This window comes from Benincasa hispida, chromosome 3 (assembly GCF_027475165.1).
Source record: "Benincasa hispida cultivar pf3 chromosome 3, pf3_genome.v1.1, whole genome shotgun sequence".
Classification (NCBI taxonomy): Eukaryota; Viridiplantae; Streptophyta; class Magnoliopsida; order Cucurbitales; family Cucurbitaceae; genus Benincasa; species Benincasa hispida.
This window is the reverse complement of record NC_143480.1, coordinates 28,889,717-28,961,805: the sequence shown is the minus strand read 5'-3', so window position 1 is coordinate 28,961,805 and position 72,089 is coordinate 28,889,717. Positions and strand designations below refer to the sequence as shown.

Genomic DNA, 72,089 nt, shown 5'->3' with positions numbered 1-72,089 from the left:
CGTCTACGGCTAATTGGCTAGATTTTAACCAGTTAGTAGAAACAGCAATACGAGTCGAGTGGAGTTTGGCAGATGTTGAGCAGTTGCCAAGAGGCAGTGAGGCCGTAGTAGGGCCTAGAGATAGGGGATTCTGATCTCCAGTGGCAACCCAGACTAGTGGAAGCCATTTCAGGGGAACCAGTTGGCAAGGATCCAAGAAAAGGAAAACGAGACCCTCGATTGGTGCAGTTAGCTGATCAGAGATGCCACGAGCTGGTGAGTCGATAGCCAGCATAAACAAGAGACCGACATGCCCTAGTTGTGGCAAGAGGCATTTTAGGTCAAGCTATAGTGGCAGAGGCGCATGTTTTCAATGCAGACAAACAGGGCATTTCAAGAGGGACTGTCCCCAGAAGAATAGGGACGTTCCAACAGCACAACAACTGACCTCCCAGACAGTTAACCAACCAAAGAGTGCTGGAAATAGGGGCAAAGGGCCAAGTGGTGCCAAGTAGAAGAATGTCGTAGGTCGACCCCAGCAGTAGGGGCGAGTGTATGCTGTGACACACCAGGAGGCAGCGGAGTCTCTAGATGTTGTGACCGGTAATGTTATGTTATGTGGGCAGTCTGGTTATGTTTTATTTGATCCTGATGCCACACATTCCTTTATATCTAGCATGTATGCACCTAGTATAGATAGGTTGGTTGAACCTATGCCTAAAGAGTTATTTATCTCTACCTTTTTGGGAGATGTGATAGTAGTAGATAGATGCTATAATCATTGTGAGATACTGATCAATGGTCAGAACTTATATGCTCATTTACTTCCTTTAGAGCTGTTGGAGTTTGATGCTATCCTGGGGATGGATTTTCTAAGTAAGTATTATGCTTCAGTAGATTGTTACAAAAAAGAGGTAGTGCTCAGAAAATCAAATGGCCAAGATGAAATGCTGACATGAAGCAAACGATTAGTTGCGGGGAATTTGATATCGACAGTGAAAGCTCTGAAGCTATTGAGCAAGGGATGTAAAGCCTATCTAGCTCATGTGATGGTTGCTCAAGGGAAAGAGTTGAACCTAGAAGATGTCCCAGTGGTAAATGAATTTCGGGATGTATTTCTTGAAGAACTATCGGGATTACCACCTGACAGGGAGGTGGAGTTTACTATTGACTTAGTTCCAGGAACAACTCCCATATCACAGGCACCGTAGAGAATGACGCCGACTAAGTTGAAAGAATTAAAGGTTCAGCTAAAAGAGTTAATTGACAAGGGATACATTCGACCTAGTGTATCGCCTTGGGGAGCTCCGGTATTGTTTGTGAGGAAGAAAGATGGTACACTTAGATTGTGTATCGACTATAGGCAGCTGAATAAGGTAACGATTAAGAATAAATATCCGTTACCACGCATTGATGATTTGTTTGATCAGCTAAGAGGAGCCACGGTGTTTTTGAAGATAGACCTGAGATCGGGTTATCATCAACTGAAAGTGAGAGAAGCCGATATTCCTAAAACCGCATTTAGAACGAGATATGGACATTATGAATTTCTAGTAATGCCTTTCGGATTGACAAATGCCTCTGCGGTATTCATGGATCTTATGAACAGGATATTTCATCCCTACTTAAACCAGTTCGTGATAGTATTCATTGATGATATACTGGTGTATTCTAGTAGTAGGGAGGATCATATTACCCACCTGAGAATAGTATTACAGACGTTGTAAGATAGGCAGTTGTATGGTAAATTCAGTAAATGCGATTTTTGGTTAGATCGGGTAGTATTTCTTGGGTATGTTGTTTCAGCAGAGGGAATTAGTGTAGATACCCAGAAGACGAAAGCAATAGTTAATTGGGAACGACCCACAACCGTTTTAGAAATAGTAGTTTCCTAGGGTTGGCAGGTTATTATCGAAGGTTTGTGGAGGGTTTCTCTAAGATAGCCCTTCCGTTGACGAACCTGACCAAGAAAGGCGTGAGGTTTGAATGGTCGTTGGAGTGTGAACATAGTTTCCAGGAGCTGAAACGGAAACTAGTATCAGCACCAGTGCTTACCTTGCCTATTCCAGGTAAGGAATTTGAGGTTTATTGCGACGCATCCCGACAAGGATTGGGATGTGTATTGATGCAGGATGGAAAGGTGATTGCATATGCCTCTTGTCAACTTAAGAAACACGAGGGCATTTATCCCACGCATGATCTGGAGTTGGCAGCAGTTGTTTTGGCTCTGAAGTTGTGGAGACATTACCTATTTGGAGAACGCTGCAGGATACTTACAGATCCCAAAAGCTTAAAATATATCTTTGATCAAAAGGAGTTTAATCTAAGACAACGAAGATGGATTGAATTGATTAAAGATTACGACTGTTCCATTGAATACCACCTTGGTAAGGCTATGTTGTGGCAGATGCACTGAGTAGGAAATCCTCGGGACCCAAGGCCATTATTGGTTCAATAAGAGGAATGCTATTGTAGGAGTTCATGAATTCTAGAACCGCCTTATCAGTGGAATCGTCAGGAGGAATGATAGCTACTTTTCAGATAAGGCCGACCTTAGTAGAAAACCTTAAGCAGGATCAGTTGGAAGACCCTGATTTTTAGAAGATTGCTGATGATGTGAGTAAGGGCATCAGGTTGACTTTCAACTGGGAGCAGATAGTGTACTAGAAAAGGAGGGGAGAATGTGTGTGTCTAACAAGCTATAGTTTAAACAAGCCATTCTAGAGGAAGCACATAGTTCTACTTATGCCATGCATCTAGGTAGCACCAAGATGTATAGAACTTTGAAGAAATCTTACTGGTGGCCTGGGATGAAGAGAGACATAGCAGAATATGTGGACCGATGTATAGTCTGTCAACAAGTAAAATCTGAGAGACAAAGACCAGCAGGATTACTCAATCCACTTCCAGTGCCTGAGTGGAAGTGGGAGCATGTGACAATGGACTTTCTATTTGGTTTGCCTAAGACACCCACAGGATTTGATGGCATTTGGGTAATAGTCGATAGACTAACTAAGACGGCCAAGTTCATACCAGTAAAAGTTACTTTTATTCTAGATCGTCTAGCTAAGATTTATGTGGATAGGATAATCAGTCAATATGGAGCCCCGGTGTCAATAGTGTCGGATCGGGACTCGAGCTTCACTTAAAAAATTTTGCCTAGTTTACAGAAGGCTATGGGCACTAAATTGCATTTCAGTACGGCTTTTCATCCGCAAATAGATGGACAGTCGGAAAGAACTATACAAACACTGGAAGATATGTTAAGAGCTTGTGTACTACAATTCAAAGGAAGTTGGGATACACACTTATCATTGATTGAATTTTTCTACAACAATAGCTACCATTCTAGTATCGGAATGGCTCCCTATGAAGCATTGTACGGCCGACCTTGCAGGACTCTAGTATGCTGGAACCAAGTCAGAAAACGACAATTACTAGGTTTAGAATTAGTTCAACAAACAACAGAGAATGTAAAACTTATCAGGGATAATCTTAAGGCGGCTCGCCATAGACGGAAGAGCTCTGCCGATAAACGAAGAAGAGAACTAGAATTTGAAGTCGGAGAACGGGTATTTCTCCAGCTATCCCCATGGAAAGGAATTCTCTGATTTGGGAGAAAAGGGAAGTTAAGTCCACGATACATCGGACCATATGAAATTGTGGAATGAGTTGGTCCAGCAACTTATAGGTTGCAGTTGTCGATGGAGCTAGCTCGTATACAAGACGTATTTCATGTGTCGATTACTAAGGAAATACGTGCCTGATCCTATGCACATACTAGCAATACAACCAGTACAGCTCAAAGAAGATTTATCTTACGAGGAAGAGGCCATCGAGATTTTGGACAGGAAAGATCAGGTACTCAGACATAAGACAATTCCTTTGGTGAAGGTGTTATGGCGTAATCATGGGATCGAGGAAGAAACCTGGGAACCTGAAGAGCAAATGAGGAAAAGATATCTTCAACTTTTCAAATGACATCTCAGGTAAATTTTGAGGATGAAATTTCTTTTAAGGGGGAGATGATTGTAAACCCCGAACTTAGGTTCCCTAGATAAGCATGTTTAGCCAAAGGGATGTTATATTACATATTTATTAAGTAGAAATTCATGTTGTTTATAGGGATTATGAAGGAAGGGAAGGAAAATATATTAAATGAAGAAACTCAATCATTAGTTTGGCTGGAGGCACTAAGTGTGGGGTGACGTGGCAATCTACTCTTTGAACTCAGGAAGTGGCAGAAAGATTAAAAGGGAAGTGAAACTTCAAAAGCATGGTTTCCGCAATTGACAAGAGCAAATTTAGCGAATTCGGTGCCATTTAAAAGCTGGAAGAATATAGTTTTCAAGGTTCTCCTATTGGAGAAAGATTGCAAGAGGAGAATAACAGAAGTGGAGAATTTGTAGAAGAGGCAGAACCACGGATTAATCAGGGCCCAAGGTGAAGTTTGGAAGTTCCAAGCCAAACTATAGGGAATTCTGGGCTGAAATTTTAAGTTATAACAAGGAATTGGTGTATAAGCAGACAGCTGCTTATGAAGAACAAGCAAGCAGTTCATCGTGGAGAATTATAGCGAGATTTGGGCATGAGGATCTCACTTATAAAGGAAATCTCGCTGATTTTGTAAGGAGGATCTCGCTAAGAATTGAGGCCAAGAAGAGCTAGGGGAAACGTATAAACCAATAAGAGCCTGACGAACGATGAGTGACTAAGTAAACTTAAGGTTTCCAATACTCATGCATATATGATCAAGTAAAGCACAGTGACATGAATGATGAATTTATACTTCTTCAAGCAACAAATGATTGGAGAATAACTTAATGCATGTTTCCCGGCTTGTATGTGTGTAACACAGGCCAAGGTATGTCGTGTAACCATTACAAAAGCTATGTTTCTGATTTTGATATATGCTTCCTAGAGGAAGGCTATAAGAGAATGAGTTCTTGTGTAAATGAGTGACAATGGAACAGTTCTTGTGTAAATACTAGGCAATGGAACTTAATTTGATGTTACAAAATACACATTTGATACCGAAGGACGTTGAGAAGGTATCTAACCAATTTGGTACCGAAGAACATTTGAGAAGGTACCTGCCCAATTGATACCGAAGGACATTTGAGAAGGTATCCGACCAATTTGATACCGAAGGACATATGAGAAGGTATCATAATAGCTCGATACTGAAGGACAAATTTGAGAAGGTATCTGAGCAGAAGTACCTAAAATATGATGGTACTTAGTGTGGCCACGTGCACGTAGCCGGTTATGAATGAGAGACTTAAGTATGGGTCTCTTGGTCGGTAATAAATGTTTGGGAGCTAGAGCGTTTAGGCTCGTTCTCAACTAGGGAATAATAATGTTTAATGATGTCTGAGAATGGTTTAAAGCTACATTTAGAGACAATTGCTTGAGTTTACTCATTGGAATATTTACATGTTTATAGTGATGTTACGCTTGTTGCTTTACGATTTTGTAGTCACTTACTGAGCTTTTAGCTCACAGAATTACTGTGTTTTCCCTTTTCAAGTAGTGGTCAGTTTCCTCAAGGTTGATCCTGCTGTTGCTTGCCACCAAAAGACTCGACTTATTAAAAGACTTAGGTTGATGATCTGTTTATGTACACATGTTTTGTGACGGACTAGGGCTTCTGTAGGAATGTTTGAGCCACCTGTGATTATTTTTCTATAAAAGTAATGTCTTGGCTGTATGCATGTATTTATGTAATCTTTGTAGAACCTTAAGAGAGGTTAGCTATTTGCGTATATTATTGTATTAGGTGAATAGGTTGGTATTTAGATTAAAAGGCTTGGGTGGTGAGTGATGGAAGTAGGGCTAGTAACTACCACGGTCATATCCTCTTCTAGAATAAAAGGGTAATCTGGGAGGGGGTGTGACATTTATAAAAATGGAATTTCCTTCTCCATATATGTTCACTCTTTGTTATTTACACATGAGTAGCTAAATCTGTTGAATGGGTTAAGAAACACTTAGCTAGTTTGACTGGGAATCTTCATTCTATGTGATTATCTTGTATTATGTATGCTTCATTCGTCCATTAGAGATACTCGGGAGGGTAGTCTGTGGACAGGATCTAGGCTTAAGAAAGTCAAGTTAGAATCTAGGCTCGGGAGAGTCAGATTAGAATGCATAATCAAGAGATAGGCGCTTAGGAATAAGCATTATTTTCTATTAACACATCGCATGCATCCTAGAGATAGGATATGATTGTGTACGGTCACCTTGCTTTTATGCATCTTGCATCATCGTATAGGACAAGAGTAGAGACTTAGGAATAAGCTCTAGGGACAGTTTTACATTCAACACATGCGTTCTAGACTTAGGAGCATCACATTTGCATTGGAAAATGATTTGTGTGCATGGTTGTAGCATGATCGCATAGTTTGACGCATTCCCAGGTAATAATAGCTAAATACTTTCTCAACCCGTTCACCGCATACTCAGTGCATCTATCACGCAATCCGACTTTTTCTCAAATCTGCCACATTTATCTTTTTCATCACCTCAAACAAAAATCCCAACAATTTATTTATTTATCCGGTTACCGCAAAGTTTTCATAAAAATTACCAATGCAACCTGTTTTCAAAAGTCCCTGAGTTCGACCCTGGACTTACCAGGAAACTCAGTGGAATTTACACTTGGATTCCGCTGAGGAAACTTGAGTGCACAATGCAATTTCACCATCGCATATCATCCATAATTAACTTCATAAAATCAAGCATCAAGTTTTTGGCGCCATTGTCGGGGACTTCGGCAAAATAATGTGCTAACGGTAATTTTTTGATTTCTTTGCAGACTCTCAATCTCTGGCAAATTACGACCTGGAGATTGAGAGAACGTTTAGACGGAGACTGAGAAACCGCCAACAGCAACCACAGTCAGATAAAGAAGAGATGGTGGAGTAGCATGGAAACAGAGAACCAAATGATAACAATGTCATGGCGAATCCAATCCTGCTGGCAAACGATCGCAATAGACCCATTAGAGACTATGCATCGCCAAACCTCTATGATTTCTCTCCAGGAATCATGAGGCCTGCCCTCGATGGAAGCAGATTCGAAATGAAGCCGGTGATGTTGCAGATGATTCAGAGTGCAGGACAATTCAGAGGAAGGCATGGCGAGGACTCGCACGCCCACCTCCGAAGCTTTATTGAAATCTACAATACTTTTGTGTTCCCAAACATCTCTGCCAAAGAATTTCGACTAACTTTGTTCCCATTTTCTCTCTGTGATCAGACTAGGAAATGGGCGTATTCTCTCGAACCGAGAGAGATCACTTCATGGGAACAGATTGTGAAGAAGTTTATGAAGAAATACTTTCCTCCTACTGAGAATGTCAGACGAAGGAAACTCATTACAAATTTTGAACAAAACATGGATGAATCGCTCAACGATGCCTGGGTGAGGTTTAAAAGGTTGTTCAGGGATTAACCATACAATGGTTTGCCAGACTGTCTTCAGATGGAGATTTTTTATCATGGTTTGAATCCAGTTTCGTAGACTGCTGCCAATGCAGCAGCCGCCGGTGGTCTGCTTGATAAAACGTATGACGAGGCAAAGAATATCTTGGATCACATCTCTAAGAACCACGAAAATTAGAGAGAGAGTGACCAAATATTGAGAATCAAAGACAATGACGCAAGTAATGGTGCTATTGCTTCACTACAAAATCAGATGACCGCAATGATGAACTTAATCCAGGGAATTGCGATCAGCAGTCCCACACCGTAAAACGGGCAAATCATCGTAATCAGTCAAAACACCGCAAGGTGTGCGACTTGCGGTGATGGGCACACGATGGAAGATTGCCCGCAAAATCCACAATCCGTTTACTTTGTAAAAAATAATCCCTTTTCAAATAACTACAACCCCGGGTGGAGAAACCACCCCAATTTTGCTTGGAAGAATCAGCAACAGAATTTCCAACCCGTGGCGCAGAAAGAAGGGCTACCAGGATTCTTTCCACGCAACAACGGTCAGACAAACAATCAAGCAAGTAGCTCACAACCACCGCAATCCTCTTCCTTGGAAAGCCTATTGAAGCAATACATAGAGAAAAACAAAACTGTGCTTTAAAGTCATGCTACGTCCATCTGCAATCTATAATTACAGATGGGCCAGATTGCAAGTGAGCTGAAGAGTAGACCACAAAGGGCTCTGCCGAGTTCAACAGAACTCCCACGCAACACAGGGGGATCAGGTAAAGAGCAATGTCAGGTTGTGACATTGCGAAGTGGGAAGACTGTGGAGGGAAAATAGAAGGAGCTTAGTCGGATAGCTCCCATTGTGGAAGAATCTGAAGTTGCAGTGACGCAAGAAGAAGAAAGAGAAAAAGAAGCAGTAGAACCAGAGGTTGCGTCGACCTCAAAGCCAACTGAGATGGGAACCGTGAAAGTGCAGTTACCCCCTTTTCCGCGGAGACTAAGGAAGAAAAAGAACAAAGAGGTACAGTACTAACGCTTTCTATCTATGTTAAAACAATTACATATTAATATTCCATTCAGTGAAGCGATTGAGGAAATGCCTGCCTACGCAAAGTTTTTGAAGGATATGGTAACCAAGAAGAGGGGAACTGGTAAGTTTGCCATGGTGGCATTAACACAAAGTTCAAAATCAATAATTCCACCAAAGATGAGTGATCCTGGGAGCTTTACCATTCCTTGCTCCATAGGAGGACTGTACATTGGGCAAGCTCTATGTGACCTGGGAGCCAACATAAATTTGATGCCTCCGTCAATCTTTAGGCAGCTGAATGTGGGGCAACTTGTGCCCACAACGGTGACTCTCCAACTGGCCGATAGATCTCTGGTGCATCCAAAGGGAAAGGTGAAGGATGTGCTGATAACCATTGAAAAATTTATCCTACCAGCCGACTTCATCATTTTGGACTACGAGGCCGACAAAGATGTGCCCATCATTCTGGGGCGACCATTTTTTATCAACAGGTCGTGCTTAGATTGATGTGCATAAAGGGGAAATCACTTTGAGTATCAATGGACAGAAGCTCAAGTTTAACATAATTCGTGCCATGAAATTTCCAGATGAAGAAGACCTGCATGACTCAGATGATGACCAAAATTCGATTGAAGAAGAAAAGTTTGATGAAGAGAATGAAGAAGAGGATGCCAGCGCATTCGTTGCTGCCTGTAATGCGATCATGACAAAAACCAGCAAGGAAGAAGAGATGATCGCAAATCAAGAAGAAGAGCCAACAGAAAAAGAAGAAAGAAAAACAACGGAACCATCCCTAGTAGAACCACCAACACTGGAATTAAAGACCCTACCGAATTATTTAAAGTACGTGTTTTTGGGGCAGAATGAGAAGCTGCCTATTATTATTTCCTCTGAGCTAAACGAAGACCAGGAAAATGTGTTGATGATCATTTTAAGGAAACATGTGCGAGCAATTGGCTGGACGCTTGCTGACATTAGAAGAATTAGGCCAGCGTACTGTATGCACCGCATTCGTCTTAAAGAGGACCATAAAGCAACGATCGAACATCAGCGCAGACTCAACCCTGCGATGAAAGAGGTCGTAAAAAAGGAGATCATTAAAGGTTAGATGCGCATCATCTATCCTATAGCAAATAGCACATGGGTCAGCCCCGTGCAGTGTGTGCCGAAAAAGGGCAGCATGACGATAGTCCTGAATGAAAACAATGAATTAATACCGCAAAGAACCGTCACTAGGTGGCGCATTTGCATGGACTACCGCAAGCTGAACGTGGCCACAAAGAAAGATCATTTCCCTCTGCCATTCATTGATCAAATGCTAGACCATCTAGCTAGAAATGACTTTTATTGCTTTCTGGATGGTTATGTCGGGTACAACCAGATTATGATAGCTCCAAAAGACCAAAACAAGACCACATTCACCTACCCATATGGGACCTTTGCCTTTCCCCGCATGTCGTTTGGCCTCTGCAATGCACCAAGCACATTCCAAAGGTGCATGATGTCCATCTTTTCAGTCTATCGAGCAATCATAGAGGTTTTCATCGTGTAGCAAACTCCAGCAGGTTCACAGGTGAACCGAGTCTTGAACCGCCAGGAGGTCTTCATCGTGTAGCAAACTCCAGCAAGTAGACAATCGTTCAACGAACACTAGATTTAGAAGCATAAGTAAACGATCGCATAGACGATGATGAGGCTGCGAAGCCTGACCATCCATGCGATCGTGTAGCGCGATGATAGGTAAACGATTTACCTTGAGTTACTAAGCGATCGTTTAGTCAGTTACTAAGTGACGAAGCTTGCTGACCTAAACGATCGTCTAGCGTGCGTGTTTAAACCATACGCGAAAGTCTCATCGTCTACACGATGCGTGCAACCAGGTAAACGGTTTACCTTGCAATACTAAGCGATCGTTTAGTCAGTTACTAAGCGATGAAGCTTGCTGACCTAAACGATCATCTAGCACGCGCGCATTAAATGATACTCAGCAATCGCATACCCGATCGTCAACCCGATGCGAACTCTCTTGATCGCATTCCCCATCGTTTAACCGATGCATTCAACCGCAATCGCGTACTCCTTCATCTTTACGATGCGATGGACAACGATCACGTAGAACTTCTTCTACACGATGCGATCAACCTTAGATTGCCTCCTTCCCCGAAGAGCCGCAACCTTTGCCCAGAACTTCGACGAACGACTCAAAACTTCAAACTGACTTTGAATACAGACTCGATAACGATTATTAATGCCCAAAAACGCAGGGGCCTTTACAAATAACAGCAAATGTAAAAGGATCTTAAACAAACCGAGGCTAATCATCCTGAAAACATCCATTAATCCGGCATATCCACAGCAGATTTAACAATTAAAACAGCGTAGAAATGCACCCACCATGAATGTATATGTCATTTCGTTGCAATAGATGAAATCAGAGTATCAGAACCTGGCTCTGATACCAATTGAAGGATATCATACCGAGAGTTCCATGAGCATGTTCAGATCGATCCAATCTCACCATGACCGAAATATAACATTATACATTCAACACGTATGGTTATGCAAATAAACTCTGATTAATGGCATGCTACGAACAATAAAATAACAAAGAGACAGAGTTCCATACCAGTTGAAGACAATCTTCACACTCCAGAACTCCAATGCAGCGGAACCCTCCAAGTGTTTTACCAACGCTTGACGGAAAACGTCGACTGCAACAGCACGAACAAAGTGAACTCATGACCGCAACGGAGACGACACCACCACTAATGAGCCTCAGGTATTCTCGGAGTGAAAACCCAAAGGGTGGGCTTTGGTGAATTTGGTAGAGGACGGAAGAAATACAAATCGTGTAGGCGATAAGCAAAGGGGAGAGAAAACAATGCTATCGCATAGCAGAAGTGCTTATTGTCTAGAGGAGCTACATGATCGTGTAGATTTTATTGAACGATCGTTTAGGAAAAGGTATACAATCGTTTAGTTAAATCAGCACACTATACGATCGTTTAGAAAAGTTATCCGATCGTGTAGGCGAGAATGTGCGATCGTTTAGTGCGAGATGGACAATCGTTTAGACGGAGAAGTGACTATCGTATAGGCTCTCGAGCGATCTTTTTCTTTCACTAACGTGTGCTTCACGAAATCTTTTGGGTTGTTACATTTTTCATTTTAACCCATCGGTTATCATAACCAACGTTGCCCACTAACCCACGTTCAAATGTGGAAAAAGGATTAATTATCATATAAATAATCAATTAGTTAATTAATTAATATAATCATATTATACTTATTTCCTATAGTTTAATATCACATATCTACTATAGTATTTTCTTCTCTACTTGATATAAATCATATTTATATCTAATTTCCTCCATAATAATGTATCTCATACATTTGTCAATTATATCATATATAATTAACCAGACCAATTATATCATATATAATCGAACTTCCTCTTGTCAATTTGAACATTTCAAATTAACCCAAATACTGGTTCTCGACTTTATCCAAGCTACCCAGGGGACCTAATGGACCTATGGCTCGAAGCTTCAACGGTACGTGAATAGCTGACTAAACTCTTTAGCCACGAGATCCACGATCCGTTAACTATCAGGCATTCCACTAAAGACCAACAACTGAACTCCTTACCACAGATATATTTCTGTGTCCATCGGATATAACCAATCATGAGTACGATGACCCTTCACAAATGCTCATAAGTACAGTTGGGCCAATTTACCGTTTTGCCCCTGTAGTTACATCTCACTCCTTAAGTACCACTGATTCCTCTAATGAACAATACAACATAGTCCAACTATGTGTGAACACCTCTCAGGCCAAGAGAAGGTGTGTGGTACCACATCGTTCAAGCCCCGAAATCAGCCCTTAAGGGAGCTATCTATCTACTTGCCCCTGCCTCGGGGAAGGAGTGAATTCCATCTTGTGTAGCTGAATTCCCAGCTCCCAAATCAGACGAATCCCCAAAATGGTAGGTTTGAATCGGCGACCTAGCCACCTGCACCCATACAAATCAAAGGACCGCCCTCAATAGCAGAAGTTCCCAACTCACTCAGGATTGAGGTCATGTTACCTATGATTATCCTAGTGAAGTGAAGTCTTTGTCATGAACGGTGTTATATAACGAGACATTGACACTTCGTGGTCAGGTCAAACTCTTTATATAGGACGCCCCCGCTCGCATGTCCCCAACATGAATGATCAGAATCAGACCATCTATGAAAAGTCACAACACTTGTGACTATTCCACAAAGTGGGTCGCATCCGTAGCGTTATCAGGATAAGGTTTCCCTCTTATATCCATATACTACAGACCATTTTGGTTATCACTCAAGACATGATCCACTTGTATGTCACCACATACATACTTGAGTCATAAATAGATAACTAGGGATTTTATGTTTATTGGTTTGTGGTAAAGAAAATAAAACAATTAACTGAGCAAAATACAAGATGTGAATTAAATATCATATATTAACAACACAAGTGTTCGTACATACTGTTTACAAACTACAGGACACGAGACTTTAGGGCATTAACCCCAACACAATAGTGTAGAGTGTTTCAATTCATTAACCAAAGAATATCGACAACTGCCCATAATGTCCTTGTTGGAACACATTCGAGGCTGCATCTAGTCATGGTTTTATGAATAGAGAATTATTGGGCATCTCGAATGACGTCACACTTGGACTACTATGAAAATCGATTAGCAATTGAGTGTGACAAAGGCAGATGATATCGAGTTGAGCCGATTAATTGTTATAGGATCCATGTGTGGGACAATCGATTGGATGGTATTGTGAACCTTCATACGAAGGAATGCACATGCAAGGAATTTGACTCACTCGGTATCCCATGTTTGCATGCGATTGTGGTTGGGCGAGAACGAAACATCCCCATCCATGGTTTGTGCAGTCCATTCTATATTGTTGACTCCCTCATGGCTGCTTATGCAGAGCCTGTAAATCCACTTGGTCATATATCTGAATGGAAGAGACCTCCGGGATATGTGGAAAAGCATATTGCACCTCCTAGAAGAGTGGTACAGGTCAGGTGACGAAGAGTACAAAGAATACCATCAAGAGGAGAACAACGCAGACAAATAAAATTGGTAGGTGTGGGAACTACGGGCATAATCGGCAAAACTGTAGTGAACCGCTGACGTCTGGATGACCTATTGATTCTAATACAAATGATTCAAATGTTGGTCGATTGTAATTGTCTATGGGCCACTTGTCTTTGTAATTGTCTATGTGCCACTTGTCTATGTAAATATCTATGTGCCACTTGTCTACAATCCTCAAAACTGTAACATTCTATGTGCCACTTTAATCCTCAAAACTGTAATTTTCTATATGCCACTTATCTATTCACAAATCTCTTCAAATGTTAATTAAATTGTTGGCTATTCGTGAACCATTCGGGAAACGTCTCGCTCTCGCTAATCTCGCCATCGCTAATCTCGCTATCACTTGTAATTCCTTTTAAAATGTCTCGCTTATAAGTTTGATTACTAGAGTTTGTCTATTCATTAATCTCTTTAGATATCTTGCTCTCCCTTTTATAAGTGTAATTAAATTGTTGGCTATTCGTGAACCATTCTGGAAACGTCTCGCTCTCGCGTATCTCGCTCTCGCCCATCTCGCTTTTGCTCATCTCGCTCGCCCTTTTATAAGTGTAATTAATGATTATCGTTTACTTCTTCTAAGCGATCATGTAGCGGAGCCCTGTGATCGTGTAGTAGTTGGTAAATGATCGTGTTGTAATCTGTAAGCGTAGAAAATTAATCAAACATGTTAAAAATTGAACTCTTATACTTATATAAACGTTACAATTTATAAAATTATGTAAGTTTGAAGGTCTAATTTGACCCAATTTTAACATTTATATAATTTTGAGTAATTTTATTGAAAGTTTAAGGATATAATTGCAATTACCACCGTATATGAGGGGTAGTTTTTGCAATTTTCTTTAAAAAAAATTAAGAATTTAAAAATTAAAATAAATATTTTTTAAAGTTAATTGACTTAAATTATAATTTTCATGTTTAAACTTTAGAGCCTAAAATAGATTTTTTAAAAAGAAGTTTCCGAATCAAAATTGAGTGATTATAAAAAAAATTAATAAAATAAAATTAACATTTTTATTTGGATAAAAAAGTCCATCTCGCGTATCTCGCTCTCCCTTTTATAAGTGTAATTAATGATTATTGTTTACTTCTTCTAAGCGATTGTGTAGCGGAGCCCTGTGATCGTGTAGTAGTTGGTAAGCAATCGTGTTGTAATCTGTAAGCGATCGTGTAATAAAGTATAAGCGATCGTGTAGGAGTTTGTAAGCGATTGCGGAGTATTTTGTAAGCCCATCTCGCATATCTCGCTCTTGCGTATCTCACTCTCCCTTTTATAAGTGTAATTAATGATTATTGTTTACTTCTTCTAAGCGATCGTGTAGCGGAGCCCTATGATCGTGTAGTAGTTGGTAAGATTTCGTGTTGTAATCTGTAAGCGATCGTGTAATAAAGTATAAGCGATCGTGTAGGAGTTTGTAAGCTATCGCAGAGTATTTTGTAAGCACATCTTGCGTATCTCGCTCTCCCTTTTATAAGTGTAATTAATGATTATTGTTTACTTATTCTAAGCGATCGTGTATCGGAGCCCTGTGATCGTGTTGTAATCTATAAGTGATTATGTTGTAATTTGTAAGCGATCGTATAGGATTTTGTAAGCGATCTTGGAGTATTTTTTAAGCTAGCGTCTAGTGTGCCACTCATCATCTACTTCTACTAAGCGATTGTATTGTGTGCCACTCATCGTCTACTTTTACTAAGCGATCGTGTAGCAGAGTTAAGCGATCGTATAGATTCTGGTAAGTGATCGTGTAGTAGTTAGTAAGCGATCGTGTAGTATCTTGTAAGGGATCGCGGGGTGTTTGTAGGCAATCGTTTAGTGTTACTAAGCGAATGTGTAGAGACTATAAATGATCGTCTAGTTTGTCTATTCATGAATCCCTTCAGATGTCTCGCTTATCTTGCTCTCCCTTTTATAAGTTTAATTTAACTTGTTGTCTATTCATGAATGAATCTTCTATATTCATGGTAGTTCTACACTAACAATTTAATTAACATGTTAGTAAAATTATATCAATAATATACATAATATACATGTACGTCAATAATATGGAGTGTTTGTCCACAATTGACATGCCAATTGCATCCTATAATCAATCATCTTATCCTAAGTTATTACAGATGGGGCACTACCAGTCACTAAATGTTCTAAGAATTTTACAATAAATATTCCACAATCTAACGACTCGTGCTGTGTATTCATAGAGGTAGGTCGGGATATCTTCCAATGTGACATTTCGATGTCCGACTTCAAACGTTTCAAGTCATAGTAGTGAAGAAGCGATGGTAGGGTGTAAGTCAACGGTTCAAGGAAAGACTCCAGCTTCTTCTTCGATGTCATGGATGGTAGTGAATCAAATACGAACAACCGGCCTCTATTTAGATCGAATGCTATCAACATCCAATGCTGATCAATGTTTGTTGCCGTGTATATGAAGTCCACATCTGACCACTTGACATCAAATTTACCCATGACATAATTCAGTAACGTCTCATCCGCTCATGCTACGGCAGCATCCAAGGTCAACTTGTTCTTAATATGTTTGTAGACCCCATCTCGAGAATTTAGGTGACTCTACACGGTGAAAAGAACATTAAAACACATAATAGTCAACCAACATATTCTATTCAAAAGTGTAGTAAATGGTTACCATTATTCCAATTGGCAGGATGGTGAAGTGAGCCATACACATGTCTGGTCGCCTATAGAATTTATCTTTCATGAACTCAAATAGGATATTTAAGGTCTGCATCCAGAACAAGATATACGTTAGGAGAGGGTTTATAACTGTATATACTTGGTAAAAAGAACAAGGATCGTAAACTTACGTCACACCCAACCCAGGAACTTGGTTCAGTCAACTCCTGGAAAAAGGTTTTAGATAATGGCCGAACTGCATTTTCTTGAACCTCGTTGTCCATATTCTTATCAGCAATCCAGTTCACCATTTCCTTCAATATAGCCACTGGAACCTCATGCTCCAAGGAGTATTGGATCGTCACTTTAAACTGTATCGTAGTTACCCCAGGGAGAGGGTACTCAATATTTGGACAATCCAAAGGAAGTTGAACCTTAATTTCCTTCTCTTTTGTTATTTTCTTTTTTGATTCAACGGGAGGTGTTACTTATCAACGACCTTCCTCTTATGTGTTGTTTTTCTACTCTCAACCATAACCTACAGAAATATAACAAAATGCTAAACATGTTGAATAACAAATATGAAGAAAGAAATTTTCGAATCACATAATGATCATACCTATGAATTGAGATGTAAGGTGTTAGAGGAGGTCGTGATATCAAGCTGTACAGATGAATTGAGAGGTGGAGGTGGGATCGTTGACTTAGGTGGAGGTGGGGTAGGTGACTTAGGTGGAGGTGGTGTAGGTGACTTAGGTGGAGGTGGGGTAGGTGACCTACGTACAATCGGGATGGGGGACATAGTGGCATCATGGCCTGTCTGTGGAGTGGGAGACCTCGTCGCCTCAAACACCGTGGAACCCTTCATAAACTGTAATAGAGACAAAATAGTTGACAATTGTGCTTTCATATCTCTTGTGTCCGTCTAAAGGTTCGATACACGGGCATCCAAGCTCGATATTGAGCTGTCAATGCTCCGCAGGTACGTATATACACCAGGATCAACATTGCCTCCCTCCTTGTAGCCCGAAACCTCCGGGACAGAACACTCCTCCTCAAGCTCAGGACGTACATTACCCACCAGCACATCATGAAACATATCCTCGCTAGGGGTGTAAGTAGGCTGGTGGATGTTTTGGTCACCATCAGATTCTTCATCTCTCACTCCACCTTCTGAATTACCCTATTGTACACCTTCCCCACCTTCTGAACTATTATTATCTGAACTACTGCCACTATTTGAACTACTAGAACTCCCTGAACTCTCGGTGTCAAAGTGTGCTTGTCTTACGACCCGTCTATCAATTGGGGTGTCCCGAAACTCCTTCTCAGCATTGGACATGACAAGACCCTCTTTGACTTTTGTCTGCATTAAGGAACCCAGTAAGATGGTTAGTGTATATTTAACTATCAAATAAACATATTGTGGCTACATAGATTACACTTACATTTTGAGACTAAAAAATGTCTCTCTCGAGTGCTTTGAATGACAACGAGTGGAAGCATGACCACCGTAATATACAAGGAATGGCTACCTTGCTCTTTTGAGTGGCAACGTTCCCTGCTATTAACGAAAGAATCTCGTACGTCCACACCTAAATCCAAACAACTCAAATTTATAACTATGTTAATGTTAAACCAAAGATAAAGTCTAGTTAAGGAACATCTACCTGGAATGCTTGGGGAAATCCACGGAGCGAGTACTTCACAACATAGTTTTTATTTCCCCTCATCCTCTCCTTGTATAAACCAACCTTGTCGTTAAGTGCGGTCTTCAGGGCGTCGAGTGTCCTCTGCCAAATAATTGTACCCCAATCAAGATTGTTGTAGTAGTCTATGTCTTCAACATCGTCAAATAGAGTACGATCTACAACATTCTTTTGCTTGTTTTTACCCATCATTGCAACCTCTGTATAATATACTAGGGTAATTTTCATAGCATCATCGTCATTTTCAAATACCAATTTTTTGTATTCTTCTTCAAGTAAATTCAAGTGGAATGCGTCTGAGGTCGACCGACTACCAAAGTACCTCGTAAAAAGTTCTTGTGAGGACTCCTCACTTCGTCCAACTCGCGTAGGAGACCGCCACAAACCAGTGATCAATAAAAAGTCATCCTTAAAAAATGTGACGACCCTTCCTCTGACAAAGAAACTAATTAAGTCCATTCCTGACTTCTTCACTTCTCTCAATAACATATGGTGTATTAGTGGGCTGTTGAATACATGTTCAATAGAAAGCGACCAAAAACTATTTTCTTGAACATCTATAACTGCCTTCTGGTAAGCTTCTGCTTTACAATCTTGTTGACATTGACAACGTGGACCAGGCAAGTTACTTGCCCAGGAAACCTATCAACTCCACGAATTTTCAAAGATTTTGACATCTTAAATTACTCCTGCATTGTATGAACATTCAATTTATCAGTTAACAGGTTCGTACTAAAAAATCACTAACAAAACATACTATTAAAGTCTCCCTAATCTCGCTCTCGCCCATCTTGCTCTTGCCCATCTCGGTCTCACCCATCTCGCTTTCGCTCAAATCGCTCTATCCCTTCTCACTCTATCCCATCTTGCTCTCGCAAAACTCATCCCCTACCTTGTCTAACTCTAACTATATCTTATTCGTCCTCAACCAATGCAGAATACATCGAAATCCAAAATAAAAACCAGACGCGACCAATTAAACCCCGAAACCAGTTATGAACGTGACGACCGATCAAATGAAACCAACCTAAACAGACGCAACACAACATGGAAGACAAAAATTAAATTCACTAATCCAGTAGAGAACTTCGATTACGGCAGTAGATGGACGATGGTTTTGCAGAGCGAGGTTGAACGACACTTGCACAATAATTTTGAGTGGAGTGGGACAACCGTTGAGTTTGATTGCACTTGTATAGACTAGAGGGGCATTTTTGTAAACTCATCCCGTACAAATTTCCTAGCTGAAAATTGTCCTAAAATTGTTCAAATGCCATTGTTAAAAAAGACAAATCCTGATCAGGAAAGCGATTGACACCGACATGAGGAATTTCGTGGAAGTGCTTCCAGTCGCATGCAAAATCGGACAAGACAAAAATTTCTGGTTGCAAGCCGCTTTCAGTAATCATCAGTACACGTAATAATCCCACTGACGATCTGAAAATGGTTGGATTCGAAGTTGAAGTATTCCGTTTACCGATCAAGGAAGAGAGATGGAGCTATGTGGAATCGAAGCTTCACCAGCAATTCAACGCGCGCAGCATTGACGAAGAAGAAATGGGACGCGCTCATCGTCGGCGCAGGCCACAACGGTTTGATAGCCGCTGCTTATCTTGCCCGTGGCGGCCTCTCTGTTGCCGTTCTTGAGAGGCGCCATGTGATCGGTGGCGCTGCTGTTACTGAAGAGCTAATTCCAGGGTTTAAGTTCTCTCGCTGCAGTTACCTCCTAAGCCTCCTCCGGCCTTCCATCATCAGGTAGTTTTAATTCTTCTCTTTTCTGATCCGGTTCATCATTTGTTGTCTGCAATGATTTATTTTCTTCCTCTTTTCATTTTGATGGTTATCGGGATTGAAATCGAAGGGACTTGGAATTGAGGAGACATGGATTGAAGCTATTGAAACCTATGGCCGCATCTTTTACACCCTGCCTCGATGGTCGTTATCTTCTACTTGGAATGAATGATGAACATGATTACTCGGAGATATCTAAGTTTTCTAAAAGGGATGCGGATGCGTACCCAAGGTGATTCTCTCTATATATCTTGTTCTTACCATTCGGCCTGATTGTGTGGTTTATGGTTGATTTTGTTGTAGTATTGTTCTTTAAGAATCCTATGACAAATTCTGTTCATTGAGAATAAGTATGAAGAAGAAGCTATACACTTTATTTTACTTGGTTCGTGGCTGATGAATAGATATGAAAGACAGCTTCATAAGTATTGTAAATTCATGGATTTTATCTTGGATTCGCGAACTCCTGAAGCATTACACCGGGCTCCATCATTTAATGACCGGTTGAGAGATAAGCTGCAAAACTCTATTTTCTGGGGTCGTTGTCTTCGGCATGTGCTATCATTAGGTCAAAAAGATATGGTGTAAGTAACTTGTACCAGGATAGACTTTACTAGGCGTTGATTTAAGTAATTCAATGTTGTTGCTGTCTGATGCATCTCTTTATTTTATTTTTCTTAGGGAGTTTATAGACCTTCTAGTATCACCAACTTCGAAGGTCTTAAATGAGTGGTTTGAGGTAATAATCCACTTTATTTACTGGATTTGAATAGTTTATCTTGTTTGTGAGTTGTCATTTTAGATAGTAAGATCTGCTAAAAGCTCTAAATGTTTCTGGATGTGTAATTCGCCAGAGATTTGTTTATGCTTGTTGTATTCCAGTGTTGCTTCAACAGTCTGGAATTTCTTTCATCTTTTATTTGAAGGGGTGCTGGGTAGGAAGGAGATTTATGTGAATTAACAAGATCTCTGTTTGATTCTCAGCCTCGATGGATGTTTCATGGCTTATAACCTTTTCAATTCTAACCTACTTTTTGGTTCACGCAGTCAGACATATTGAAGGCAACACTTGCAGGAGATGCCATCATTGGGACTATGGTGAGACTTCATACTGTGGTTTAAATTTGGTTCACTTCCATACTTGAATGCATTTGAAGCATCATGATTTTATCTTATATCATCCTCCCATTCTCTCTGTAGTAGAGAATCTTCTGTGTCACTGACTACTAATAGCTTTAGACATGTCTATGATTATCATAATTAGATTAACTATTGAGAATATGAAATAATCCAATGCTATATGAAAGACATACTAGAAGATTGACCTTTTTCTATCTGTGCAAAATCAAACTCCTCATACAGAACATTGTAGTAGGTGCTATTGGTTTATATTACAGCTAATCCAAATGGTACATTGTCTTTGTTGATCAACTGAAATGTTGCAAAACTAAATTTTCATTTTCAACATAGTTATGGAGACTACACATTCTAGAGAACTTATTCACTAAGTTAACTTTTTTTCCTACTTCAACACGATGGTGATCACATCGTCTCTGGCAGACAAGCATCCATACTTCTGGAAGTGGATATGTTCTACTACATCATGTAATGGGAGAAACTACTCACGGTGATCGGAATATTTGGTCGTGAGTATCTCATCTTACAAATACTTTCATTACAGAGCCAATTTGGCAAGCAAACATGTAGGTTCCAAGTGGTGATGGGATATTATCCTTGAAATATCCTACATGATGTTTTTGTAGCATTTTAACAATATTCATTGAAGAAATATTTACATCAATTGCAGACATGTTGAAGGTGGAATGGGTTCTGTATCCATGGCCATAAGCAATGCTGCCAAAGAAGCTGGAGTTCATATTGCAACAAATGCAGAGGTATTCTGTTACAATATGTAGCTCTCAATAACTTGATATAGCTTCAAGCAAGTTCAAATTTAGTATTTTCTTTTATTCTCTCCATTTTACTCTTTTAGTTCTTACTCATTTACTTCTGCTTATATTGAATTAATTCTCATGTAGATTTTAATCTTGATGGTCAGGTTTCAGAACTGATGATTGAAGACTCTGGTAGATTAAAGGGGGTTGGTCTATTTATTTTCTTGGTACGTCTGGAGGCATCTTTCCATATGCGCATATATCTGATACATCTTATTGATGAAGGTTTTACTGGCGGATGGGACACAAGTGCATTCTTCAGTTGTTCTGTCAAATGCAACTCCGTACAAAACATTCATGGTAAAATGCTTTACACTAGAGATAAAACATATTTACGTTGATTTGTGCTGCTCACTTTCTCATCTTTATGGTTCTGTCATAGGAAATGGTTCCTCAAACTTTTCTTCCAGATGATTTCCTACAGGCTATCAAATGTTCTGACTATACCTCAGTAAGACATGCTTGATAATTTTTCTTACCATTTTTCTAAAACAGAATAAATGCTAACTTCTCAAATCTCCGTATTTCCTTTGTATTTAGTTGTAAGATCCTTTTGTTAGTTTACCATTGCTCTCAGGTTTTTATGAGATTAGATGAGATTTAAACCACCACTCCCCTGAATCAAAGGAATCTCAACCTTTTCTTTTTTATAATTATGAGTTTCATTGTGGTTGTGGGTATTTGGATCACTTTTTGACGATTAGGAAGGTCTCCCTTCTGTTCTTTTTTGCTTAGGTAGCTTGGTTGGAAAATATTGATAGAGGATAATGGATGAATAAAAAGGGCAAGGGCGTTGGTTTTTTTTTTTTTTTTTTTTTTTTTTTTTTTTTTTTTTTTGGGATAAAGAAACATTTTATTGATAAATGAAATTAGGGGAAAACCCCAAAACAGGATCTGTTCTATAGGTTGTACAACTGTGTCCTTGAGTTCTAAGGATAAGGATAAATGAAATTAGGGGAAAACCCCAAAACACCCATAGGTGATCACAAGAGAGATTGCCAATTGGTAACTAAGAAAGATAAGCTATAATGTTTAAAAGGATGGGCAGGGGCGTTGGTTCATGCCATATATTTCCACTGTTCTTGTGTTTATTTATCTATATTGCTCTTAAAGTTGTAGGATCCTCTTAAGTCCATCACTGTTCTTGGGTTTTTTTAGTTGGTACGAGTTAAAGGGTCAAGGCCACGACCCTTGCAAGACAGAGAGATGACCTTTTCTTTTCCTTGAGTTTGGAGTTTCATTATTCTTTAAACTAGCACAAAGGAATTTCATTAAAAGTATAAAAACGAAAAGGTTAAGAATCCCTTTTTCCAAAAGTCCAATTCAGACAAAAGATGTATCTACTTTCTTCGATCCTTTGTTCCCATGCTTGGACTATCATGATAGTTTAGACTTTACTTGCTGGAACAGGGAACAACGAAAATAAACGTTGCTGTTGACAAATTGCCGCAGTTCCAGTCTTGCAATTTAAATAATCAAGTGGAGGTGGGTCCTCAGCATACAACAACTATTCATATTGGTGCTGAAAGGTAGGAGAGACACTACTACTATATCCTTATGTCATTAGCAGCCACACCACAATTGTTTTAGTAACGTGTTTTGCATGGTCGAGCAACTCATGAACTCATCACATTTTGCATACTTCTAATTCTTTTATTACCTTGAATGCATTTGAGCTACTTGCCATCAACCCAAATGTCCTACAATGTGAATTGTTTCTCTGAAACCCTAGGACTAAGTGTTTATTTTAGACTTGTAAACCCATGTGCCTAATGTGTAACAGCAATTCTGTTGTTAGTGGTTGAGATTAACAATGGCGAGGGAAAAAATAGAGAGAGAGAATCCTCTCATAAGATGCATTGTTTTGGAAAGTAATGCATTTGATTATCATTACAGTCTAACAAACAAAAAAAGACTATCATTACAATGCTTACCTTTTTCTTTCTTGGTCTCGCTTTAGAATGGAAGATATTCACACTGCTTGCCAAGATGCATGGAATGGCTTTCCATCGAAAAGACCTGTTATGGAGATGACAATTCCTTCCTCTTTGGACAAAACTGTATCTCCACCTGGTATTGTAAATTTATTCTCCATATGTTCCCCCAATCGCCCTTCTTCCTGTTTAGCAAATCATCCTTATTCCTTCATATTCCTAATGTTATGAATGTGAAGAGAATGGGTGAATTACCTCAAGGAGAAAATATCTATATCCTTCCCAAATTAGGAACCCTTCCAATTTCAGAAGGAAATTATGTATATCCTAGAGAATTGTTCCTCCATTTTGTGGATAAATTGTCTAGAGCTTGGGAAATTGGTTGGCTACTATTTTAATTTTATCATCAATGAGAACAGAATATGAAATGCATCATATTAGTAAGACAACATTCACAACCCCAAATAATGGGGCATTGAAGATCATGTAGTCAATTTAAATTTAACAAAAAGCATAGCTTTTCTTTATAGATTGAACAGAATCGGATGACTTTTGTGTTTGTAGAAGTATTTGGTTGAGTTGGGTCCGAATCATTAAGCCATCAAATAGTGAATGATTTTACCACAATTTTGTGAATATATTAAACCAACTGTCGAACTATATTTCATACCTTATGCAGTTATGTACTAGCCACGGTATGCTGCTAGTTATCCCATTAAAGGTAGATATTCAAACTCATGAATTTTTTTTTTTGTAGGTAAGCACGTAGTCAGCTTATTTACACAGTATACACCTTACAAACCCTTGGATGGAAGCTGGGAAGATGCTACATATAGAGTAAGTTGTTAAAGGGGTCTTTATGCATTTGTTTAACATATGCTCACTGTGGCTCTTATGTTCATCCATTAACGACCTTATATACATGATTTGGTTTCATCTTACCACAATTTGAATTAATATTGATCTTTGGATTTGGATTGTTATTCATTTATTGTCAATATGACTAGAATCTAAGTCTATCCTTGCAGGATTTATATGCCAAAAGATGTTTTGAGTTGATTGATGAATATGCACCTGGCTTCAGCTCATCAATCATTGGTTATGACATGCTGACACCACCTGATCTTGAGAGGGAAATTGGTCTGACAGGTAAAGTTCCAATATTGCAAATGTCTAGGTTGATTTTTCTTTGCTCGTGTTCTCCTGATAATGTGGAGTTTATTTCTGAAAAAGTTCTACTAGAAATATTTGCGGTCTTCTACAATATTTGAAATTCTACTTTCCATGAATCTGCTGAAACTTGAGTCATCGCATCTGTAACAGGAGGAAATATTTTTCATGGGGCTATGGGTTTAGATTCTCTTTTCTTGATGCGGCCTGTAAAAGGATGGTAATACTCACTCTAAATTCATTCTCTTGTTTTTCTTTTAAGTCTATATAGAAGTATCTATTTCCATGGACTGCAGGTCAAATCACAGGACACCAATTAAAGGATTGTACCTCTGTGGTAGTGGGTCGCATCCTGGAGGTGGTGTCATGGGGGCACCAGGACACAATGCTGCATGTGTTGTTCTTGAGGATCTGCGTGACCCTTAGCTTTTGGATTTTGGCTTGGTTTATGCCCTGGCCACACAGGTCTTGAACCATGAATTCACTGTAATCAGAATATGTCGAGCAACACTATGTAAATACCATGCAGTTGAAGAAAATAACGTGTTGGTGTGCTTGCCCGCTTTTGTCCCTATAGAGATCTCAACGAAGCATTCCCTTTGAAAAATTCAACATTCAATCAATATGGATTGGTTTATACTGAATAATGGAGATCCGAACCAAGTGGTTTGCTTTTCTTTTCTTAAAGCACACCTGTTTTGATAAAACCCTGTTGTATAATTGGAACCTTGTAAGATTGTAGCGAGTTTTCTTTTTAAGAAAAGAACATACTTAAACCAGGTCATTTCCTTTATAATCTCATATCATTCTCTAGAAATGGGAGCAATATCGCCAGAGAATAGCAAGCCAGGAGACTTCAAAATATGATCAAGTAGATGCTCGAGTATGGGCATTAAGAACCAATAACTTCTCATGGGAAATGTTGTGGGGATGGTGAATGAAATGGGATGTAGAGGCGAGGAAGCCATCTTCAATTCCATCCTATCCCGTAGACATCTCTACTCAATAGCCTATTCCGTGGACATCTCTATTTAATAGACATTTGAAATCTACCTGAAATTAACGAGGCAAATGTGTCGTCAATGATTAAGAAAAAATTACTCAAACTTGCATGTTCTCAAGTCTAATAATGTACATGTTCAGAAGAAACGATTGGTATGTTCGTTCGAATACCTCACCCAATTGTACTTAAAAAAAAAAAATAGTTACGTCATTCTTACTCTCCTCTCCAAAGCTCTCTTTCCTCTGCAACTCATCTCTCTAATCACGCAGCAAGAAAATGGGCAATGACGTCCCATGCCAATGGGCCGAAGTCGAAATTTCAATGATTGGGCGTGGGCCTCAAAGCCCAAGAATACCAGACTTCTTGGGCTCCTGAAAAATGTAAACTGCCCTAAGGAATAGCAAAGATTTCAGGGAGAGAGTCAGAGAAGACGCAAACAAGAGCTCCAGTACCATGTCTTCTGATCTCGACGGCGGCGGCGACGACGACGACATAAACCCTATCTCTCTGATCCTTCCTGTTGAGGAAGCGGATATAAACAAATTGTCTATTCGACATGATGCTGTAGCATCAGAATTGCTCCACCATTTCCTTACTTCGATCAACTCTACTCTATCGATCAGGCAACTACCTTCCCAAGGACTCTCCTTCCAGCTCTGGCCGGCGGCCACCACCCTCGTCAACCTTCTCGACGACCATCGCTCTCATCCTCAAACAAACCCTCTCGCACCCACTCTCACCGCTTTACGCCAAGCTTCAGAATCTCCAACTCTGAAAGTTCTCGAGATCGGCTCCGGAACCGGTTTAGTCGGAATTGCCGCCGCCGCTACATTCGGAGCAAAAGTGACCATAACCGATCTCTCGCACGTGATCTCCAATCTCCAATTCAACGTCGAAGCCAACGCTGGTATTTTAGCAGCGAACGGCGGTTGCGTTCAGGTGGCGCCGCTTCATTGGGGAGAAGCCATTGACGCCGAGCTAATTCAGCAAGACTTCGACCTTATATTGGCTTCGGATGTTGTGTACCATGACCATTTGTACGACCCTCTTATCCAAACGTTGAAGGGCTTTCTCTTAGGCGGAGGAAACCCCAAAATGGTGTTTCTAATGGCCCACTTACGGCGGTGGAAGAAGGACTCGGTCTTCTTCAGGAAAGCAAGAAAGTTGTTTGAAGTGGAGGTTTTACATACAGATCCTCCGCCGCCGGGATCGAGAATTGGAGTTGTTGTATACCGTTTTTCTGCCAAGCAGAGTAAGAAGCCGGCCATTGGTTCAGCTAGACAAGGTTGAATATTAATCTTCTGAATCCATTATCATTTCCCTTCAATCCTCTTACTGATGCTAAGTAAAATTTGTATAAGAGATGAAGATCATTTAGTTTTGTTCTCATTAGCCTATTAGGAACGCTGAAATTCTCTCATTGTTCTCTGCCCATTGCTTCAATATTGCATCATTTCAAGCAAATTCAGGGAAAATTTCAGTACTCCCATTAGTATTATGCTCAGGCTATAAATTTGTCTTCATAAGTGAAGGTGGACCCGAAGACAGTCACTCTATTCTTAATAGCATGCTCAAGTGTCATAATTGAGCTATGTTCATTTTGGCTGAGTAATTCAGTAGTATAGGAAATTTCCCCACAAAATCACATCTAATCTCGTTATGAAGAGAGCAGAGATATGCACCACATGCACATACAGAAATTTTAGCTCAAGCTTCTGTTTATGGTTATTATTAAAGGGTCTAATCGTAAAGACAGGACTGGGGACAGAAACAACAATTAAGCCCCATTTTCATTACATAAATACATAAGCAAGGCCGTAGTTCATTTTAATTTACATGCAAATTAGAGATTAAAAGAATGGGACCGACCCTTCTAAGCTGATGAAACTGAGATGGGCATTGCCTCTTCTGGTGCGACCTCCAGGCCTGAAAGTCCATTCATATTATGGCAAGGCTTGTCGTTTAACTTCCAAAATTTGGCAGTTTTCATGTCGTCCATTACCATCATTTTTGAGAACTCTCCATGGTCATATGTTAGAGTTGCTTTTCCTCCAAATACACTTGGAAGATTTTCCATATCGAAGAAAGATTTCATTAGCTCTACACTGTCCTCGTTGTTGGAGTATATGAAGTTTACTTTCTGAGCCGTCGTTGGGTCAAGAAAGTACCTGATAGCCTACGATATTGATTAATGAATACAATCCAAATGAGAGATTTTAGAACCAAAATTGACGTAAAGAATGGAGATAAATGATGGGTTCTAATTTTCTAACCTTCCAAAATGCTTGGAAGATTCTTGGAGGATTGTAGAGAAACGAAACAGCAAGCCTTTCTGGATAGTGGCTCTGCAGTATGTTAATAATGCCTCTTGCTGCTTTGACAGAGATGTTGGTGTTTAGTGTAAAGCCAGTAAAATCTATCAGCCACGATATCTGTTCTTGCCCATTACGAAGGTTCAAAATTGTGTTCTCTAAAAGATACACTACATGTCGAACATTGTCATCCGGCGAGTTTGTATTCTGAAAATTTGAGAAGGAAGCCAAGCATAATAGAATTAGTTGTTTCTTTTTTTTTTTTTTTTTTAAAAAAACAACAATAATAATAAAATAAACATAATATAATATAATAAGGCAGGCATAATATAATGAGTTTTGTTATTATTATTTTCGATCTCTCTTCATCTCACAAAGATAAAAGAGAGGGAATTTATAATACCTGCATCCCTGGCCTGGATATGAGCACTGTTCGACCGAAACGGTCGTAGAAATTTGCTCTAAAAGATTTGCCCGTTTCACCTTCATGTGCTACTTCATGCTGCACCAAGATCAAAGTTTGTGGGAAATACTTAACTAATTCAACCACCCACTTCATTTCAATAACATTGGAGGATCGAGTGGAATCCACCCTAATTAATAGTGAAATGTAGGGTTGGTTACATCTCTTTTTCTCTTCACCAAATATCTCTAAAAGGATTTTTTTTGGAAAGGTTAAATAAAAGTGACGTTGTAAAGGTATTGTAATTAAAGTGTGGGGAGGGAAAATCGAACCTTTAACCTTGAGGTCAATAGTACGAGAACTTTTAGTCTTTGAAATTTAAAGTTATGTCTATTTGACCATTTTAAAACGAACAATTTAGCTCTCAGGCTAACGAAAAAAATGAGGTGACAGTTAAGTGAGTTAACTAGCTGATTTATAAAATTTTATTAATTTAACATACTTTTTAAACGATGTGGCCCCTCTTTTTGCTTTCTCCATCGTCTTCAACCTTCTCGCTCAAAATTTTCACCAGATCCACACAATTCACTCCATAACCACTCCACAGACAACAATAACATACTTCAAAAGTTCCAATAATGATTTCCAAAACATAAACAAATTAATCGAAATCAACTACGAATTTTCTGATTCCTATTCTTCTGTAAGATAGCGATTGGTGCACCAATGTTGTCGTCCTTCCTTCTCATTAGGTGGATTACCGAATCACACATGAATATTCTAATTCACCAAAAAATCAAACCCCTAAAGAATTTTCGCAAGAACAAGAATAATCGTTTTCCAACGAGTTAAAATGGAAATCCCTCCAAAAGAATTTTCGAACAATTTTGAATCACTCGTAGAGACTTCTCCATCGTCATTGTGCTTTGCAAAGTAAAGATAGGTGGTCTTGGTGTAGAGGGTCAATAGTAGTGTGCGTCTTGGTGTAGGAGGCTGATACCACTATGCAGCCGTGAGTCTCGTGGCATAGCTTAGAAGCCACGATGGTGGTCTAGAGTTCTCAGGACAAAGTAATCATCTTTAGGTTCTCTGTTTCAGTGGTTGTGGTTCTCGTTTTAATTAGCACTTCTTCTCTTCGGTCTTGACTCGTCAAAGCACGGTGACAGAACAGTTGACATTAGAAGCAACGGTGTTCAGATTTGAGGTTTTCTTCCTTAAATTTTAATAATTTGTTGTTATATTTAATTTTCAGTTTGATAGCTATTTAAAGATTTAACTTAGTATGTTATTTTTAAGTTTTTAATGTTTTGTGAGTTTCTCTTTTTAATATTGTTTTAAATTATAAATTAGTAGTATTAATTAGATTCATATCTTTGTCTTGTATGAAGGTAAGCTAATATGTATTGAGTGTATCACAAATTTTATTTTTGTATACCACATTTTGAATATCACAATTTTAGTATCACATTTCTTATATGACATTTTGTGTATCACAGATTTGTTTTTTTCTACTCTAATAAGAAGTTTGGATTTCACTCTCATTTCATTTGTTCCTCTCTTTGTTTAACAAAATTGAGATATTGATTTGTTTCCGCAACATTTCTTTTTTCCATCAATTCCATATAGAGTCTTTTTTCCATCAATTCCATTTTCTTAACAGTTGCATAAGAACTATTCTGAATTTTCAACAGTGGTATCAAAGATATTTTGATTTTTTTCAACAAACGGGTTCATTGGAGGAGAGTTGAAGAAGATGATTGGGGGAAGAGGAAAAGAAGAGGAAGGCCACAACCTACGTCATTAAATATAAATATAAATATACATATATTATTTATATAGTTAATAAAATTGATCAATCATTTTACCGTTAGATAACTAACTGTGTAAGTAAATTCAGGGACCATTTTAAACCATTTCTCAAATCTTGAGATTAAAATGTTCATTTTAAAACTTTAAGGATGAAATGGACATCAACTTCAAACCTCAATGTTGCCGAAAAGAAAAAAAAAAACTAAAAGAATATTATTTTGGCATCAAACAGAGGAGAGGAAGTAAATGCGGTAGTAACAAAAAATCTATATCATGCTTTTCTGCTCATATGATGTAACATGTATATATACCCAAACTCTTACAATTGTCAAACCATATAAACATTTCACCAAATTACTAAAAGGGGTCTACTTTTCCTCTTGAGTCCATAGCAGATAGAAACAACTAATTCTATAGTGGATATCTATTCTATTCTAAATTTGACAGAGAAGAAAAACTTGCTAATTCACCTTACCATTGAAACAGTGTCATGGTTCTGGTTGACATTAAATTGATGAACAATTACATATGAATCCTCATTTTCAAATGCATGCGTGGATTAATTCAAGAAGCGTAGAAAGAAGATAGTTAGCAGATGATGAGTGAAGATCATCGTTTTAGCCTAACAATGCACGAGTATAGAATCCAACTATCATTCTAAAGATGATGTATGGGAGTCTTTAAAAAAAAATATTTATGAGCGGGTCAGACAAATGTAGGTAACTATCATTCTTAAGAAAATGATTGCAAGATGAGAATAATTGTGGGGGTCCAAAATGTAAGTAACTGTCTCCTTTCATATTATAACAACAAATCTTTTATGTCTAGTTTTATGATCTTTATCAAACAAAAATAATACTTGAATGCATATATATTTATGTATCTCACCCTATCACACTCCCACCCTAGTAAAGATTCAAAAATATTTTCAAAGTTTAAGTAAAAAATGTCTTTTATATAACAAAATTTGACAATTGAGTGGAAGACAAAAAAATATGTTTAGTCTAGAATTTGTTTAAGTATTTTTCTTTATCAAAAAGTCAACATGCAGTCCAAAAATTTGGGTCATCACTAAATAAACTAAGATGTTCCTTTTTAAAAAAAAAAAAATTCTACATATCTAATTTTATTGGGTTATCGAAACTTAATACGCGAAGTCCTAAATGTCCCCAATGCTTATCAAAATGTGTTTAGTTCAATGGTAATTGAAGTATACGTCTCCTTCTCAAGCCAAAAATTTAAATCCTCATCTCCTCACTTGTTTGGTTAAAAAAAAAAAAAAAAAAAAACTTACTGAATTATTATGAACATTAAAATAGTTGGGAACAAGCTTTTTCCTCTTTCTGCGAGAAACTAATTAGTTCACACAGGGTATATTTGATGTTCGACCAACTTGGAATTACTTCAACCACAAGTTTACAAGGCTCTTTCTCCTGAATGTAAAAAGAATGACACAAATGCATATTCATACTTAAAAAAAATGTAAAGAACTTAAAGATTGATCAAACTAACCCATTTGATTTCCTCAGGCTTATAAGTTGCCCTCCATTTGAGTGAGTCCTCCACCATTTTCTTTGCCTTATGAAGATCCCAATTCCGAGCAACCAAATATCTCCGAAGGCATGCATCATTGCAGTACTTTAAACAACGATCGGATAGGTGCCCTAAGGCAGCTCTTAGTTCATTGATCTGTTTGTTAAAGACAAGACCATTACAGATCACAACTGTTTAAAGAAATTTAGAATAATCTATAGGTCAAAAGTTTGAATCTTCCAATTAGAATCATATTATTATTATAATTCAAAAGGAGGGAAAGGGAAAAAAGGAGTTTAAAAGTAGTGTTCTACCTTCACATCCTGCTGTGAAGAATCATTAGTTTCTCCATTGTTATGGGAGCCCCTTCTTTTAAGAAGAAACATGTTGAATACACACACACACAGCAAATTCAACCTACAACATTCAGAAGGCTATATCATTGCATATGAAAGATGCTGTAATTTATTTTCAAAGTCTCAACTAAATTCTTTAGCATTTGGGACGAAAACATTAAATATCTTGGTCCACTTAATGTTCAAAATAGTTATGAAAAATGAGAAGGAAGCTCAAGGAGGACTGATTCATGGAAACATGGATGTACATAAGTTGGATTGAGGGTATTTTTTTGGACTAACTCGAAAATTTGGTTGGTTAGGTTGGTAACCCAAAAAACTCAAATAAAGTCTCAAACCTAATCCAACCCAACCCTTAAAATTCGGGTTAGGTTGAGTTGGATTGTCAAGTTATAATTTATTTTTTCATTTTTAGTTAAAAATATCAAATTTATCTATAACACATAACTAATAATTAAAATTTCATAAAAATCAAATGTTAAATACCAAATATTTATAATATTTATTATAAATTTTAAACAAAAATAAATATCATAACAATTTTAATATATATAATCCAACTAAGATCTAAACTAATCCAATCCAACCTCTATATTTTGATTTGGGTAGTGCGGATTGATTTGACCACTCCTACAGCCAACCAGTAATGACTCCTATCTATAAATTCCCAACTTGAAGATGCAGGACATTGAATGGTCTATTAAGCCAGCCTCCCCTACACAAAAATAAACAAAAGAAAATCACCGAAATTAATAGCAGCAACAACAACAATATTTAATTCATGAGGATTTAAGGCCATTTAATGCGAAATTGATTGGGAAAAATCACTGGCAACTCTATAGAACAAACATTTGATTCAGAATCGTGCACTGTGAAATTACTTTGACCACACACCTGCCCTAGAAAAAAGCCACTTCAAGACTCAAAGTTAGTCATTTGTGAGAGGCTCGAGAATCAAAGAGGAACCAAAAACACACAATCAGAATCCATCGTGTCGATAACTATTTTGGCCAAACACGGTCTCAGCAATCGCATTCATAATTTAAGCTAACAAATCTAGAAGGCTTCAGAATCCGAGAGGAAAATTGGGATAAAACGAATCAAGAGGCGATACATTTCAATAATGCAAATCAAATAGCGAAATTCAGAGTCACAGTTCAACAATCGACGTCGTATTAAGAAATGTACCAAATCATAACAAAGAAAGTCAACAATCGATGTCGTATTGAGAAATTACAACCGCAAAACGAACTAACCTGAGATTGCGATCGGAAGAGAGAGCGAGAAAGCGGTTCTCAGTGTTGACAATGGGAGGAGGAAGAAGAACTCAGAAGACTCATAAGTTCTTCCCTTCTTTCTCAAATGTCATCACAATTTTCCTCATTCTCTATTCAATAAATAGAATTATCAATTTTCCCGCGTTCAACGTGTATGGTATTTTAAAAATGCACATGGAATATTTTTCATATTTTCTAAAAACGATTTTCAAACTCCTATTTTAAAAATCTGCCAGGCATCAATTTGGTCGCTATATTTCACGATTTGATAGGAAAATGGTTCGATTATAATGAAGTCAAACTTTTGTAATAAAAAGGAGAGCTTAAACTTTTAATCTCTTGGATCAAAGATATATATTTAAATTAAAGTTATATTCAGGTTGACAATTGTATAATATTACTTATTCAATAGTATCTTTGAGATTATTTTTATACAATTTCTTCTCTTAACCCGAAATCAAAGCACAAACATAACGAAAAAAATTAGAGAGAAGAACAAGAACAAAAAAACATACAAAATACACTCACAATTCATGGAAAAAAGTTTCAAGGAGGATAATAATACAAAGATCACCTAAAACATACACATTGAGTTCCCTCAATAGACATCGAGTAACAAAGAAAATTCTTATACCATACAACCTAACTGATAATCTGGAGGTGATACGGTTAGCTCCATAAACACAAACATCGATCACTTTCGCACCAAATATTATTTATACATAAATTTCATTTGAAATAAGAACAATAGGGCAAATAATAAATAAGAAAATGTTCCATTTTCACCCCAGAACTAATCAAGTTATATCATTTTTTTTTTCGTGAACACTCATTTTCATCTGATTTGATTTTAACCCTCTATCCAATTATTATTACTGCACTCTTGAATTTTCATAGAAAGCAACGTTATTTTTTGTTTTCTTGTAAGTTACCTAATAACCAAATTAATGGCATATGTTGACTTTTTTCTTTTTTTTTTTTTAATTGAGAAAGATATATTTTGATTCGATGGGTATCAAATAGAACAGAATTGAATGCACGCAAGATGAAATTAGGGAAGAACATTTTTAATCCATAATAATAATTAATATAAGAAGAAAACCCAAATATCAAACAACAACCAACGGCAGCCAACTAAGTGATAGCTGGCCCTCCAACTACCCAATCAATAATTGTTAGTTTTCCTTGTTTTGTTTTTTTTTCTAACAAGTGTGTCTATGGGTTGTGTTTGTGTTATTAATCTGATAAGGAGTTTTTGTATTAAAAAATAAAATCATGAAACAAGAACATGAGCAACTTTTCTTTTTAACCCTTTTTCCAAATCAATGGAGAAGCAATTAATAGACGCATATGTAATTTTCACCAAAAATATGCATAAGTTTGTTTTTAGTATAGAACATATTGAAAATGAACTGACTCAAAATATTTTTCCTTTTTGCTATCTAGAGGGAGAGATGCAATATAGATAATATTTCACATTCATGCATTTCATCTTCTCTACAAAATATTTTCACTTGTGTTGTTAACACATGCTCAGTGTTAGTTTGCGTTTAATCTCTTTTAGGAAGAAGTGGCTATTCATGACAAAAAAAAAAAAATGATCTCTGCATCTGATATCAAAGACACTGAATGAAAGTAAAATTTATGAATCGGTACTAAACATATAATTTTTCAACTAGGAGAAAATAAAAGTTGAAACATGGAGCAATTGATGCTCATTCATGCTTCTAGAATTTAGCACTGAGACTTTTATCAATAAAGGTTCATAATTGTTAATATTTGACTATTTTTCCTTACTAATGTTCTCATCACATGCTTGATGCAGACCGACCCTTTTGTAATGTAAGAAGGAACACTTGAAATGTAGTGATTTCTCTCTTGTTCTCATCATAAAGATCAAAACTTAGAGATAATGAAATATCTCCTTCATATAGTCAAAACTTAGACATGCTTTCTTCATTTGATTCAACAATAAATAAGGATTGGATTAATCTTAGAGATAGATTCTCGAGAGAGTACATTGATGTAGTTGCACAATTCATGGAGTGGCAAAATGTCATGTAAATAGAAAGGAAAAAATGAGATGCCCATGTAAAAATTGTCATAATTCAATTTCATTGCATTGTTCTAAGTGGAAGAATGTTCCTAGTGATGTCATTGCCACAATAAAGGCTCGTTTGTAGTTAAGTTTTATGCTTTTATTGTATTAATCTCATATGTGTACTTACCATAACATTTATTGAAAATGTATATACATTTTATTGTGGATCTATTCTCGAGTGTCGTCAATAAGTACATAAATCAGCAAATACAGAACTCATTTAGAGAATATAAATCAGAATTGCGTAAGCACTACTATAGCTATGTAAATCCTGTAATTACTCGTGAAAGCCCACCATACAGGTTAACAAATAAAGAAGATTGGAAGATTCTTTGTGATCGAGGAGATGGATATGTTGTAATTATTTTTTAAATCATCTTGAAGCCTAATTGTGCACTTTAAAAGAACTTTGTTCTTGGCTTATTTGTAGGGATCCAAGAGTTGAGTTATATGCTTTTAGAACTATCAAATGACGGGTTTAGTCTTGAAAGAAATTTAGGTAGATTTAGGGAGGAGGGATTCATTTCGATGTTTTCTATGAATTTGTTGCTACTTTGTAGGTTTAAATGACATTTAGGTGGAATTAGGATATGTTCGTAGCTTGGGGAAGGGGGAGGAAATGTATATGTTGTAATTGTTTTATATATTATCTTGAAGCCTAATTGTGCACTTTAAAGGAACTTTGTTCTTGGCTTATTTGTAGGGATCTGAGAGTTGAGTTATATGTTTTTAGGACTATTGAATGACGGGTTTAGTTTTGAAAGAAACTTGGGTGGATTTAGGGGGGGAGGAATTCACTTCGACGTTTTCTATGCATTTGTTGCTACTTTGTAGGTTTAAATGGCTTTTAGGTGGAACGACGACACGTTCATAGCTTGGGGGGAGGGGGAGGGGAGGTATGTATATGTTGTAATTGTGTTCTCGATTAACTTGAAGCCTAATTGTGCACTTTAAAGGAACTTTATTCTTGCCTTATTTGTAGGGATCCGATAGTTGTAGAAGTTTAAATGGCATTTATGTATTTACTTAAGTGGATTTACGACATGCTCGTAGAGTGGGAGAGGGGTTCATATCTTAATTATAACCATTTTAATCACTTTTTAGATAATAAAATAGTTGTTTGTAGTGTCCATCTTTTAATTATGAACATTGATGACATGTTTGTAGCTTGAGAGAGGGATCATTCCTCATAACCATTTTAAACATTTTGTTTTAGTCTTTGTGTGATTGTTAAAATATTTTTGTACATTTTCCTTTGTTGATTTTAAGGAATATTTCATAATATTTGTTTTTCCTATTTCAAGTTGTTCGTATAAATTCTTAAAGATCATTTTTTGGAGAATGTGAGAAGATTTTGAGATGATTATTAGTTTGGTAAGATTTTGAGATGATTATTAGTTTGGTTTAATATCTCATTTATTTGGACTGAGGGTATTTTGAAGATTAAATTTTTTTGTGTAAGGAATTTGTAAAAAGCTAGAAAAGCTCAAATTTAATTGTACACATAGTTTTTGTTGGTAGAATTTTATAGTTTATGTATTGAATATTAATCTTATTTTTAAATATATAAGCTTACTTTTGTTATATTTGTCCCCAATTGATTTGTTTGAAGATTAATTTTTGTTTGTGCATAATTAGGTATTAAGGAAATAAAAATTTGGTTATTAACCGTTATAAAATATGTATAAAATTATAAACAACTTATGCCGACGCAAATAAAAGTTGGCAAAAATCTATGTATTGAACTGGAATTTTTGTTGTTTAGAAATATGTTTTTGCCGATGCAAAGTGTATTTTGTTGGGAAAACACATATGCCGACAAAAAAAGTGCGTTGACAAAAATGGTATTTATGCTTACAAAAATAGTTTTCGTCGGGAGACACTTCTCCCATCATGGATACGACGACGATTATGTCAACGCAAAAAAAAAAATGCGTTGGCATAATCTATCCCGATGTTTTTAGTACTTTGTCCGACATTTTGATGGAGTTATATGTGTTAACTAATTAAGTTATATTGAATGGATTTCGTGGATTCTATACCTACTTTACATCAGTGTGGTGTTTGGAGACTTATATTTCACTAAACGTAACGGCAATTCTAGGGCAGGCGTGCTAGCTTTTCATGCCTGAAGAAATCGAAGACTGCAGATTAAGACCATCTCCATGGGTGGCATATGTGTGTTATTTGTTGACTGTTGGTTTTCTTCGCCTCGTTTACTTCTAAAGGGAAAAAACTAAGTAAGCCACATTTAACTTGATGTGTGTATACATATATATTTTAACAACACATACAAAAGACTTGAAGACTATTCCAGGCAAGGATCAGCTGTTTAATTTGGAGTTATTTAACTTAGAATTGTTTGATATGAACAATTATTTAAATTTGTGTTTGGATTACATATTTGTTTAACACATACCTATTAAGTATGAGTTTATGTTTTTCAATAACCATATTCTGTAGTTTGAGCAAACCCTTGCCTACAAGGGAGACTTTTGGGGTCTAAACAAGGGGTGTAGTTCGTGAAAATGATCTTTGTCGAGCAATCCTCCTAGACAGATTTGATACTTCTTTCTTTAATATACTCTTGGGATTTCAATTTTAGAAGAACAAAATAAAATTCCAAATGAATACGTACAAACGTAAGGTGTGTTAAACTATAAAATAACACTAACTATTCTAAATACTTTTAGAATAGGGGTTATTGTAGATTTAATCCATTTTCAAAACTTATTTTCATAAATGTCCTAAGTTTTTTAGATTTTCGTATATAAGATTTAATGGACTTTTCAAACTAAAATAACCTGAGTGTGGTGGGCGGCTAGAGAGAGAATGTGGCATTGAATTTTTTTTTTTTTTAATATTTACAAAGCACCTTTAATGTAAGAGGGAAAAAAATGCATTTATTTCTTGAGATTTTATTCTTTTTGCTTAATTGGAGAGTTAAAACGCATTTAATGAAATTTTATTTCTTATTTATGTTGATTTCATATATCAAGTTATTGGTTTATCTAGGTTCATGTTTATTTTAAATATACCTTAAAACATTTTGTTAGATATTCAAAAATATCTTAATCAATATATGAAATATACAACAGTATATAAATTATAGTTTGACTCAATACTTGACATAAATTACAGTATAAACAAATATATCACGGTATATAAATTACATATTAGCTTAATGCTCAACATAAATCACAGTATATTATAAATTTCATTTACATCACAGTATATTAATTTTTTTTTTAACCACCAACTCCTATATCGTGGTGTAACATGGTTGTATGGCTTCAACATGCAGGTTGGTAAGAACACTTGAGACAATGATCTACGTCTGATGCAAACTCTAAAGTGGTATATCACGTCGTAAAAAGTGACAGCGGTGGAATTCCCCTCATATCATTAGGAATATCTTGATATAATTCAAACTATCTGTAACATCCCGAATTTCAGAAAAAATTAAGTTAATTATCTAAAATTATTGAGTTTAAATTTCCCTTTCATTTGAAAAATTGGGGTTAAATTGAAATAATTGAAAAACTTTTATTGATTAAATTGAATTTAATTCATTAGATATTCAAACTGATATCTTGAAAATATTGAATTTTGTTTCCCTTTGATTTTAGATTTTAAGGCCAACTTAAAAAAAATTAAAAGAGATAATTAATTTCATATGATTTTGAATTGATTTAAATATTTAGAAGAATTTAATTTGTATCAAATTAATGGATCTGTCTTTAATTTTAGTTTTTGAAGCCTAAATTAAGATAATTTGAAAAGTTAATTGATTTATATATTTGATAGAATCTTTGGAGATTTTAGAGATATTGTGATAAAATATTTTATTTATCTTTTCAAAATTTGAAAAAAAAATAAAGAAATTGAGATTTTTTTCGAAATTAAATGAGAGTGAAAAGTGTCAAAAAAATTGGAGAGAGAGCAATTCAGATTTTTAGCGGCAGCTTTCACAAAATTGTTGATTTCCAAAGTTTGAACCATTGGATCGTGCTCAAATTTGGTCAGTCTGTTTGAGACATATAGAGTTTCATTTTGAATGGTTGGATCATTGTTTGAAAGTCTGGTTTGTTCGTAATCGCTGCTGAATAAAATCTGTAAAACTAGAAATTCCTCTTCTCTCACTCTCGCAAACCCTCCTCATGCAAGACCCTCACTACTAGTCGCGAGCCTAAACAATTTATGCCATCCGACAGCAACACCCCCTACCTATCTATGGTAGCCACGAGCCGACGCGCCATCAACCGCCACTGCCTGATCTTTGCTGGAATCTTGAGAAAATCTTGGATTTCATATTTGGAAGTTTTGAGGCATTGTCCATCAAGCTAGAGACCATTTTTTGTTTTGCAAAAAATTGATGAAGATTGGTAAATTTTGTAAGTTGTTGGATGGTTATTCTTTTGGATTGAGAATAATAGTGGAAAAAGTAAGTTATTGATTTTGGATTTAATTCTTGATCTTGGCTAATTGAATCAAGTTTTGGAATTTGTCTTGGACCAAGCCACAACTTTGGGTTGATTCAAGTTTTCCAAAGGTTTTAAGAAATTATTTGCGTGGACTTTTGTGACCAAGTTGAGGTAAGTGATACTATTATCAGTGCCTTCGTGTCAGGCGACCTAAATTAGACCTATAAAATTACTTGGTGAACTTTGGAGCATGATTTTGTTTGTCATTATGTTTTGCTAGTTGCATAGCAGTTACAAGTATTATGAGCATGTTAAAATTTTTAATTAGTACTGATATTATGTATGTGATGCATGAATAACCTGGTTTATTGTCTCGCCTTGATGCATGCTATTATTATGTTTGATGGTGTGCCTACGGGCCGCTAGACATGCATGAACTGATAGGTTTACGTTCATGTTATTATCATATTTGACGGTGTGCCTACGGGCCGCTAGACATGCATGAGTCGACAGGTTTACGTTCATGTTACTTTTATTTTCATGTTTCATATTTTGACGGTGAGCCTACGGGCCGCTAGACATGCGTGAACCGACAGATTTACGTTCATATTATTATTATGTTTGATGGTGTGCCTATGGGCCGCTAGACATGCGTGAGTCGATGGGTTCACATTCATGTTATTATCATGTTTGATGGTGTGCCTATGGGCCGCTAGACATGCGTGGGTCGACAGGTTCACGTTCATGTTATTATCATGTTTGACGGTGTGCCTACGGGCCATTAGACATTTGTTTCAAGGCAAGATAGTACGTCTTTTGGTTTTCCTTTCATCATCAAAAACCAATGTAGCTGTATGAGCCACGAGCTATCTTTTTTTGCTCGTGGTTGCATAGTCTGATCCCGGTAGTGGGATCACTTACTGAGTATTTTATACTCAACCTTTCTTAATTTATGTTTTTCAGGTAATGATAGGAACGGACCGGCGGGTGACGAGAAGGATCTGTGATTGTGTCATATGGGACATGTAAATCGCTTCCGCTCAGTTTATGTTTTCAAGCTATTTAAAAGTTTTGATTTGAAACTCAATGTTGGTCAAAAAAAATTTTGTTTAAGTTATTTTTTTTAATCATTATTTTAGGGGCCCCGAACAAAGGTTTTACTTATTTGTTATTTATTTTAAAAAACTGTCTTTATTATTTTAATGAAATTTATTTTCCTCAATGGTCGAAATGTTTTGAATGTAAATGTGTAGTTATGAGTAATGACTCTTGTCAGAGTACTCAAAAAGGTCGGGTCGTTACAGTTGGTATCAGAGCCTAAGTTTTAGGTTCTGTAGACTTACTTACGATGTAAGTCTTGGTTTTGTGTCTCTTATGGCTATTCACGGATCCTTCGTCCTCGCCAGGTATGTTCTTTCATTAAATGTTTTATGGAAGATGTGTCTCTTATGTCTAAGCTTTATGTATTGACTAATTGTTATTGCTAGTTTAATGACCTGAAAGAAGTTAGTATGAGATGGCTATTTTTGTTTTAGTGTCATGGGAAGAAAGAAGGATCATTATAAGGTCATTTGGCATTAGTTTAATTCATGGAAGGACTGTTAGAAACGAGCATATATTTCTGTTCAGGAATATTGAAACCTGATAGAACTATGAAGTGTTATGCACTTATGACATGAAAGAAAAAAATGGATGTATTTAGTTAAGCTATAGAATAAGGTAGGTGAATTGGAAATTCACTGAGGAATAATATTAAGTTTTGCATTACGAGAATAAAACTAGTGGTGCTACAAGGAACTTTATCACAAGGCACACGTTCTTAGTTATGAGATTAAAGTTTCTTTATAAGATAAAAAAAAAAGAGGTGAGAAGAGACTATAAATTCTATTAAGAATTACTAGATTTTAAAATCAAAATGTTCTAAGAAAAATTTTGAAAGGATTAATAGGTCATGATCACTTTCATGGTATCGAAGTTGGTGGACCGAGTAATGTATGGTGTTTTGGTTCTTTATGTAACGTGCCTAAAAGGAAGAAGAATTACTAGAAGGAGCATAAACCGATAGCATGAGGAACTGTATACAAGACCTAGGTAAGATGAATTGGTCGAGGAATGCCAAGATGGTTGAAATTATAGTTGCCTTTAGATGGGAGAAAACGAGTTATTGGATTGAAAAATTCTTAAGGTGCTTGGGTTTGAACTATGTGTTTGTTGCAATGAAAAGGTTCAAGTTTAATTAACTATACCAAGAGGAAGGATAAACGTTTTCAAGTTTAAAAGCAATGTTATCTTGTGGGGATACCCTACTAAAGTTCCAAGTTTGGAATGGAATTTTAGATTTATGGAAAAAGTTAATAAAGGGTCATATGTCTTGGTTTAGAGATTATGTTTCACTCTTGAAGTAAAAAGTGTACCTTCAAGTTGTTGGGTTAAACAAGGATAAATGTGAAGAAAATAATAGTATTTAAGAAAAGGTTTTATTCATCTGGGGAGATAAATGGAAATTAATGTGTTCAAGATTCTAAAACAGTCAAGAAAGATTTGGATTTTAAGACATGATATGGGTGGATACAAGGCATGATTTGGTATAAAATAGGAATCTCTCATTACCATTTGGAACTTTGTACTACAATATGCAGTGTTTGAAAAAAAAAATAGCTTGCTTAGGTTGTTGGATTGTAGACTGTGGTAAGGGATTCGAATAGTCACATGTTTTGGTACAGATATATTTCACTAGGAAAGTGAAAAAGAGCATCTTGGATTTATTTGTCTTGGAAAAGATAAGGGTAAGGGAAGATGAAAGGATTTGAGAAATATTTTGTTGTTTTGAGAAGGTAATGGAAATTAATATTTTGAGATTAAGAACAAAGGTTTGGTTTGGTGTCCAAGATAAGAAATATGTGTTTACGAACCTTTAGAGTTGGTATGAACAATCTCGTTATTATTTGGAACTATGGATCTTAGTATTTGTTGGTTGAATGGATATCCTACCTAAGCTATTGGTCATGGAATATAGTTTTAGCATGAGAATTTGATTAAGCTAGACTATCACGCGTTGGAAGAGTGCTTAGCAATCTTCTTCAAATTATAATGGAGTCAGAGGAAATAACGTTTTATGAAAGGATGTTTAGTAGCAATAATTGCTAGAAACTATGGAAATGGAAAGAGTAAGGCCTCGTTAAAGAGGAGGAAGACATTGAAAGGTATTAGCAAGGTTTAAAGGTTTTGATTGTGGACACGAATATCTAGAACAAGGAATTAATGAAGCCATCGATTTTATTTGAAGGTGAAAGTAATCTAGCTCCAAGTAAGAAACAAGCTATATGAGTATTAAGGTTGAGTAAATTTGATCTTCCAGAATGACCCCTAGCACTAGAGACGAACTTGAGTTGCGAGCAACTCCTATCCTTAAGGCTCCTCATAGAAGGACTCTAGTAGAGTTGGAATAGCCTGTGTCACTGATACAATAACCATTTAGCAAAGTGTTTCATATGTGCCTTAATGTTTTGCCTTGAAGCACATTAACTTTGTTTATTAGGAAAGAAAAATGATTCATGCGACTTTATATCAACTATTACGGATTGAATATGATAGCGTATCTCGGTTGCAGGGGATTGCCTGGGCAACTAGGTGCCGAATCCAAATTCTGAATCCTGAACTTGAGATGCTATGCAAGATATGTTTTCTGTTACATGGATAGTGAGGTGACCCACTCTATGGAGAGTGAACATTCTCAATATAGATGTATGCAATCATGAAGGTCTTTATCTTAGAAACTGGCATCAAGTAATGGTTACAGCTATTATGAGGTTATGGTGATGTATTTTTGGAATGACAAATGCTCTACAGTATATGGGGACTTCAGCTTCATTTAAGTGAGATTTTCAGATTCGTATATGGGAGGGTCTAAATGGTGATATGTGTTTGTTTTAAGATTAAAGAGTAACATGATATTGTCTCAGATAAGTTATACAATTCATGGTAGGAGGTGAAGACTTTCTGAAATGTGGAGTTAGCGCTAATTAAAAGTTCTTTGGCAGTATTATCAGTCTGAAGAAGCGATTTGGAAACATGAAGATGAGACAAGAACTAAGTATCACGAACCTTTAAGGACTTGAACTTTCGAGGACTAAAGTTTCTTAAGGAGGGAAGAATGTAACATCCCGAATTTCAGAAAAATTTAAGTTAATTATCTAAAATTATTGAGTTTAAATTTCCCTTTCATTTGGAAAATTGGGGTTAAATTGAAATAATTGAAAAACTTTTATTGATTAAATTGAATTTAATTCATTAGATATTTGAACTGATTATCTTGAAAATATTGAATTTTGTTTCCCTTTAATTTTGGATTTTAGGGCCAACTAAAAAAAAAATGAAAGAGATAATTAATTTCATGTGATTTTGAATTAATTTAAATATTTGGAAGGATTTAATTTGTATCAAATTGATGGATCTGCCATTTAATTTTGGTTTTTGAAGCCTAAATTAAGATAATTTGAAAAATTAATTGATTTATAAATTTAATATAATCTTTGTAGATTTTAGAGATATTGTGATAAAATATTTTATTTATCTTTTCAAAATTTGGGAAAAAAATAAAGGAATTGAGATTTTTTTTCAAAATTAAATGAGAGTGAAAAAAGGCAAAAAAGTTACTCCCTCATAGTGCAAGTTGCTAATAATTTTAATTTCTAAAAAGAAACGGGGGATAAGTTAGTGAACTAAAATATATATATTTAAAAGTTTAAAAAATGATAATAGAAAATCTGAAAGAGATTTGTTTAAAAAAATTGACTGAAATGGAATTTTAAAAAAGAAAAAAAAAACAGAGAGAGAAGAAAAGGGGAAAAAAAGAAAAGAAAAAAGGAAAAAAAAAAAAAAAAGAAAGGAACAAAGAGAGAAAAATAAGAAAGGAAAGGAAAAACGAAAAAAATGGGAGAGGGAAACCCTAAACACCTCTGTTGGCCGTAGGATGACAAAATTCTTTACAAGGTCGGGTTCCTAATTCGATCGGGATGGAGAATCCTCAATTTGACCGGGAACGAAGGTCAAATTGGGGATTTAAATCGGGTCCCCGATCAGGGACGGGGAGGGGATCCCCACTCCGTTCCTGACCCTGAACCTGATCCCCGTCCTCAGCCCAATTTTTTTAATTGTTAATATAAATATATATATATAAATAATAATAATACTTAAACAATATGTTTCAGTTTTTTTTCTTTTTTAATTTTAAAAATCTAATATAATAAATTTAATTTTTATTAATTTATAATAAAAAAAACATGTAATGTTTAGTTAACAATAATACTAATTTCTTATATAAATATTAAATTTAGTTAATTTAAATAATAAAAATAATAAAATAATAAAATAAAAAGTGAGGAATGGGATAGGAATGTGCATCCCTACCCTGGCCTCGTTGCCATCCCTAGTTGGCATCACCTTCCTCCTCTCATTTTTTTCCCTTTTCCCATCTTATTTCCATCTCTCTCCCCTCTCTCAACTCTTTGTTCTCTGTCGCAGCCTCTCATCCCTCTCCCATTGGCTAGCGAGAAGACAAGGGGGAAGGTGATGAGTAGGGGTGGAAACGATTCGGTTCGGTTCTATTTGGTGGTCAAACCGAACTAAACCGATTTATTGGTTCAAACCGAATTGCATATATGCAGTTCAGTTTGGTTTCAAATTCGGTTTTGACATTTTTAAAAAATCCATATTATATTCTTTTTTTTAATTAAAAACGATTTGATTCGGTTCGGTTTTAAATTCGGTTTTGTTCTTTAAATTAAAAGCGGTTCGGTTTTAAATTCGGTTTTACTCTTTTTTTAAATATATATATATATATTAGTTAAAAACGGTTTGGTTTGGTTTGGTTTTAAATTCGGTTTTCAAAAGTGAAATCAAACCGAACCGAATTTTTCGATTTTACTGAGTACTCGATTCGGTTCGATTTTTAGAAACGATTCGATTTTTGCGGTTTGAATGATCTCTCTAGTGATGAGTGTCAAAGAACATGTGGATATGACGGCTGACGACTACAAGCAGCTCATCTCCGACTAGATCTGTAATGCTTCGGCACGGCAGTTGATGACGACTAAATATGCAGTTCCAACGACGACGCGCGAACATGATGGATACGGCTGCTGGGTCGTCGCCGAAAGAATCTAGGCAGGGGTGGCGACAGCCAAGTAAAAAAAAAGCTTGGGAAGGGGCCCACTTTTTTTTTTCTTTGTAAACGTCAAAGATTTGACTATTTTGACCCAATTTATGAGGAGCGTTAAAACTTTTAATAAGTGAAAACTTTTAAAATCTTTCTCAATTAGAGGATCTAATTAGATCTGGGTTAAAGTTGGCTTATCTTTTACAAAATTGAGAAGATTTGAAATAATTTTAAACAAATTCAATTTATTGACTTTTATCTCCCAATCAAATTAAATTGGAGATTAAATTAAAAATTTTTCTTAAATAAATTTTTTTTGGATATATTCCAAATTTCATACTAAATTCAAAATTTTAATATTTTTATTTTTAAATCAAATTAAATTAGAAATATAATTTGAAATTTTTCTTAAATTAAAAAATTTGACCATATTCCAAATTTCATGTTAAATTCATATTTTTAAAGTTTTTATCTCCAAATAAAATTAAGTTAAGGATAAAATTCGAATTTTTTTAAAATTAAAAATTTGATCATATTCCAAATTTCATATTAAATTCAAATCCTTAAACTTTTATCTCCAAATCAAATTAAATTGGGGTAGAACTTGAAAATTTTCTTTTAAATGGCTAAATTTTACCCAAATTCAAATCTCACAATTTACTCTTACCTTTGAGACAACTTAAATTGTGGGTAGGACCTTAAATCTATCTCAAATTAAAATTTGGTCATGTTTCAATCTTTATCACAAATTTTAATTAAACTTATGTACTAAATCCATGGTTTAATTAATTTAACATATCGAAATCACTAATAAATTACTTGTATTTCGATTCCAACTTTATCTTTTTCAATATTCATCTACCATAATGTGCACAAATCTCGAAAATGAGGCATTTGTTGTAGGAGAAATTTTTAAACTAATCACAAATTGCCAAGTCATTTACCAAATTAATGACGGATTTATAGATCATCTAATTTAAAACTAATTAAAAATTGACATATGTCATGAACAGAAATTGAAGACATAAATTGACAAATTTCGATGATACCACATGTACTCATCATGCCCATTAAATTGAATCAAATAATCTAATCCAATTTATTTTTATTTATTTATTTATTGTTGTACTTCAATTGAACCCAAATATAGACTTAATTTGACTCAAATGTCAAGTATGACCAAACCCAATTAGTTAGGCCCAAGAGCCAAGTCCATAGACCAACTAAGCCTAAGCCTACAAAACTCACATGAAAACTCTATAAATAGAGATCCTCATTTACACGGATCATCCTATACTCCACATAACCTAGAAGGAGTTCTTTAAGCTGAGAACATCCGAAAGAGAATCGGAGGATCAAATACTAGAGACCGAATCACATCGCATTAAAGTTGCATATAAATGTCTAAACAGACTTCTCTTGATTTGAATTTATTTGACTTATCTCAAAAGTTCCATATTCGTACTTCTGCAATAATAGTTTCTTTCTTTCGAGCATTCGTCTCTATATCAATATCTGGAAGTGTCTGATATAAATTTCAATCATCAAACACTTCCAATTTCTAGCACAAAAGTTTTTATTCTCTCTCAAAACTCACATGCCTGAAAAAGTTAGTAAAGAATGTCATTTTATGTTTGTGTTTATTGTAAACCTGGCATGCAAGATCTAACTATCCGTTTTCATGCTAGGATTTGTGGATCTTGCTGTCCAGTTGCACACACTAAAGTCAATCACACTTCAAAATATCAACACCCTTAATTCTCCTATTTACAGATAGAAGTGAACGCAATTGAGGGATTCAAGGAATGAAAACCGATTCAGAACTCTATAATTAATTTCAGATGATGCTACAAGATGAAATTAGCAGCATCTGAAACTTAATTACAACATTTATTCTGAAACTGACACTTAATTACAACATTTATTATCCTAATTTTAGGAAGCATGCATTACTTTTAGGTGGTTATGATTAGTATATTATGTATTTGAGTTAGGGTAAATAAGTTTTTTAAACTAATTGTCTAAACATAATGGGTTAAAAGTTTAGATGGATGAACTATACAACTTTTGGTTTATGAATTTTAGGAATGAGATTTATCCTCTTGCCATCTTTTATATTTCTTGATATAGCATTACATGTCTGCACGATAGAAATTGATCAACACGACTTGTTTCTTGAGTTTAAACTTCGATCAAGGAACTATTTATCTCTTCGTTTTCAATCACAAGATAATCTTCTCTTCTTCCTCCTTGGAGTCGTGTGGATTGATTTTGAGAATTTTAGTGATTAAAAATTAAGAGTTATCAATACAAAAAGAATTCTCAATTTCAAATATTAAGATTTTCCTATCAAATTTATCCGTTGTAATATTTGATGGTTGTCTAAAATCACGGTGGAATCTTATATGATACTCGTATGCTACCTAGAGAGTGAGTGTAACGACCCGACCTTTTTAGTACTCTGATAAGGGTCGTTACTCATAATTACACATTTACATTCAAAATATTTTTACCATTGAGGAAAATAAATTTCATTAAAATAATAAAGACAGTTTTCCAAAATAAATAACAAATAAGTAAAACCTTTGTTTGGGGTCCTAAAATAATGAAGAAAAAAAATAACTTAAACAGATAAATTTTGACCAATATCAAGTTTAAAATTAAAATTTTTAAATAGCTTGAAAACGTAAACTGGGCGGAAGCGATTTACATGTACCATATGGCACGATCACAGGTCCCTCTCGTCACTTGTCGGTCCGTTCTTATCCTTACTTGAAAAACATAAATTAAGAAAGGTTGAGTATAAAATACTCGGTAAATGATCCCATTACCGGGATTAGGCTATGCATCCATGAGCAGAGAATGATGGGTTCGTGGCTCAAACAACTACATCTGTCTTAGATGATGAAAAGAAACCAAAGGACGTATTGTCTTGCCTTGACACGCATGTCTAGCGACCCATAGGCACACCGTCAAACATGAAAATAATATGAATAAGAACCCGTTGACCCACGCATGTCTAACGGCCCATAGGCACACCGTTAAACATGGAAATAACATAAACGTGAACCTGTCGACTCAGGCATCTCTAGCGGCCCGCAGGCACGTCAAACATGAAAAAGAACATGAACGTAAACCTGTCGGCTCATGCATGTCTAGCGGCCCATAGGCACACCGTCAAACATGAAAAAAATAACATGAACGTAAACCTGTCGACTCACATATGTCTAGCAGCCCGTAGGCACACCGTCAAACATGAAAAAAAATAACATGAACGTAAACCTATAGGCTCACGCATGTCTAGAGGCCCGTAGATGCACCATCAAACATGAAGCTAGACCCGTCGTTCCTCTGAAATAAAACATGCGTAGACGGTAAACTGTCTTATTGGTCTAATCATGCATCACATACATAATTTTAGAACTGATTAGAAATTCAAACATGCTCATAATACTCATAATTATCATGCAACAACTATATCACAACGACAAAATCATGCTTCTAGAGTCCATTAATTAACTTTATAAATCTAATCTTGTCATGCAACAAGTATATCACAATTCTAGAATCCATTAACTAACTTTATAAATCTAATCTAGGCCACCTAGCACGAAGGCACCAGTAATAGTACTACTTACCTCAACTTGGTCACAAAAGTCCATGCAAATAATTCCTTAAAACTTTTAGAAAACTTGAATCAACCCAAAGTTGTAAGAATAACCAACCAACAACTTACCCAAAACTTACCGATCTTTACCAATTTTCTGCAAAACTAAAAATGGTCTCTAGCTTGATGGTCAATGCTTCAAAACTTCCAAATCTTGAATTTGCTTCATCCTAAGTTTTTTTTGCCTCTTTTTACATTCATTTAATTTCGAAAAAATCTCAATTCTTTTATTTTTTTCAAATTTTTAAAAAATAAATAAAATATTTTATCACAATATCTCCAAAAAATTCTATTAAATTTATAAATCAATTAACTTTTCAAATTATCTTAATTTAGGCTTCAAAAACCAAAATTGAAGGCATAAGATCCATTTGATACAAATTAAACCCTTCCCAATATTTAAATCAATTCAAAACCACATGAAATTTATTCTCTTTTAATTTTTCAAAATTCAATATTTGCAAGATAATTAGTTCGAATATCTAATCAATTAAATTCAATTTAACCAATAAAAGTTTTCAATTATTTCAATTTAATCCTAATTTTTCAATTTTCCAAATGAAAGAGAAATTTAAACTCAATAATTTTATATAATTAACTTAAATTTTCCTGAAATTCAGGATGTTAGAACATATATGTTTGTTGTAGATGGTAATGGAACTATGCTCTAATGAATCTTAGACGAAGGTAACATACGAGTGAACAGATCTTTAACTTGTATATTCTTGCATGTCATTTTCAACATAATCTGTATTCTCATAACATAATGTTAACACTATAAAAGGATTTCTGATCAAAACATATGACAAAACAAATAAACGAACGATCCTATGATTAGGACCAGATTTTATTTGATGTTTTCATATTCATTAAATTCAACAAATATATGTTTTAACAGATAATTCTAATTTTGTTTATGAAAATAACACTTTCATGTTTTCATAAAAATACTTAAATATACAATATATCAGGTTACAAACTCAATTCATGTTTTAAAAAAATATAATATTTATTATATAATATATTATAAATTATATTATTACAAAATAATAACTATATAAACCTTTTTAAATATAAATTATATTGAAATAAATTAATAATAATTTGTTGTTCTCTAAATATTAGTGTGTAACCACAACTAGTTTTATGATTTATAAATATATAGTATCAAACACATTTTGACTGATTGTTTAAATTAGAATTCAATATAAATATACTACCAAACACATATTGAATCCCTTATTTAAAGGGACCGCCTAACTAATCTTCAAACCATTGAAAAATCATGATATAATTTTCCTTTTGAAAATCAAAGATTCTTGAACCTCCAAGATCTAAAAATTTCACTACGAGATAATTTATTCTAATGGTTAGGTTCGACATCTTTATATCAACATAGTCCCTTGCATATAATGATATGCACCCTCATGAAATTAAATATAATTTTCTAACATTAACATGACATCTATGGAAGGGTTTGACAAAATTTGAAACATCGTAAAATCGTCTTTCACCGAAAGATATGAGTTTCCTAGAGTATTATCGAAACGCTACAATGCTCTAAATCAAATCCATGTACTAAATGAGAAATCTTAAATAAGATAATGAATTCTCTAGTGAAATTGAAATAACCTCAAAATTAAAGCGTTAGGTATATGAAGGAATTTGACAAAATCGTATATACTCCACGGAGATCTCAGAACCAACTTACACTATTCTTCAAACCCTCGAACATTCATCCGCTCTCAAAATAAGCATCCCTTATCAATGGTATGTGCTTCCAAGAGAATTGAAGATTGTCTCCCACTGATCTCCAAGCCTTTGAATGCACACGATTTGAGATCCAACCAATAAAGGGGTAGGTTGTAAATCTTAAACAAACATCATTTCTTACCATATGATATAAACTGCCTTCAGGAATTGAATAATATCTTCCAATAATCCTCAAACAGTAGAACACCCCGAGAGTTTGACAAAATTCAATAAACTCCATAGGAATTAGAAAATAATCTCCCGTTGATCTTCAAATCCTAGAAAACTCATGGTTGAGTTAAAAGTTATCGAAACCTTGGATTGTCTTTCACCAAATGATATGATCAGTTTCCTACAGAATTGTTGAAATTCATCTCCCGCTGATCTCCAAACACTTCAATGCTAGTATGTTATGAATCAAATCCAAGTATTTGAGTTAGAAATATTAAACAAATAAAAACATCTCTTACCAAATGATAATGAGTTCTCTAGTGGAATTCAATATAACCCCCACTATTCTTCAAACACTACTGAACACACACATTGAACTCAATATTAAGGGTTGGGCTAGAAAAATATTTTATGTATGAAGGAATTTGGCAATATCGAACATATACCATAGAGAATTGAATGATAGCTTTCTCTTAGAATACTGTTAAGGGTTGGGTAAGAAATCTTTATTACAAGACAAAATCATCTCTTTTCAACGACATGTGCTTCTAAGAGAAGTAAAGATCATTTCCCACTAATCTCCAACCCATCAACCCTTACCACAAGATATAAACTCTCTTGTAGAATAGAATAATATGTTCCACAAATCCACGAATAGTAGAACAAATACACAATAAGTTGACATCCAAGAGTCGACATTCATCCCATAGGAACTTCACAAAAGATAATTGGAAATCATCTTCCGCTAATCTTCAAACATTACAACACTCGTATTATTACAAATCAATCCCAAATGTTGTGTCATAAAACCTTAAGTAGAAATATCTTTTACCAAAAGGATAATAAATTCTCGGGTAGATTTGAATGACACAACAAAACTGAACACCCATACATTAAACTCAATATTAAATAAAGGGTTAGGCTAGAAAGTCTTTAATCCATGAAGGAATTTAGCAAAATTGTATATACACCCCGTTACACTAGAACATTCATCCACTCTTAAGATGCCCTTTGGCCCATTTGACTCAAGTAAAAATGATATTCTATCACCATATTTGACACATATTTTTAACCTTAGAAATAGAAATATCATATTCTAAAGTATTTCATATTCTCGATCTTCATAACCACCTAAATAGATGTATTTTCTCATTTTCGATGATTCCACTTTTTCTTTTACTGTGGTTTGATTTCCTTCTCTATCGATATTAGTTAATTTATTTTTTTTTATTAATAATTGATGTTATATAATTAATTTTATTGATAATAATGCTAATGTAATAATTTATTCTATTGTTATGAATTAATCCAATCTTCTGACCATAACTATATTTGCTTAAATCCTTTTTATTGGTAATATATATTAACATCATAAATTGTTGATTAAAATTGTTGATTGATCAATAAAAATATTAATTAACTTATAATAAAATAAATAAATAATTTCAATGTTCACATGTTCTAATTTTAACCCATAATCAATTAATTTTTATTTGTATATATAAAACTTATAATTGACATTAAAAAATTAATTTAACCCATAAAAAAAACTATAATATATATATATATATATTAAAATTAATTACTAATATTAAAAATTCAATTGATAATAAATATATTATAATGAAGGATGAGTGAATAGATAAATTTAGTTAAATTTTAAAAACTTAAGATTGATCAATTAATTCTCATTACTTTTATACTCTATAATTAGATAAAAAGTATAATATCACACACCCCAAACATTCTATTCCCATAGATAACAAACATAATCTTTGATTCTTGGACATCCTATTCTTAAATATCCTCTATTCTTCAACAAAACCTTCATCCAAAGGACTTCTTAGTGAAACAACTCCTCCTTACCACTAGGTCGATAACTAATCATCATGATTCCTTAAAACTGACTCCTTTTTACCACTTAGACCAATCCATGATAATTTACTAGGTTCATGTTTTTTAAATCTGGTTGAATCGTCTTTCACCAAATAATAACAAATTTGCTAAAATTGAGTAGAGCCTCCCACTAATCTTCAAACACAACAGAACACTCCCACATTATGTGTAAATGATTAGGCAAGAAAAGTATTTAATCAAACCTGGGAACATTCATCCACTTCCACAACAGCCTTAGGAGCAAGGTACGACATCTTAACTACAATATGTGATTCCAAAAGAGTGGAAGATCATCTCCTACTAATCTCAGGACCTTAAATTACACATATGAAGTGCTATGTTTGAGTTTTTTAAACAATGCAGGATCATCTTTCACTAAATAATAATAGCAGCTTAAAAAATTATTGATAATTCTCTCGCTATTTTTTTGCAAAGCTCATATTTTGAATCGAATAAAAAATCTCCGACAAATAGAATCTCTAACCTAATGATAACGAATTCTCTAGTAGAATTGAACATAACCTCCAACTATTATTCAAACACAGCTGAACACTCGCAAGTTAAACTCAATATCAAAAGGTGGGTTGGGCAAGAAAAATTTTTAACGTACGAAAGAATTTGGCTAAATTGTATATACTATAGAGATTAGAAAGCCAACCTTTCGCTAATCTTCATATCCTAGAACATCCATCAACTTTTACAACAGCCTTGAGAGTTGGGTACGATATCCAAAATCATCTCTTAACAAGAATATATGCTTCCAAGAGGATTGAAGATTATCTCCCACTAGTGAAGGTAAATTTCCGCTCTATCAAGCTTCTTATACAGTCCAAGAAATACCATGTTCTCAAAATTATTAATTTGAGACTAAATTCAGATTCCCTAATCCAAATTGAGTCTAAACATCAACTCCGATCAACCGTTCAATTTAATTTAATTAATCCAAAGTACCTAACCAAGACAGACCAAATAAATGGTAAATTGGCTGAATCCAAAAACATTTACAATGAAACTTCTAAAAAAATCATCATCAGCACACACACTGGTAAAGGTTCATATGTGACTCGAAAAACAAAGCAAACATATATGGGAAAATGACAGACCCGGCTCACATTTTGCAGTTCTTCATAGACATCCCCACTTAATAGCGGGTTCACACCATTAACATCATAAAAAGTTTCAACCACGGGACCTTCCTGTAAAACGAATATTATAAATTGTAAAGCAAATTGTGGGAACACGAATGAAACTATAATTCGCAAATTGTGGGTACAGGAATGAAACAATATTTCGTCCCACATCCCAACAGTAGTCTGTAAGGCTATTTAGAAAAGGAGGTGACGCTATCTTATATACTGCTGAATCTTAATCAGACAGTTGAGTATTCTCCTGTTGTTCTTAACTACCAAGTTACTACAATATCAATTCGGCAGAACAAAAACAAAACTCATTTGGCAACAAAATCTTCCAAAAAGAAGGTTTATTACATACAACAATCTAAAAACAAACGACCATCATATTATGTTTTCCCAACGCTTATACATGCCAGTGTCGGCTATCATATGATGTTTTCCAAAAGAACATTAAAGAAAAACAGAACTACCACTACAAGAATTCAGTACCGATGTAACAAAACAGAACACACCAGATAAGATACAACATTTACTTTCATCTTATAAAAAGTGAAGCCAAAATAAAACAAGGTGAAAAGAGAACAGAGAACAGAAATTAAAGAGATAAATGAACACAGCATGAGTTTTTGCGCTTAATTAAATGACAAGCTAAAAAACTATGTTACCAAGACAGAACAATTCCACTTGACATTTCAGAACACTAACGGAAATCTGCAGATCCAGCAGCTCAGCAATGACGAAGATCAAACAAGCTTTGCGATCCTTGGCCCAGTCCAGAACAGGCTCTTCATCCGTGTTTCAATTTCTATGTGGTTTACATTATAGTGATAACAAAATGCAGACCATGATATATTCAAGCTTAGACTTACAGATGGGACCAAGTATACGAAAAAAAAAAAAATTCAACAAATCAACCTTCACAAACCCAACGCACTCATTCTTGGGTTAAAATGGAAAATATATACATCCCTTCTGTGCAAGATCAGCAGAAGTTGAATTGCAGAGAAATTAATAATATTCTATCTTCATGATCACGCGAAGAATTTGAACGCAAAGACCAACTAACGCTATGAAATACCCGTTTAATCAATTTTAAACAGATGGGTTACTCGTTTAGCCAATTTCAAACAGAACCTCTACAAAACTAGTATCGGGCTCCATTTGATAAGTATTTGGTAGTTATTCTCAATTATTGAAAATTAAGTTATTAAACGCTTGTGGCTTCTTTGTTCTCATTATTTTGTTGTCCGAATTTTAAGAGCTCCAAAATCCAAGCCAAATTTTGAAAATAAAAAAAAAAAAAAAAAAAAAAAAAAAAAAAAAAAAAAAAAATTAAGAACCAAGATTTTGTTTTTGGAGTTTGACTAAAAATTAGCATGCGACTGAATAACTGTGAGAGAAGTTGGTTTTGAGACGGGCCTTAAAGATATAGTTGCTATTAACCTGAGCATAACAAACCTCAACAAAATTACAAAAAATCAGATGGAACTACACCATAAAGGCGCATGAATACTAACGGGAAGATGCTAATTAACGAATCACGATTATATACCGGCTAAATTATAGAAAATTAGTCAGAGTTAATATTTGATTATTCTACTTACCGACGCTGCTGTTTTGACTGTACCTTCGTGACATGTTCACCTACGAATTCATTTGAGATGAAAGAAATTGTTAATACCTTTCGGAATCTTGAAACGAGCACAGGTTGGGCTAGAACGAACGAGCGAGCGAGCAATCCCTGAGGATGCAAGCAATTGTGGGCAGCAACGCATAATATGCACAGAGATAAAGAAAGAGAGGAAACGGCACACACCATAGAGAAGGGATCCCGGGCAATCCCCGTGCGATCCCTCCTCAAAACCCAAAAATCTTTTTTTTTTCATTAACGTAGTTGACCTGCCATGCAAGCGCACCTGTCATGGCAAAGGTCGGATGACAAAGATCGATCAGAAACCGCCTCCCTAATAATATAGGGACGGTTCGGCCCGATATCTTATACATCCATGACAACACTAATCAAATCAACCTTCCTTGGATGAAATTACATAACGTAGCAGCCAAAAATCACTCACGTTTGGACCAAACCGGAGAGATCGTATTCTCCTCGCTTTACCATAAAAATTCCCCATCCGTCTTGTATTAAGAATCCATTCAGACTTGTAATACAATAGCAGAAGGCCTATATCATCCGGTGAGAACCCTGTTATTTGCGAAAGACGTTATTCGACACCGTAAACACTAATTCCAATCAGACTGAAGGCAGTGGGAAAATTATATGAGACGAACCTGAATTTGGATCTCCGCGGAAAAAAGAAACAGCAGTAACCGGGCAAGAACAAAAGAATAGCCATAGCGACCGGAATTTCTCACAAGCCTCCGATATTACGTGATGATAGAGCAAAATCCCTAATCAATCACAGCCAGAAGACCAAAAATCAGAGCCGATGAGGGGGGAAACGAGGGAAACAGATCTGGGATGAGAATGGCGGGAAGGAGCCCTAATTCGTTATATAGTGGGGGCAGGAGCAATGCACGGCGAGGATTGTGCGATGCTGGTGGAGATCAACGGATGAAAATTCGTAACGTGGAATAGTCAAATCCTAAGGCGGTTGGGCATGTGATAGAGACAGCGAGCTTAGAAAACGCGAAGCGGTTTGGTGTTTGATTATTTTGTCTATAATCGCGTTGTTTCGAAGCGACATCGTTATCTCGCCACGTGATGAACGATTATTTTATCCAAGAATAGTTTTTCCTCGAAATTAATTATTCGGGAATGTATGGCTAAATATGAACGATTATTTTATCCAAAAATAGTTTTCCCTTAAATTAATTATTCGGGAACGTAGGGTTAAATTATCAACGATTATTTCTTTAAAAAAAGAAAATTAAGAACGATATTTGTCTTTAAAAAAATGAACGATTATTTTATCCAAAAAAGGCTTTTCCTCGAATTCATTATTCGGCAATGCATGGTTTAAAAAAATGAGGCCACATTTATTTTTCAAAAAAAAATAGTTACTAAATCATCCTATAAAAAGTGTCTCTATTCTGGTAAGATAACTACAAGGATCATATCTTGCAGAAATTTGAATACATGATTTTTCTAGATCATTTACTCTAAGAGGGTGTTAAATCAATCATTGACTAGAAACCTTATGTTATTTAGTAAATATAAATTTAATATCATATCATCTAATAATCAATATTAGATTTTGTGATCATGCTAGTAACTACAAATATTTAACCATTTCTCACGAAAAAAGAAAAGGACGACGACAAACACTTAACATGATTTTGCTATAATTACAAAATAAACATATAGTTGAAATTAATTCATATTTAATATACATTTGTTTTAAGATAATTCTAGTTTAGTTTTTTTTTTTTTTTTGGAATAAAATGACTAGAAAATTTACCGACAATATAATTTTTGGATTAAAAAATTAGAAAAACTATTATTTTAAAGAAGTAATACATATGGGGATATAAAATTATAATTTCTAAAACTTAATAGTAGAATACATCATTTAAGAAAGTTTTCAAATTTTACCGTTTGATTTTGCACGTCAGGCAAATTAAAAAATAAAATGGTAAATGAGTAAATCGTCTTACCAATTATAGATGATTAAAATAGTTATTTTTAATCTCTCGCTACATTTTAAATTTACTAAAAATTATCTAAATGAATTCTAACAGGTATTCTAACTTAGAAATCATTATAAATAGAAAAATCTTTAAAAAAATTTACATTTTATAACAAAAAGTTTCAAATGTACTCTTGAAATTTTTTTTATATTTTTACATTTTCTTTTATAGTTAAAAGGTCCTTTAAATTAATTTATTATATAAATATACTTGACTTTCTAGACCTATATCATGAAAAAATACACACCTACAAAAAAATAGGAAGAAACATCTCATATGTCTATAACGTTATTTTATTTATTGTGATTGAATGTTTATCATTTTTTTTTCTTCAAAATGTGGTTGAACGATGTTTAAAGAGCATCAAAACTATTCCATAAACAATTTCTTAAATGTTTTCACAATTTCTTCAAAATGAATATTGATGCAGCATAAAAATCTAATCCACCTTTCATAGGACTAAGTGCGATAATCGGAGATTCAAATGAAGACATTAGAGGAGTAGCGGTCCGATTCTGAAAACTTGATTTTGAAACACCACTAGTTGAAATTTTAGCTATTCATAAAGGAATGCAATTTACATCTTCACGTCAATGCTTGAACCTGATCGTTGAATCTGACTGTACACGGACTATCAAATAAATTGCAGACAATGAAGTTAGGTCAAGTATGGCGAATTGTTGGGATTGAAGAAATCTATTCGACTTCAAAAAATTTCCACTCCATTTCTTTTAAATTTTGTCCCCGTGAATGTAATAAAGTGGCTAACTATGTAGTGTCAGATTATGTAAACTAAATATTGATTGGCTTTTCATTTTTTTCGAGTGGATCACAAATCAAGTGTCGTTATTATACAACTGTCCCAATTTGCCGTAGTAGCATATTAATAATAGTTTTTTTTTTTTCCAAAGTACATCAAACCATTCTAATTAAAATAGTTGCATTTCAATCCCTCCGAGACATATCAAATTTACTAACAACTCTTAAAATGACATTTAATAGGTATTATAAGGCATTAAATTAATCCGACTATATAAATATGTTTGACTTTCTAGACCTACATTATAGATACATACGTGATATAAAGTATCTGATTTTTTTTTTTTTTAATTTTTAGATATGCTTATTTATTTCTAGATACGTGAAAGGGATACGTTGATTTCTTTTTTTCCAAATTTAAGCCCAATCACTTAAAATGTCCAACCCACAACTCATTTCATTTAAATGTGTGTTTAATGATTTTAAAATTATCAAAAACACATTTTTTATTTTTTAAAATCACTCGAAAACACACTCTTAATTACTCAAAATTAATTTAATTTTCAATTTTATACTTTTAAATGCAATTTTCATATCATCAAAATTAGTTTTGAAGGATTAAACATATTTCATATTGATTTTGAAAATTTAAAATCACTTAGGAACATAAAAGTCTACTTAAATCAAGCAATTCAAAACAAAATAAATTAAAATTGATAAAAACATAAAAAGTTAAAAGAAAAAACCTGAAACGTAATCAAATCTTTATTCTTCTCTTATCTGTTACTATCTAATTCATGATTCACACTCTCTTTCATCCTTAACTTCATTATTCAATTTCCATCCTCTACTTCTTTCCTACCGTTTATTCTAGTCGCTCAACCACCACTCAACATTATTGGATTTTTCTTTTCAAGTTTTCACTCTCTTCTTGAATCTATTTTAATCTAACTTAAAATAAGTGTTATAATAATTAGTTGGCCATTATCATATATGTATATATACACACACATATAAAATAACGTATCTTCAACGTAATTGTATCTTCGTTTTTTAGAAATTGATGTATCGTCGTATCGTATTGTATTCATATCTTGTATCTGTATCTTAAGAAAAAAGCCACCACCAGCAAAAATATATGTTGGGATTGTGGAGACAAAATCTATTCATGGAGAAGCATTCTCAACGTTGCTCGAGCTCTGATTTTCCAATCTCATGTTCCACTATCCTTTTGGGGAGAATGTGTCTTGACTGCAATGTTTCTCATCAATAGGACACCATCCAAGCTACACAACTGGACATCTTCCTTTCAGGTACTCACTGGTTCCATACCAGATTATCAAATGATGAGAGTCTTTGGTTCTCTATGTTTTGCATCTACATTGGCTCAAAGAAGACATAAATTTCAACCAAAGGCTATACAAGCTGTTTTTGTTGGCTATCCAACTGTATGACATTAAAAATAAAAGGTTCTTTTACTCAAGGGATGTTGTTTTTCATGAAGAAATATTTCCCTTTCATAAAATCTCAGACAATGGAAGTATAGTTTATTCATTTACTAGGATTGTTTTGCTTAAACCTTTTGTGACACTGTTGACTTGTCCTTCACAGAACAGGATAGAAACAACCCAACCACATTAAACTATATTACCAATAGTGATGACAATTCTCCAACTCATCACTCCATACCAACTCCTGACCCATACTTTTCACCACAAGCTATTACATCATCTCAAGCCCTTAAATCTTCCGACAAAGTATCACCTCATTTTCAATCTCAGTCTTCTCCCTCACAAGCCTTACAAATATCTTCTCGAATCATCCCTGAAAATCTATCAAATCCACCTATGCAACCTTTATCAAGAAAATCCAACAGAGTCTCTAAGCCACCCTCATATTTACAAGCTTACCATTACGATTTACTTACCATGTCACCATGCTCAAAAGCCTCTACCAGACATCCCATCGATCAATATCTTTTTTATCACAAGTTTTCACCTCAACATAGAAATTTTACTCTATAAATTTCTACTACTCAAGAGCCGAATTTTTATCATGGGGCTATCAAATGTGATCATTGGAGAAAAGCAATGGAAACAGAGTTGCATGCTATGGAAGCTAATCACACTTAGAGTATTGTACCTTTATCAAAAGACAAAAATTATGTTGGATGTCGTTAGGTTTATAAGATCAAACACAAGGCAGATGGATCCACTGAAAGATATAAGGCAATACTTGTAGCTAAAGGCTACACTCAATAAGAAGGCCTTGATTATTTTGAGACTTTTTCTTCAGTAGCTAAATGGTCATTGTCAAGACTATTCTCACTATTATAGTTTCAAAACAATGGCCGCTTCTTTAACTTGATGTCAACAATGCCTTATTACATGGTGATTTGTTTGAGGAAATATACATGGGTCTACCTCTCGGATACAAGCCTCATGCTCCAATTGCAGGGGGAGAAAATAGTATGCAAGCTTGACAAGTCCATATATGGACTAAAGCAAGTTTCAAGATAGTGGTTTGCTAAATTCTCTACTCTTCTCTTGTCTTTAGATTTTAAGCAGTCCAAAGCTTATTATTCTCTCTTCATTCAAGGTAAAGATGAAACTTTTCTTACTCTCATTGCTTATGTGGATGATATAATAATAATCGAGGCCAGCTCCATGAAAGAGTTAAACAACATGCACCGAAAGTATCAAGGATCTATAAGCATTCTAATTCACTAATTTTGGCAAAAACTAAAGCATGCTCTTCTTAAAAAATGGGTTTTCAGAACATACCTTTGATGAACTCTCCAAAAAAACGTTTGTACAGCTACTGTCTTCACTTGAAATCACCATGAACCACCTCAAAGCCTTCCCTACTATGCTTTTGGAGCTTTAGATAGAGTTTTGGGACTCAAGAACAACTTGAAGATGTGAAGAAACAAGAAGATCTCACAGCAGCCCGACTGAAGAAGACAGTTTCTTCTTCAGAAAATTTTCTCTCAAAATTATGTATTCCTCTTTCTCCAACAACTCTAATCTTCTTTATATAAAGTAGATGAACATGCAAAGAGATGGAGTGCATGACTTGCAGCTCATGCTTGGAGAATCAAAGTAGAGAAGATAATGACTTTTGTGTGAGCATAAAGGTGAGTAATGGAGAAAATTCATTTTCCATTTTGTGCAACCATGCAAAACGTTTTTCCATTTTCTTTTAAAACAAAAAATGATTTTAAATCATTTTAATTCAAAAATTATTTTCTTAAATTAATTTCATAAATTAATTTTTGTACAATAATCATCTTCATATATTTAAATCATATTTAAATATATATTCTATTCTTCCGTTTAATTTGAACGTTTCAAATTAATTTCTCAAGCTATCCTAAATCTTATCCATTTACGAGCTAGTAGGGGGACCTCGCGGATCTACAAATTATGGGCTCAAACGATTCGAGATTAATCGGCTAAACTCATTAGTCTGATCTAACCCCCATTCGTTAACTAATGGGACACTCCACTATAGTCCATAGCTGAACTCCCCTCACTGTAGATATATTATATCCACTTAATAATCATAATCAGTAAGTCGATCCTTCACAGGTTGTACAGCTAGGTCAAAAATACCGTTTTACCCCTGTGACTACATCTTGTTCCTTAAGTTCCTACCGATCCTCTAATGAACAATTCTGATTCATAATCTCTATAAATCAAATCCTTTCCCTATCATGAGAAAATGGGGTCCTGATTGTTCAAGACCTGGGGTCAGTACTTAAGAGAACAATCTATCTGTTAATCCTAAATAGGGTAGGAGTGAATTCCATCTTGCAAAGCTATGTCCCCAGCTATTCATCCAGTCTTATCCCCAAAATGGTAAGCTTATTGAGCAATGTTGTTGGACTACTCTCACCGTTTGCAGATCAAAGGATAATCTCGAACATACAGGAGTTCGTAGCTAGCTCAGGATTAAGATCGAGTTAACCTAGGTTATATAATAAATGAAATAGTCAGTTTTCAAAGTAAACAGTCGTTATAAAGAAAAGTGACTATTTTCGTGGTCCAGTCTATATGCAATCTCATTGTATAGGATACCCCCACTTTCATGTCTCAATATGAACGATTTGTCGATCACATCGTTTGTAGCACCTTACAACTTCTTGTAACAACTACAAAGTGGGCCGCATGCAATAGTGTTACCAGGATGAGATATCCAATTTCATTCATATACTTATTAGACCATTTAAGCTATATACTGTCAACTTGATCCTGTTTATGTCACTACATAAAGTTACAATATTCAGACTATAGCCAAGGATGCGTTTATTGCATTTTCATAATAAGATGAAAAACTAGCAAGTCAATGTTATTGATAAAATAGAATGTTTAATACGAACTGCGAGTTCTAGGACATTCCCAACATTCTATTCATGTTGAACATCTCAAGGTTGCTCTAAAAGAAGCTTTCAAATTGAAAGACTTAGGTTCCTTGAAGTTTTTCCTTGGTCTTGAACTAGCTCGTTCTCAGTCAGGCATTTTCTTATCTCAAAGACATTATATCTTACAGCTTATTGAAGATTATGGTTTACTTGAAGCTAAGCCGACCAGTGTACCAATGGATCCACATACAAAGTTAAAACATGATGATAATGATCTCCTAGAAGATGCTTCTATTTATAGAACATTAGTTGAAAAATTCTTGTATGTGACAGTTTCAAGGCTTGATATTACTTTTACAGTCCACAAGCTGTGTCAATTCATGAGTAAACCAACTCGAGCTCATCTCAGTGTAGCTCACCACCTCATTGAATATCTCAAAGGCTCCCCTGGCAGAGGTATCTTTCTGCTAAAAACTTTAGATTTTTCTATTTGGGCTTTTGCTGATGCAAACTGGGAACGTGTATTGACATAAGACGGTCTATAATCGATTTTGTGCTTTCTTGAGAAACTCCCTCATGTCCTGGAAGTATAAGAATCAATAAACAATATCTCACTTATCAACTGAAGCTGAATATCGAGCATTAGCAGTTGAAAGTTGTGAGATTCTTACTGAAATGAATCTCAATTCCCAATTGTCAGCTCTTCTTTTTTGTGATAATAAGGCAGCTTTTTATATTGCAACAAATCTAGTGTTCCATGAAAGAATAAAGCATATAGAATTAAACTGCCATTTTGTTCGAGATCAAGTAGCCAATGGGACCATCAAGTTACTATCAATACGTTCTTGTGATCAGTTTGCTGATGTCTTCCGAAAGCCTTTGCCTACTGTTTTGTTTTTCTAGTTACTCAACCAAATGGGGCTACGGGATATTTTTTTGTCAATCATAAGGAGTATTGGAAGTTTTTTTTTTCATTTTCCTCGTTACTCGACAAGATGGTGCTCTTACTTGATAAGATGGTGCTCGTTGCTCGACAAGATGGTGCTTAATTGCTCGACAAAATGGTGCTTGATTACTCGATAAGGTGGTACTCGTTGCTCGACAAGATGATGCCTGTTGCTCGACTAGATGATACTCGACAAGATGGTACTCGTTGCTCGACAAGGTGTTGCCCATCTTGAGGGGGAGTATTAGAAGTTATTTAAATACTCGTTGCTCGACATTGATGTATTAGGCGTAATTAGTTCGTTAAAGCCCATCTCTATGTATATATATGCCCATAACTCCTTTAATAAAATATGTGAAGATATTTACTCTTTATTAATATTGGCTATATATATATATATATATATATATATATAAGCTTGACCTTAGTCAAAATTAGAAAGAAAACTTACTTGATGGCAAAATTTGTCTTACTTGTGGTAGAGTGGCTTTTTTATTTTTTTTTTACTTGGCCCATTTATTCTCTCTTAGGTTATTTCCACCGCAAACACACATATATTAGATAGTTGTTTAATCAAATTTGGGGAGTGTCGAAAATAATTAAAAAGGAAGACGACAAAAATTTGAAGTTGGTCGAGAGTTTTCACGCCACTAAAGAAAGAAAAAATTTGAGAGTTTCCGTGGAGATTTTTTTTTTCTTTTGTTCTTTTTTATGCATAAGTAGTATGTTTTTTCCTCTTGGGTTGAGAGATTCTTTTTATTATTAGTTCCAAAATATCGACCTGTGGTATAGGAAATCAAATAGTTCGTGTTTGGCTATTTGGGAGAGTTTTGTAGCGCGAGTTTTGAAACTTTGTAATCTTCATCATAGTAGAACATGCAATTATAGAAGACTGGATGTAGTCACAAGTTCGGGAAAATCGGTTTTTCGATGTCATGTTCTTTGCTTCTACTCTTAATTATTGTGATAATTTTTAGATTGTTAATTCTTTTGGCTCTAATCTGCGGAAGTAGAAATTTTAGATATAATTCAGTTTCCACATTTTATTTATATCTAATTATAAATTTCCAACAAGTGGTATCAGAGCTTTTGGTTCAGAAGTCATTAGATTATCATAGTCCAGAGGTTTTGAAGGAATCATGAAATTTGATAGAAAAAAAAAGATATTGGAAGATACAAGTTAAAGATTTCTTGACTTACAAGAAATTGCATAAGATATTAAAGGAGAGACCGAAAGAGATTTCAGATGAAGATTGGGAGAATCTGAAGAAGCAATTACAATCATGAAGATGTGTTTGTCAATAAATGTTGCTAGTCTTGTAGTCGACGAGACTAATGCAGTAAGTTGATGGCAGAAACCATCTGCCAATAGTAAGGCTTATCTTTTTAAGAAGTAGTTCTGTTGGGGTTGATGCCCTAAATCTCGTAGGGTCCTATAGTTTGTAAACTTTGTATGAACAAACTTTTATGTGATTAATAATATATGATATTTTATTCACTTTGTCTATAAATATATGTGATATTAGTTGCATTAACCACAAACCAATAAACTAACATTCAAGGTTATCGTTGTAACTTAAACATTATGTGGAGACATGCAGGTGGATCATATTTAAGTGATAACCTAAATGGTTTGTAGTATATGGATAAGGCTGGGTACCTTATCCTGGTGACACTACGAGTATTGCCCACTTTATAGGCGTTACAATTGTTGTAAAGTTCTACAAGTGATTTGATCTTGATCATTCATGTATTAGACAAGCTGTTGAGTTTTATGTCCTGAAACTCGTGGTTTTGTAAACATTAGAACTTATTCTGAGAATTCGATTAAGTTGTTATTGAAAATATTGTTTTTTAGAAATCCAATAAACCTAAGTCCCTTGACTATTATATGTGTACTTGAACTTTATGTAAAGACATAAAGTGGATCAGGTTTGAGTAAATAGTCAAATGATCTATAGTATATGAATAAGGTTGGGTACCTTATTCTCATAACACTATTGGATGCAACCTACTCTGTAGTTGTTACAAAGAGTTGTAAAGTGCTACATACGAAGTGATCCTAAATTCGTGCATGTTGAGACATAAGGAGTGGGGGTGTCTTGTGCAAATGAGTTTTGTGCAAGATCGAACCACAAAACCTGTCACTTTTATTTTATAAAACTATTTACTGTTTAAGACAGACTATTTCAAAGCGATGATCTAGGTAACTTAACCTTAATCCTGAGCTAACTATGAACTTTTGTTTGTTCGGGATTATTCTTTAATCTGCAAATGGTGAGAGTAGACCAATTGCCTTTCCTCAATAAGCTTACCATTCTGAGGATAAGAGCGGATGAATAGCTGAGAACATAGGGTGCAAGAGGGAATTCACTCCTACCCAATTAGGGTGAGTAAAGAGGTTGTTCCCTTCAAGTGCTGATTCTGGGTCTTGAATAAGAGGTCTCACCCTCTCATTGGCCTGAGAGGGATTCGATTTGTTGATTGGATCATAAAACAATTGTTCATTAAGGGATCAGTGGAACTTAAGGAACAAGAGGTAATTTCGGGGTAAAACGGAGATTCGACCTAGCCGTTATTACGAGCAACCTGTGAAAGGTTAACTTACTAATCATGGTTATATCGAGTGGACATAATATATCTACAGTGAGAGGAGTTTAACTTTGGGTCTTAGTGGAATCACCCATTAGTTAACGAATGGGGGTTAGATCGATCTAATGAGTTTAGACGATTAATCTCAGATCATTGGAGCCCATGATCTGTAGATCCGCGAGGTCCCCATACTAGCTCGTAAATGTATAAGCTTTAGGATAGCTTGAGAAATTAATTTGAAACATTCAAATTAAATGGAACAAGAGAATAAATATTTAAATATGATTTAAATATATGAAGATGATTATTATGCAAAAATTAATTTAATATTTGATATTAAATTAATTAATTTTTTAAATTAATTTATGAAATAATTTAAGATAATAAATTTTTGAATTAAAATGGTTTATAATCATTTTTTTGTTTTAAAAGAAAATGGAAAAACGTTTTGCATGGTTGCAGAAAATGGAAAATGAATTTTCTCCATTACCATAATCTTTATGCTCACACAAAAGTCATTATCCTCTCTACTTTGATTCTCCAAGCATGAGCTGCAAGCCATGCACTCCATCTCTTTGCATGTTCATCTAATATATATAAAGAAGATTGGAATTGTTGGAGAAAGAGGAATGCAGAATTTTGAAAGAAAAATTTCTGTGAAGAAGAAACTGTCTTCTTCAATTGGCTGTTATGAGCTTCTCTTGCTTCTTCATATCTTCAAACTGTTATTGAGTCCCACAATATTGCCTAAAGCTCCAAGTGCATAGTAGAGAAGGCTTTGAGGTGGTTCACGGTGATATCAAGTGAAGATAGCAGCTGTACAAACGTTTTCTTGGAGAGTTCATCAAAGGTATGTTCTGTAAACCCACTTTTTAAGAAGAGCATGCTTTAGTTTTTGCCAAAATTAGTGAATTAGAATGCTTATGGATCCTTGATACTTCCGCTGCATGTTGTTTAACTCTTACACATGCGAGTGGGGATATTCTATACAAAGGAGTTTGTATAAGACTAGACCACAAAATGTTTAGTTTCATTATATAACGTTGTTCATAATATAGATTTACATTTCATCAGGATGACCTTAGGTAACATAACCTCAATCCTGAGTGAGTTCTGAACTCCTGCCTATGAGGGTGGTCCTTGATTTGTATGGGTGAGAGTTACTAGATCGTCGACCCAACAAACCTACCATTTTTAAGGATTCGTCTAATTGGGGAGCTGGGAACACAGCTACACAAGATGGAATTCACTCATTCCCTAAAGTAGGGGTAAGTAGATAAATTACTCCCTTAAGGGCTGATTCCGGGTCTTGAACAATGTGGTGTCACATCTTCTCCTGGCCCAAGAGGAGTTTAGTCATAGTAAGACTATGATCTATTGTTCATTAGAGGGATCAGTAGTACTTAAGGAGTTATATGTAACTACAGGGGCAAAACGGTAATTTGGCCCAGTCATACTTATGACCAATTTGTGAAGGGTCATCGTACTGTTGATTGGTTATATCCAATGGACACAGAAATATATTGTAGTGTGAAGAGTAAAGCTGTCGGTCTTTAGTGGAGTGCCCGACAGTTAACGAATGGTGGATAATGTAATTAAAGAATTTAATTAATTATTCATGTGTCGTTAGAGCTTCAAGCTACAAGTTCATAAGGTCCTTTTGGTAGCTCAAAAGGATTTAGTTGAGAATCAGTTTTTGGGTTAATTTGAATTGTTCAAATTAATAAGAGGGATTTAATTATATATGATATAATTAAATTGTTTCAATTTTATATGATATAATTGTTATAATGTATTTGATATATTATAGTTTAATTGGAGGAAATAAATATTTGAATGAGATTGAAATATATTTTCTTTGAATGTGATTCATAGTTGTTAAATTTAATATAAATATGATTTATATTAAATTCCATAAAATAAAGGAAAGAAACTATAGTTTATATTATATATGTTACAATATTAAAATTATAAGTTATATGTTATATTTGATATAACATATAGTTTAATATAGTGATAATATGATGAGTTAGTTATCATATTTATTTTTATTATTTTATTATTATTTGAATAATAACTTCCCTTTTTTCTCTCCAACCACCTTAGTGGGTCGTTATTGTTTTGTGGCAAAAGGAATAAAAGAAAATTGTTTTCTCTTCTTCCTTTACACGATTGGACATGGGCATTGGATACGATTTGAGTTTTTACAACATTGTCATGTGTGCTTCAATCTTTTTCTTCCTCCAAACTCAAACAATCTCTTTTAACCAAAATAGTCAAAGCCCACTACTCTTGGGTTCTCACCCTGAGTACCAAAGGCTCGTTGTGGTTGTGTCTCTATTTGGTTCGAGAAGTTCTTGAAGAAAGTCTTCAAGAGGTTGCTGTATTCGTGACGGTTCGAGGGAGTTACGTAAAGAGAAAAGGTCTTCAAAGGTAATGTATCTTGAATCTTTTTCTTGTATCAAGCATGCTGTAATTTATTTTGAATGCGTATACTATATGTTTACTGTAAATTATGTTTTCAATGATTAATGGAATTTGGACAATCCGCTTCCGCTCAAGGATATCTTTCAAAGTGAGTTCCTTCAATTAGTATCAGAGCCAGGTTGTAGTTCTGATTTGAAATTCCATTTTGTATTGAATTCGATATTGTAGTGGTGGGGTTTAGTATCTGCATTGCGTTTATATGATAAATGTTTGTGGATGGTTTGTTGATGGATGTTTACGGGATAAAAGTCTCTATTTTGGCTTTCTATTTATTTACAAAGTTAATTTGTAAGGGCTCCTGCGTTTTTTGGAAATAAATTGCAATCGAGTCTGTATTTGTTTAAGTTTTGAGTCGCTCTTGAGGCTTTAAAAGAATGGTTACAGTGCGTTTCGATGGAGAAGACGAAACAAAGGTTGCCGCATTGTATAGCTAGAGCTAAACGATCGTTTAGATTTTGTTATGCGATTGTGTAGAGTTTACTACACGATCGTGTAGCATTTGCTAAACGATTGCATAGCTAATGCTACGCAATCGTGTAGAGTTTTCTACACAATCGTGTTACATTGGCTGCATGATCGCATAGGTACTCAATGGGTAGAAGATCGTACGGTATATGATACTCAACGCAAGCTTGCATGCTAAACGATCATATAGACTATCATGCTCATCGTATAGTATACGATACTCGACATACGCTACACGATTGTGTAGACTTTCATGCTCATCACATAGTCAAAAGCGATTGCATATAAACGAACGTCTATACTCGATGTCTCGTTGCTCGACGATCAGGAGTTTGCTACACGATTAGCTGCAAGGGTTCTTGGTGGAGCGGTTCAAGGACCGGTTCACTTGTTCCGAATCGGTGGACTCCTTTTTGTAATAAGAGCCTTTTAATTTCCGTTTTAGAGAATTTCTATCCCAGTCCATCAACTTTAGTTTAAATATACATGTGATGTATGTTTATATTATATGCCATAATGTATGTTATATAGTTTTAAAACCCACCATAGGTTATGTATTTATTTTCATGCATCATTTTATATTATAAGTATTATAATATATTAGTATGCATGATTTAAATTACATAAAGCATGCTTATGTATCATATAATATAAGAGTTATTGTATATGTATGTATGCATTATAGCATATCCATGCATCATTTATATTATAAATATTATAATATAAGGTTGAATGGTTGTATGGAATGTATGCTATAGCCTAGTTCATTACTTAGTTATATAAAAGTTATATATTACTAATGAATGAACATTGCATGAAGCATGACACTACCTTAGGTTAAATTATAATTGTTATAAATAACTTATGTGTGTCATTCATGTGATGATTGGTTTTAATTGTTTCATTTAATTGTAATTGTTATAATAAACGAAATTAGAATTAAAATCAATAACAAAGAGTTGCATGCAAACCTTAGGCTTTAATCATTTTTTAAAAGTGTTTTAAAATTTGATTTTTTAAAAATGATTGAGATAAGCCGAAGATCACGTTTCTAATGAGAATTGAAATCTAAGTTTAATCTTTTAAATTGATTTAATATGATTAAATTGATTCATAATAAAAGATTAAATATGTAACAAATGTATCTATAAGGAACATTTTGTCTAAGACTGGTTCTGGCTAAGCTGGGGTACTTAAGTCGACAGAAACGTTGCACCCCTACCCAGGAACCTACCTGAGAAGGTGAATTAGATAGATTTGTTACATGCATACAAATTTGATGAAAGTCTGTTAAAAAGTTTAATAAGACTTGCAAAGTTGCTTAATCATCAAAGATAAGAGTTGTTTTTTAGCAAATTAAACAAATACTTAGATAAAATCAGTAGCTGGATTTTTTAAGTTAATTAACTCTAGGTAGAACACTCAATGGGAGGAAAATGGAGTATATGATACTTCATTTTAACCTCTACACGTTTCTCCTTAAAAGTTTACACCATGAGATCTACTATCGGCCTCGAGGGACCAGGGTGTCCCCCTACAAGTGGCATTTGGGTAGGTCAATACCAAGGAGAATGGAGAGAGTGTTTATAGTAAGTGGGAGTGGCACATGTGACAACATATCCCTCGGTCTCTCCCATTAGGTTGGATAAAGTTTTATGCATCGCCTTGAGGCATCGTGGGTGTCCCCCTAAAGGATGGAAGTTTTGCATGACACTTTATTTGATCTCCAGAAATGGATAGGGTTGCTTTAGTCTCTTGTTCTAATCGGATTTTCCCTAAGGTTGGCTCATTAGGGCGATACTCTATAACCTAAAATGGGGGTTTACACTTATACAGAATTGTTAAGGATGTTAACAAATTCTGGACCAAACAATGGTGACTATTAGTTACAGTTAGAAGGAGTCGTTTCTGTCTAATGGTTGAAAATGTCTCATTTTAGTGAAGGGGTACTCGATCACCCTACGGTGTCTTTTGTCCTACCTCACTGAAGCATCATTGCAAAATAGATGTCACTTAGGGTACACTAGATTATTTT

At 35.1% G+C, this 72,089-nt stretch overlaps 3 protein-coding genes and 1 long non-coding RNA gene across 6 annotated transcripts; 2 read left to right on the top strand and 2 right to left on the bottom strand.

Moving 5' to 3' along the window:
* The first annotated feature begins 19,232 nt into the window (after window positions 1–19,232).
* Window positions 19,233–25,579, top strand: LOC120073006 (uncharacterized). The gene is made up of 16 exons (XM_039025555.2): window positions 19,233–19,705; window positions 19,812–19,973; window positions 20,146–20,325; window positions 20,423–20,480; window positions 20,789–20,839; window positions 21,302–21,387; window positions 21,549–21,636; window positions 21,801–21,842; window positions 21,922–21,996; window positions 22,079–22,147; window positions 23,107–23,225; window positions 23,657–23,769; window positions 24,388–24,467; window positions 24,659–24,779; window positions 24,954–25,020; window positions 25,097–25,579. Exons 1-16 carry the CDS (start codon window positions 19,452–19,454, stop codon window positions 25,224–25,226), a joined length of 1,695 nt encoding a protein of 564 aa, XP_038881483.2. The 5' UTR covers window positions 19,233–19,451; the 3' UTR covers window positions 25,227–25,579.
* Window positions 25,580–25,865: 286 nt separating this feature from the next.
* LOC120073008 (uncharacterized) lies at window positions 25,866–27,301 on the top strand. Its single transcript, XM_039025558.2, has one exon. It carries the CDS (start codon window positions 26,257–26,259, stop codon window positions 27,091–27,093), a length of 837 nt encoding a protein of 278 aa, XP_038881486.1. The 5' UTR covers window positions 25,866–26,256; the 3' UTR covers window positions 27,094–27,301.
* A 202-nt stretch (window positions 27,302–27,503) lies between these two features.
* LOC120073007 (uncharacterized) lies at window positions 27,504–33,750 on the bottom strand. The gene is made up of 7 exons (XM_039025556.2): window positions 33,473–33,750; window positions 32,804–32,931; window positions 32,175–32,277; window positions 31,840–32,016; window positions 28,519–28,617; window positions 28,077–28,322; window positions 27,504–27,979 (listed from the first exon to the last, which is right to left on the bottom strand). The coding sequence occupies exons 3-7, from the start codon at window positions 32,244–32,246 to the stop codon at window positions 27,677–27,679; spliced, it is 897 nt and encodes a 298-aa protein (XP_038881484.1). The 5' UTR covers window positions 32,247–32,277; window positions 32,804–32,931; window positions 33,473–33,750; the 3' UTR covers window positions 27,504–27,676.
* Window positions 33,751–51,439: 17,689 nt separating this feature from the next.
* LOC120074262 (uncharacterized) lies at window positions 51,440–57,293 on the bottom strand. Of its 3 annotated transcripts, none has more exons than XR_005480930.2 (3): window positions 57,084–57,293; window positions 51,737–56,997; window positions 51,440–51,661 (listed from the first exon to the last, which is right to left on the bottom strand). It is a non-coding gene; the product is annotated as an uncharacterized LOC120074262 (long non-coding RNA). The 3 variants fall into 3 exon arrangements; XR_005480929.2 differs by having other exon boundaries at window positions 51,440–51,996; window positions 54,765–56,997; XR_016528392.1 differs by having other exon boundaries at window positions 51,440–51,996; window positions 54,774–56,997.
* Between the last annotated feature and the right edge of the window lie 14,796 nt (window positions 57,294–72,089).

Bases quoted from the DNA above. Each gene is read 5' to 3' on its own strand.
- LOC120073006 (XM_039025555.2), top strand. From the start codon at position 19,452: ATGTGGAATCGAAGCTTCACCAGCAATTCAACGCGCGCAGCATTGACG. The intron at 19,706-19,811 runs GTAGTTTTAATT...TTGAAATCGAAG, and splicing joins CTCCGGCCTTCCATCATCAG to GGACTTGGAATTGAGGAGAC. The intron at 21,843-21,921 runs GTTGGTCTATTT...TTATTGATGAAG, and splicing joins ACTCTGGTAGATTAAAGGGG to GTTTTACTGGCGGATGGGAC.
- LOC120073008 (XM_039025558.2), top strand. From the start codon at position 26,257: ATGTCTTCTGATCTCGACGGCGGCGGCGACGACGACGACATAAACCCT.
- LOC120073007 (XM_039025556.2), bottom strand. From the start codon at position 32,246: ATGTTTCTTCTTAAAAGAAGGGGCTCCCATAACAATGGAGAAACTAAT. The intron at 28,618-31,839 runs GTTAGTTTGATC...ATCTTGGTGCAG, and splicing joins AGCCTGAGGAAATCAAATGG to CATGAAGTAGCACATGAAGG. The intron at 27,980-28,076 runs GTTAGAAAATTA...TCAATATCGTAG, and splicing joins TCTTCCAAGCATTTTGGAAG to GCTATCAGGTACTTTCTTGA.